General features: G+C 43.2%; 2 protein-coding genes and 1 pseudogene across 4 annotated transcripts; 1 reads left to right on the top strand and 2 right to left on the bottom strand.

The window, feature by feature from the left end:
- Positions 1–14,292: 14,292 nt before the first annotated feature.
- Positions 14,293–18,104, bottom strand: Tmem35b (transmembrane protein 35B). The gene is made up of 3 exons (XM_059256124.1): positions 17,976–18,104; positions 16,395–16,575; positions 14,293–15,325 (listed from the first exon to the last, which is right to left on the bottom strand). Exons 1-3 carry the CDS (start codon positions 18,078–18,080, stop codon positions 15,147–15,149), a joined length of 465 nt encoding a protein of 154 aa, XP_059112107.1. The 5' UTR covers positions 18,081–18,104; the 3' UTR covers positions 14,293–15,146.
- A 2,089-nt stretch (positions 18,105–20,193) lies between these two features.
- Zmym6 (zinc finger MYM-type containing 6) lies at positions 20,194–67,778 on the bottom strand. Of its 3 annotated transcripts, none has more exons than XM_059254986.1 (15): positions 67,231–67,778; positions 66,251–66,408; positions 49,294–49,360; positions 48,483–48,684; positions 45,077–45,254; positions 41,273–41,423; positions 39,828–39,943; positions 38,109–38,387; positions 37,386–37,536; positions 36,103–36,275; positions 34,899–35,043; positions 32,661–32,828; positions 31,457–31,494; positions 24,867–25,011; positions 20,194–22,138 (listed from the first exon to the last, which is right to left on the bottom strand). In XM_059254986.1, the coding sequence occupies exons 2-15, from the start codon at positions 66,338–66,340 to the stop codon at positions 20,310–20,312; spliced, it is 3,732 nt and encodes a 1,243-aa protein (XP_059110969.1). In that variant the 5' UTR covers positions 66,341–66,408; positions 67,231–67,778; the 3' UTR covers positions 20,194–20,309. The 3 variants fall into 3 exon arrangements, with proteins under 3 accessions (XP_059110969.1, XP_059110970.1, XP_059110971.1); XM_059254987.1 differs by having other exon boundaries at positions 45,083–45,254; positions 67,231–67,777; XM_059254988.1 differs by lacking the exons at positions 41,273–41,423; positions 48,483–48,684; positions 49,294–49,360; positions 66,251–66,408; positions 67,231–67,778 and having other exon boundaries at positions 45,083–45,189.
- Positions 32,814–32,908, top strand: LOC131905385 (U6 spliceosomal RNA; annotated as a pseudogene).
- Positions 67,779–71,932: the final 4,154 nt, after the last annotated feature.

Below are 71,932 nucleotides of genomic sequence, written 5' to 3'. Positions count from 1 at the left end.
GAAACACAAAGTATCCATGTTTGCTGATTGATAGATTTGCCTTTAGCAAGAGGTTTGCTGATTGATAGATTTGCCTTTAGCAAGAGGTTAGTTAATTTGTTATAAATTATTTATTATTATTATTATTTTGGGTTTTTTTTGTTGTTGTTGTTTTTTGTTTTTCAAGACAGGGTTTCTCTGTGTAGCTTTGCGCCTTTCCTGGAACTCACTTGGTAGCCCAGGCTGGCCTCGAACTCACAGAGATCCGCCTGGCTCTGCCTCCCGAGTGCTGGGAATAAAGGCGTGCGCCACCAGCGCCCGGCTATTATTTTGGTTTTTTTTTTTTTTTTTTTTTTTTGGTTTTTCGAGACAGGGTTTCTCTGTGTAGCTTTGTGCCTTTCCTGGGACTCACTTGGTAGCCCAGGCTGGCCTCGAACTCACAGAGATCCGCCTGCCTCTGCCTCCCGAGTGCTGGGATTAAAGGCGTGCGCCACCACCGCCCGGCTATTTTGGTTTTTAAATTTTATTTTTACATTATTTGTGTGTGTGAGAGAGAGAATGAGTGTGTGTGTGTGTGTGTGTGTGTGTGTGTGTGTGTGCTCACGCCCATACATGCACAAGGGCAGAGGATACCTTAGAAGAATCGGTTCTTTCCTTTTACTATGTGGATCGCAGAGATCAAATTCAGGTCATCAGGCTTGATAGCATGTGCTTTTACCCGCTGAGCCATCTTGTCAGCCCTATTTTGGTCTTTTGAGACAGGGTCTCTTGTAGCCCAGGCTGTCCTCTGACCTGAACCAGCAGGTTGTTCTGCAGTGACAGGTACCTGAGAAGGAGGACCAGGGGTTGAGAAGTAAAGACAGGAAAGTTTAGGACCAGGAGGGCTTGCACAAGCTGACGGGTCATGCAAGTTTATCAAGAAGTACAGCATCTTATATACAGTTTTCAGGGGAAATGGGACAGGATCAGCAGGAAGCTACCATACAAAGGGACAGGGTCAGCAGGAAGCTACCACACAAAGGGACAGGGTCAGCAGGAAGCTACCATACAAAGGGACAAGGTCAGCAGGAAGCTAGTCAAGCAGTGCTGAACAAGGGAACACAGACATCTCAAATGTGTCAGACTGAGAACCACAGACAGCCCTTCGGGGAGAGGAGTTGGGTTAACAGATGTGAAGCCACAGCTCCCCCAAGGCCCTGGCCCCAGGCCATTACTGGCCCTATCAAGTATACTCCTGGCTTTGGACAAGGAGCTTTGTTCCTTCTCCATACATCAGGGCCTCAGGGGAAGCCTTGGATCAGCCTGGCTCCCACCAGTCTTCAAACCCTTTAAGTAACCAACGATGACATTGAACTTGCGATGCTCCTGCTTCCAGCTCCTAAGTGCCAGGGTGTGGACCTGCGTCTTTATCCCAGAAAAGTTAATTGATTCATTTACTCATTCTTTCTTTCTCCTTCCCTCCCTCCCTCCCTCCCTCCTCCCTTCCTCCTCCCTCCTCCCTCCTCCCTTCCTCCTCCCTCCTCCCTCCTCCCTTCCTCCTCCCTCCTCCCTCCTCCCTCCCTCCCTTCCTCCACTCCTCACACTGGGGACTGACTGCAGGCTTTGTACATGCTAGGCAAGTGCTCTGTCACTGAGCTGTATCCTCACACTTGGTAATTTCGATGCATAGGGTTTGGACTAGGAGAAATTATGCAAGAGTTAATTCTATTTATTGCCTATTACCCTGCCGTAAAATAATCCTGCCAAACTTACATTCTCTGTAGTTCTCAGGTCATTTGAATCCCTTTCGTGAATTCATTGTTAAGAGTATTTATTTTCATTCATTTGTCCATATTTTCTTTGATCATTTAAATTAATTATAGTTATTTAGAGCCCTGTCTTATTACTCCAATAACAGCATCATTGCTGGGTCCATTTATATTGTCTCTTTATTCCCTTGATCATCAGCACCATTTCCCTACACCTAGAGACGCTGATCTCTGTTCTATAGCATAAACACTTGTAGAATAAATTTAAAAATCCATACACATCTCTGTATAAAAGACATTCAGGGACTGAAGAGATCACTCGATGCAGGGCTGGCTCTGCAAGCAAGAAGCCCTGAGTTCAGATCCCCAGCACCTATAAAGAAAGCCAAGTGTGGCCGGCGGTGGTGGCGCACGCCTTGAATCCCAGCACTCGGGAGGCAGAGGCAGGCGGGTCTACAGAGCGATCCAGGACAGCCTGGGCTACACAGAGAAACCCGGTCTCCAAACAAAGCAAAAGTACTGAGCTTTGCCCATCTCTCCTTTGACTGCAGCTTCAGACCGGCAGATAGCTTGAGGCGATTCCGTCTTTCCATCAGGCCTCCCTTCATCCCACTGTGCCTAAGCATCTAACAGCTTCAGAAGATCTCCACCTGCTTTTTTGTTGTTGCTGCTGTTTTGTATTACCTTTTGCTTTCTTTTTCCTTTTCTTTTTTCTTTTCTTTTCTTTTTTTTATTTTTTTATTTATTATGTATACAGCATGTATGCCTACAGGCCAGAAGAGGGCACCAGATCTCATTATGGATGGATGTGAGCCACCATGTGTTTGCTGGGAATTGAACCTGGGTCCTCTGGAAGAGCAGTCAGTGCTCTTAACCTCTGAGCTATTTCTCCAGCCCAATTGCTTTCTTTTTTTCATTTGAAACAGGGTCTAATGTAGCCCAGGATGGCCATGAACTATGCACTCAAGGATGACCACAAACTTCAGATCTTTCTGGCTCTACCTCAAAAGTGCAAGGCTCACAACCACACAGCTGGAGATCAAGCCCAGGCCTTTATCCTTGCTAGACAAGTATTCTACCGAGTCCTCTCCCAATGTTTGGATGCCCGAAGCTTGAGAGCCAGTAAGACCGGCATACAGACGCAGCTACAAACAACAAACAGACCCTGTCTCAAATGAAGAGGAAGGTGAGAACCGACGCTGGATGCTGCCCTCTGACCTGTACAAGTGCTTCACGGCACATGTGTGTGCTTGAAGTCACCAAGATGTATTCATGAGTGAACATTTGAAAATGTACACACCAAAATTTTTTAAAAGAAAAGAATATACAACCAAATTGTAACTTTAATAACTTTAATAAACTATAAGGCAATTAGAACAAAGAGAAAATATTTATATGACAATGAGTAAAACTCACAAGTAGGCCAGGCTTGGCAACACAGGCCATTAATCCTAGCACTTGGGAAGCGGGGGCAAGTAGATGTCTGTGAGTTCAAGGCCAGCCAGGATTGCATAGTGAGACCCAGTCTCAAAAGACAAAACAAAAGTGGGAAACAGCAAACTCACAGGCAGATGATCTCATATTCATTTTTTCTTTTTTCTTTTTAAAGACAAGGTAGCCTATCTATTGACCTCAAACTCACAATCCAGCTGATAATGACTTCAAATTCCTGGTCCTCCTGCTTCCAACACCCCAGCATTGAGGTCACAGGAAAATGGTGCCACACCAAGCTTATTTGGTGCATACCCAGGATAGAAGCCGTGGCTTCACACACTCTACCAACTGAACATCCCAACCCTCAAACTGATTGCTATAGAGACCATAGATTGAGGTGTAATCTTGATTAAAGAAAGATCTGAACAATTTAGTAGTTAACTGTCATTTGCTGATATATATAAAGAGTTCATTGTTAAAATTTAAAAGAATGATCTGGAGACATTTTTGTATGAATATAAATGTGGCTTGAAAGAATGGTTTAAAAAAAACTCACATTATGAATGATGGTGAATTACATAATAAAATTAAAATATGTTATACTTTCTGTGATAATAATTTATCATGTGACCCACATACAACGCTTAAACACATGTAAAATTGAATTCAGTCATCTTTGATAATTTGCTGTCTTTCAGCCTGAAAACCACAGCTTTACCCATATTGTTGTATTTTGTTATTACTCAGGTGTATTTGTCAAGGCAGGAATATGGCATACATTTTAACTAACAACGTGTCAGCTTAATTCATAGCTTTTAAGTGCTTACACACTAGGGTGTGAGCCTCCATTTGTTCTCTCGCCAAGGGCCCATGAGCACTAAGGACTAACCTGAGGGCAGCACCCAGCCACAGGTACATTCCAGAACCAAGCATCTGCTAAGAACTGTCCACAAGGAAGCAAGGTTCAACGACAGTAGCCTGTTAGAACTGGGTGATGGACACAGATGCTACAGGACAGCCAGCTAGGGTGAGTGCTAGGAACGAGTGTCCTGGATAGGAGGTCATAACCCCCGGACCTGGGATGTAGTCCCAGGAGGTGGCCTGAGGGTCAGTAAAGGACAGTTGTAGTTACAGGTTTGCAGGATTCAGCGGGGAGACACTCCCACTCCTCAGGCCAGAAAAGAGGGAGAGGGGTGTCCACAAATCAGCTGCAGCACACGCGAGTGCCCACTTTTAATGCTAGCACTCAGGATGCAGAGGCAAGCAGATCTCCGGAGGTTCAAGGCCACTATATGGTAAAGTTCCAGGACAGCCAAGGCTACATAATAGAGAGACCTGTCTCGATAAAATAAAATAGAACAAGCTGCAAGGGGAGAGCCGTGGGGCCTAATGACAAAGGGAGACGACCAAGCAGGTCTCTACAGAGGTAGGTGGAACCTGAGCTGGAGAGGAGAGACTCTAGAAGGGACAGGCAGGGTCACAGAGGATGCCTTACTGGCACACAGGCCCAAGGGATCATATGTAAGCAGGTGCTGGCAAAGGGCAAGAGTGGTGTTGGGGACTGGTAGGATGGCTCAGTGGATAAAGTACTCGATTTACCTCCGCCTGTGTGCCATGATATGGGCACCTGCTCGCACACATCCTACCCAGACGTAATTTTTTTTAATTTAAAGAAGGAATAGTGTCGGGCTGGGTTTCAGACACTTGGGCTGTGGTTGAGCTGAAGGAGAGCAAGCAGGTCAGTAGACAGGAGGATCTCATTCTCTCTGAATGAAATGAGGACATGGCTGCTCCTAGGGATGGCTGAGGAGAAGGTCTTTATTGTAGATATGAGACAACAGCCAGAGGCATCCGGAAGAGTCCAGACTGAACATGGCCAGCAGAACAGACCAGGTCACGGGGGTTGTGGGGGAGCGGGGAGAAGAAGAGGAGAGGGACAAGAGAGGGGACCCGGAGATGGAGAAGAACAGAGAGGACAAAGAGAGGAACAATCGAGCGGACGGCCAAAATGGCTGGGTTATATAGGAATCAGAAGCTGGGGGGAAAGAAGTAAAGCTCGGGGTCTGGAGAGGTTTAGGATAGGAAGCGGGGGGGGGGGGGGGGGGGGGGGGGCGGTATGTGTGAGAGGTGCTAAGAGGAGCCAGAACTCTGTGACAGGCACTTGCAATGCTGAGAGAGCCGGGCAGCCAGTGTCTGCTTTGATGTGTTTGTTTTGGGTTGTTTGGGCTTTGGTTTTTTGTTGTTGTTGCTTATTTGTTTGTTTGTTTTTTGTTTTCTGAGACAGGGTTTCTCTGTGCAGCCCTGGCTGTCCTGGAACTCACTCTTGGTAAACCAGGCTGGCCTCGAACGCAGAGATCCTCCTGCCTCTGCCTCCTGAGTGCTGGGATTAAAACATGCGCCACCACACCCAGCTCCACTTTGATATGGTTAATAGGCACCTCAGTCAGCCACTTGTTCCAGGTTTCTTTGGTGCCTAACACTCTCTATGCCAGGAGCAGCTTGTCCACACCATGTCCACTCCTACGGTGGAGAGCAGCCTGGGTAGGCAAAGAGAGGGACTGAACATTCCTGGCTCTTCAAAGGAGCAGGAGATCTAACCGGCAGCTACTGAAGACATGGGCAGGTGAGTTTTCCCCTGAATTCTGGGGGAAGGAGTGTCCAGCCTCAGATCAAACAGCAACTTTGACTCTATTCTTCTCCTTTAACCGAAGGAGGGTCTTGGGTCAAATTTTTGAAAGTTTGGGAAAAGTCTGGGGACTAAGTCCCAAAGGACTGACAGTGCACCGTGGTCCAGTCTGTCATCCTCTCTCGGGTGCTTGCCTCTGGGTATTCATCCCATTCCCTCTTTCCTGGGCTGACCTAGGGGGAGGAGGGGGATCCACACACACGGTAATTCTAGCCAGAGGATTTCTTTCCATTGTGTCTGACCTCCCAGAGGCAACTGACTCTCAAGTTCTTTTTCCTCCGCAGGCCAGACACAGAAGCGTAACTTGGACATTTCCCAATGGAAACTGACTACATTGCTGGGGGAAATGTTACATCAAAAGCATGAGAGTACAAGACCACAGGGATGGATGAGGCCAACGGGAATCATCTTTTATTCGGACAGAATTGAATTCAGCCTCAGGAGATTCAGCTGGCCCTGGTGTGGATGCCAGGTCATTTCTCAAAGAGCCAGCCTTGTGTGGCCTGTGGGGCTGAGCAATTCATCGGGGCATGAGCAAATGAATTCAGGATGTTGGGGGCCTCAGCTGTCTCTTGGCCTTGGGCTGAGATGCTGGCATGAGCCAGCTTGATTCCCAAGGAAGGGTTGAGAACTGACGATACTAATTTGGTCTAGTGGTATGCTTTTGGACTCTCATTTAATTCTCCCAACAAGCAGGATGGGCTAAGTGTTGGCTGATGTGAGGGGCACAGATGAGATCTTTCCTCTTCCCACTCACCAGGTTCCAAATATATATCAAAGAGTCTGAGACATCCTCAAGGAAAGAGAAATAAAAAGTTAACTCGTCGGGCGGTGGGGGCACATGCCTTTAATCCCAGCACTTGGGAGGCAGAGGCAGGCAGATCTCTGTGGTTCGATGCCAGCCTGGTCTACAGAGTGAGTTCCAGGACAGCCAAGGATACACAGAGAAACTCTGTCTTGAAAATCCAAAAACAGAAAACCAGTTAACTCTGTTCATAGCTGGGAGGGAGATGTGTTCAGATCTGTGTAGAAGAATGAGGCACTGCTACAGTTTGGACCTGAAATGTCCCTCCAAGACCCCAGCAATGGCTAATCTTGGTGGTTAACTTGACACACCTAGGAAGAAGGAACCTCAGTTGAGGAATTACCAATATCAGATTGGCCTGTAGGCACAATTCTACGAGCATTTTGTCCATTGCTATCTAGTGTGGAGAGCCTTGCCCACTGTAGGCAGCACTATCCCTAGGCAGGTGGGCCTGGGCTATGTAAGACGGCCAGCAGAGGGCGGCAGAGATAGCTCAGTAGTTAAATGTGCTCATCGCTCTCTCAGGGCACCTACACAGCCACTCCACAGGATCTGATCCCCTCTTCTCATGTCTTCAAGCTCCTACACACATAGTGCACAGACAGACAGACAGACAGACACACACACACACACACACACACACACACACAATTCTTTTAAAGGGATGGAGAGTTGACTAAGCAGTTAAGAGCATGTATGACTCACAATCATCTCTAACTCTAGGTCCTGGCAATCCAAGGGCTTTGTGGGCACCAGGCACGCAGTTGTTGTACATGCAGGCAAAATACTCATATGTATCAAATAAATCTTAAAAATATAAAAGAAAGCTAGCAGAAAGAGCCTAGGACTTCGAGCCATTGAGCAGCCTTCCTCCATGTCCCTGCTTTAGAATCCATCCCTTGATGATAGATTCTAACCTGTAAGCTGAAATAAACTCTTTGTTCCTTAAGTTCCTTCTGGCCATGGCATTTGTCCCAGCAATGGAAAGTAAACTATAACAGCCCTGTGTTGAAGGTTTGCTGCCCCGTGTGGCAACACTGGGAGGGACTGTGGTTTGTATCTAAGACCTCTCCCAAGGGCTCATGTTTTAAAGATGAGCACTCCAGCATAGTGCCCTTGGGAAATGATGGAAACCGTAAGAGGTGGGGCCGAGTCAGAGGTTCATGATGTCGGGGATCCCTTCAAAGAGGATCGTGGGGTTCCACTCCATCCTCCCTCGTGAACTGTGCATGGGGGAAGGGTTTTCCCTAGCTCTGCTTTTCCTGCCATAGACCTACCCATCATTACATGCTGTCTTGCCACAGACCCACAAGCAAGAGGCCCACCAAGCCGCGGACCAAAATCTCCAAACTGTGAGCCAAAAGAAACCTTTCCGTTTGTAAGTCGAGTCACTCAAGGATTTTGATCCAGGAAAGGGAAGCTGACTCACACAGAAGATGGGGTCTGTGTGAGTTTTAAGAGATGGGGCCTGATGGAAGGTCTTGAGGTTGTTGGCAACATGCCCTTGAAGGGGAGCATGAGACCCCCTGATGCCTGTCTTCCTGTTTCTGTTTGGCTTCCTGGCCATGAAATGAGTGACTTTACCCCGTGATATGCTCCTCCTCCATGATAAACGCTCGCTGCCTGACCACAGCACCAAGTGCAAGGGAGCCTAATCAGTCACGGGACAAAGTTAAGTGTTTTCTCTTTGTAAGTCAATTATCTCGAATACTTGAGATACTTCTTTTTGTTTTGTTTGCTGTCCCAGGGGTGGAACCTAGACCCTTGTGCATCCCAGGCAAGTGTGCTCTACCACTCAGTTCTATCTCCAGGCCCGGGTATCTGATGTAGGAACAGAAAGTTAGCACAGCAGGACGAAAGTACAGATTGGAGAAGGCAGGTGACATCACCTCGTGCTCGTGAGGGCGTGGCAAAGCAGGGAGTGTTGGTGGGGTTGTGATTGTGAGTGCATTGTTTTTTAGAGACAGTAGATTAGATATTAATAATATTTAGATGTTATTAAACAACTAAACTGCACACACATCCTCTGTGACGCAGCAATTTCACTGCCAGGAATTTGTTCTACAAATTTACAAACATGCAGAGGTTTGTGAGCAAGGGCATTCACACAGCACTGTTTGTGGCGTAAACTCGTGGAAACAAATGTCCGTCTAGGAGGCCCACTGAATAAAATATGGATAATGTGATAAAAAGAACGAGCTCTGCCCATGTAGACATGGGGAGCTGCACAAGATAAACTAGAAGCAAATTACAGAGGAGTCTTGTGGTACGATCCCGTTTGTGGCTTTCTGATAAAAATTGCTCCCTGTGCCTTTGATCGAAACGGCAAACATCTGGAATGGTGCATGCACACACATAAACTACAGACCCTGGCTACTGCTGAGGGACCTTCGCTCTGTATTTTTTACATTTTTCTCTGTTGCTCTGAATTACTTTCATGAACATGTGTTACTTTTAAAACATAAAGAAATAAGTTAAAGAAGGAATAAGGGACCAACGCGGGGCAATTTATCAAAAGGGAAGAGGGAATTTACTGACTTTATCACTAGGAGGCAAACTCAGCGAGAGGGCCAGGAGGGTGTAGGGAGTCGGGAGCTGACAGACTTTGGCAACATGGGCTTGCTGCTCTCGCCTGCTAAGCTGGAACTCCCTGGGACTTAAACAGTTCTGTTGTAGGACTTCCAGCAACATGGCGAAGAGCAGAGAATGGTTTCCTTCCCCACTAAGAGCAGATGGCTCAGCTGTCCAAGCACAGACGGAGGAAATGCGTTATAGCCAGAGCCACGGGCAGGGATGTGCACCCTGAGAAAGTCTCCGATCAGCTGAAACGGAGTGCAGTTAGCCTCGCCAGTCTCCGTCCGGCTAATGGAGGATGGAGCTCTAGCTTGATTTCCACCAAGTCCTGGCACAGGAGTCCTGGAACAGTGGAGGTGACGGCAGAGTTGCAGGCATCCTGCTAGAGTGGGAGGAAGCAATCCTAACTCTGAGTCAGGAATGCACCAGGAAAGGACAAGCTTGTAGAATCCCAGAATACTTGAGGAGAAGTTACGAGACACCAGGATATCTGAGTCCGTAAGTTTTAAATTAATGATATCCAGATTTCATTCACTCACATGAAAATGTTAAGAATTGACATTTAAGCAGGGAATGGTGGTGCATACCTTTAACCCCAGCATTTGGCAGGAGAGGCAGGTGGATCTCTGTGAGTTCGAAACCAGCCTGGCCTACATAGTGAGTTCCAGGACAACCGGGGCTATGTAGAAAAACCCAGTCTTCCAAAAATGAAAATAAAACAACAAAATAAGACAAACAAACAAAAACAAAGAGTTGGAATCTGTCCTTCAACCCTGAATCCTAGCAGGATAATGGCAGTAGGGTGTGGCAGGCAGTACGCCAGGGCTTTCCTAGCTAGGAGACTGAGGAGGTGGAGGTGGCCCAGGTCTCCAACCAGTAGCACCAAGAAGCCGTAGATTGACCACATGCGGGCTGAGCATCTGCAGGACATCCACCGTGGAGTCGAAGCAGCACAGGCTACTGAGCTATGGAGGAACACCGGGCAATGTGAGCCGGTTCATCCCAGGGGCAGCTGCCAACACCAACATCCATCCCTTAAACTGAGGAAGAGGTCACAGGAGGCCTAGCCACCAAAGGTCACGTCCCTTCCCACGTCAGTCCCCTCTCCCTCTGTCCTTTCTAGGAAGGAACTCTGGAGGCAAGGCCATCCGTAAGAGAGGGCACCTGCTGCTGGGGACATGAAGGACAGGGTGGGTTCCAGAGTTCTTGGTGACAAGCTGTGGGAAATGAGAAAGAGGCCGGAGTCCCAGAGAACATGGCTATTTCCAACCTTGGTGACTGACTGGGAGGAGGGAGGTCCCTCACAGGGAGACTACAGGTCAGACATGGAGAGGCACAGCCATGTGACGTAAGACCACTCTGATATAAGCCTTTCAACCCTTCCCAGAAGATCAGTGGCAACGGGGTAAGGCAGAGGTGGAAGAATGGTCCTGTGCTGTAGGGACTCTGGACAGGCCTATGCGCGGTGACCTTGGGTCTGCTTTGGTGAGATCTTCTCTGGGTGTGCTCCAGAACTACCTGAAGCACCTTTGGGAGGACTGAAAAGGCTTCACAGCCTTCAGACCTCCAAGGAAGTTCTGTGTCAGACTCAGAACTTCGGATAAGAAGCAAGAAGGGCACAGGTCTGGGAATCACACACATTTATTTGCTGTGAGGTCCTGGGCTAATTTCTCAGCCTGGCCGTGACTGTCTTTGCTGCTGTAAAATGGAGGTTTAACTACCCCATGGGGATATTTGAGGAGAGAACAAGCAAAACTCTGAGTCTTGTGGCTGACTCTGGGAAGAGATTTCATACCTTACCCTCTGTCCCTTCGAGGCAACACACAGATAAATGCACACACCCACACAAGCACTCCACACACAGCACAAACATATCTAGGTGGAACCTCACCCTCTCCCTAAGGGGTGTGCACATAAGCCAAGGTCCTCTTGCTGTTTCTGACACATACATATCCTCTCAGCTCCCGAACTCAATCTCTTTTAGTATCAAAATCTGCATGTCTGCCTTTGAGCCTATCTGCCTTGGCTCTGATCCCTAGAAGTCCGTGTCATCCCTCCCCCCCCAGCAGCACCCCCGCCCCAAACCTCTCGCTATCGTGCCGTATTATTCCTTTTTGTCACTGTTCTCGTTGCTCCAGCTTGCTCTGGGATCCTGGCTTTAGGAACCTGAAGCTGAGCCAGATCCCCTACCTCACATACACCAGACTCTCCTAAGTCAGTCCCACAATGTGACGTACAGAACGGGCCCAACAGCTAGCCAGACAAGGACTCACATGTGTTAGCTGCATCCTGGGTTTGTAGGGGCACTGCCAGGACCCCAGGGTCTGGGAGTGTCTTCTGGGGACAAGAGGAGGCCAAACGGCTGGAAGTTGCGCTGAGCTCTTAGACTTCTGCTATGGCTTCCTGAAGCTTGGCTCCTTGGGCTCCTCAAGGCACTGCTGGGGCTCAAGGTGCTTCCGGCTGCTGTCAGTCAAACTGCTTCTCAACACCAGGTGACTTATCCATTCTTCCGGCACCCCCTGCCTCTCCCACAGGTGCTGGGCCAGCCCCACAGCCATGCTTTGGAGTCCATAATTACTAACCCGCCTTGGAAAACAGGATCCCTCAAAGCCAGCTGCAAGAGGTTTCACTGGATGTCCTGGCTGGAGACAGGCTGGGTATCCTGGAAGGGCAGGTAATGCATGAGGCTGGAGCTCCTGGTGTATCTGCTTTCATGGGCTCTACACGCACGCTGCCGGTTCTGGAAAGTAAGGAAGAGTTGATCACGCTGGGTAGGTCATCCCAGGTCTTGTGCCTGTAAATTTTCATCTTGGCAGCTGAAGCACTGAAAAAAAAAAAAAAAACCTGAGTTCTGCACTCAATCAGGCCTGAGTTCTAGTCTCCATTCTGACACATAGGCACACAGTCTTTCCAGACCCATATTCTCATTGGTAGAACAAATAGAGATTGAATAATAGCATTTGAAGAGCACTTATTATGCACCAGGCTGTGTTTTCTGCCATTTTCCATATTCTGTAAGTAAACCAAGAAAAAACACACACCTTTAACACCACCACCCACTCCCGGCCTTCTTGGTGATGAGCGTGGGTGAATTTTTGTCAGTCTCAGTCCATTCTGGGAATCCCATTCTCCTCATCAGCGATTGGTTTAAGTATGGATATGTAACTTCATCGTGGCCAATTAGATACAAGGGATGATCTGGGGTTTTCCAAGAGAGCTTACCATTCTCTGTTTACCCTGGGATATTATGTGCAAATACACCGCCTGAAGCAACTGCAGCTATTTTTCAACGCTGAAGACAGTAGCCAGTACATTGAAAGCTGAAACTACATTGGTCCTTGATGTTTTCATTAAACAGCCTAATTAACCAACACAGAAACTAAGTCATCTCTGGACCCCCTTGAGAGAGGGTGGGAGGGAGAGAGTATGCGAGAATGTGTATAGCACAGAACATGTGGGGGGCAGAGGACAATCTTCCTAAGTTGCTTCTCTCCTTCCACTATGTACTTTCTGGGTGAAACTCAGGTCATCGGTGGCAATCACCCTTATCCAGAATCATCTCGCCAGACCCCTCTTAATTTTGTGACACCATCACATAATTTATGAACTATCTACCTATTGATCTATTTCTCCACCCTTGCTGTAGGTGGAATGTATCACTGTGCTTTCAGACACAAGAAGATCCAACGAAGAATTATAAGCTCGCCTGGGATTCGTGCAAGTGAGGGCACAGCAGGAACTACTGTTCATACTGAGCATGAAATAATACAGCTTTCACCTGTGTGCTCCCTAAAGCTAATACTCCTATACCCAAAGCATCTTATAGGCAGGCAGCTAAAACATATGCGCAAAATCCAGCCTGCTCTACTACAGGCCTGCTGTGGGATGTCTTTCTCTATGCTGTGAATGTGTGTTGCTCTGATTGGTTGATAAAGCAAGCTGCATTGGCCTATGGCAAGGCAGCTTAGAGGCAGGTGGAAATCCAAGCAGATAGACGAGAGGCAGAGAGATGCCAGCCACCCAAGGAACAACATGCCAGCAGACTGGTAAGCCATGGAACATGTGGCAAAACATAGATTAATAGAAATGGGTTAATTTAAGTTATAAGACCTAGCTAGCAAGAAGCCTGCCATATGCCATGCAATTGTTAATTAATATAAGCCTCTGTATGTTTATTTGGGTCTGAGCGGCTGCAGGACCAGGCAGGACACAGAAAAACTTCTGACTACACAAGCCTGTAATCCCAGCTACTGGAGAGGCTGAGGCAGGAGGATTTAAGTACAAGTCTTATTTAAGCTACAAAGTTCAAGGCCAGCCTAGGCAACTCAGTGATACCTTGTTTTGGAACATAAACTAGGGGTCAAGCTCAGGAGTACTGTGTTTGCCTATCAAAAGTGAGACTGTGAGTTCACACTCCAGAACTGCAAAATATAAATTCTTTTCCCTACCTTCCCTCATGGAAGAAACATCACACCCCAAAAGGACCCCAGTGGACTCTGGCAAGGATGGTCTGAGGACATGACACTAAGTGCCCTAACATTTTTCCCATAAGTGATCACCCCCTCCTTCTCTCCCTCTCCTCCTCACCCCCATTCTCATTCTGTCTTTCTCTTTGTCTCTCTCTCTCTCTCTCTAACACACACACACACACACACACAGGGTTAGATACTGCTGGGCCACTTGGCATTATCAGGAGCTAGCTGTCCCCCCACATACACTCAGGTGTTAAGGGATGTTGGACTAAGAGCCACACCTCACCATTTCAGCAGGTGCCTGTCAGCTCTACAACTGTAAAATAGAGAAATGGCAAGAAATCTCTCAAAGGGACTCAGGTGAACACAGGCAGAAATCAGACACTTAGACTCTGCAGTGTCAACTTGTAAATTTTAAAGCATGCTTTAGATGTGAATGCTTTTTGAGACAGCACCCTTATTTCTTGGGAAAGGAAATAAATATGCAGAGGCAATTTACTGTGAGTTTTACTTTAAAAAAAAAAAAAAAAAAAAAGAACAACCCAGATATTCTTCATGGACAGGATTGGAAATAGAATAAGTAGAACACATCCTTAAAAAATATTTTTATTTTATAAGTGTTTTGCTTTCATATATATGTGTGTGTATGTGTGTGTGTATATACATGTATATGTACACGGTACGCATTTATACAGATATATGTGTGTGTATATATATCTGTGTGTCTGTGTGTACCATGTGTATGTCTGGTACTCCAGGACGCCAGAAGATGATGTCATGTGGGCTCTGGAAACTGAACCCTGGTCCCTTTGCAAAAGCAGCAAGTGCTCTTAGCACCTCGGCCACCTTTTCATCTCAGTTCCAGGCACTCCTAGAATAGAGTACTGAAAGCCACTAACATTGATAAAAGTAAAAGGGAATGTTAAAGAACACTGGATCTTTTTTTCTTCTGGTTTTTCTAGACAAGATTTCTCTGTATAGCCCTGGCTGACCTCGAACTCACTATGGAGACCAGGCGGGCCTCAAACTCACAGAGATCCACCTGCCTCTGGCCCCTGAGTGCTGGGATTAGCATGTGATACCACTGCCTGGCAGAACACTGGCTCTTAACAGCAGACAATAAAACAGGCTATACGGTCTCATTTTCATTAAAAAAAATTAATCTGTATACAATCATAAAAAAGTCAACAGGTACAGTTATACCAAATGAAATGATTATTTATGTATGGGGTATTAGAATTTGGGGTGGTTTTGGTTTCTTTTCTGCTTATTTCCTGTTTTCACATGACATGAAGAATGCTAACACCCCACTCAAAACAGGGCAACATAGTTATGAGGGGAGATTGGGACCTAGACAAGGTACCTCTTTTACACTGAATGAATGTGGGCCTAACAAAGTGGTAGACACTGTTGTGCGACTGTTCCTGCTGTGGTAAATGCATGAAGACTCAGTTCCCAGACTTCCAGGCTGCACCAGGAATCTTCTTGCTACGGCGGCGTCTGACCACCCTCTTAGTTCGAGCTAAGAACTGGCAGGTATCCAGCAGCAGCAGCAGCCCCAAACAGACAACAGCTGGGATGCAGGTCCTCAGCGACTCTTTCAGAACCACCAAATTGAAGATGGCCCCTAGAACAGAAAGAATGAACATCCAAAAGATCCAACAACTCAAGGGTTCCAGTCCAGGCTGACCCATTCCAGCTCGGGCCCTCCCATTAAACACCCCTCACACCTCTTCCAGGAAGCAGGACAAAGAATTAGAAGCCTCAAGAAATACATGGGCCCCACAAAAGGGGAGAGTCAAGGTGGGAAGATAGAGATATGGAAACTAGCTTTCCCTCAACTCTTTCTTAATAATAATAATCCTACTGGAGAATTCAAAACGGGGCTCGGGGGCTTGAGGTGGAAGTGTGGTAATGATCTGAAAATGTGGATGGCTTTAGAAATGGAAAGAATGTTTTAGTGGCAATAATGTGGCGCTGGCCAGGGGATGCAAAACAGCACAAGAGTGTCTAGCCTCTGACACAGCAGCTGTCGTCCTGCCCGGGGAAGGTACTTCAACAGGCAGAGCTTCTGAGAGAGTGCATCCTACAGAAACTCTCTGCCTCCTTGGTCAGGGGACTCCAGCTTTCCTGCTGGCTGCTCCCACATCTGTGACAGCAGAGGTTCTCGACCTGTGGGTCATGACTCTATTTGGGGATCGAATGACACTTTTACAGGGGTCACCTAAGACCACAGGAAAACACGGATGTTTACATTACAATTCATAACAGTAGCCAAATTAGGGTTATGAAGTAGCAATGAAAATAATTTTATGGTTGGGGGTCACCACAGCATGAGGAACTGTGTTAAAGGGTCACAGCATCAGGAAGGTTGAGAACCCCTGCTCCAGATACATATACATTAGGTGGTGGTTGCTGCTCCACTCCCTCCAGGAAGGGAGCATGTAGGAGGAGGAGTAGGAGCTCTTGAGGTTACACTACTCACACTACGCGGCCACAGAAATGACGGGGAAAGCATGTTACTGTGTTACAATGGCCAGGATATGGTCCATGACATTTCAAAAACACCTGGTCTCGATATTATGGAAGCTATGGTCGGGCAGGAAGTGTTCCTGGTCCCAGAGGAAAGAGGGCAGCAGTAAGGAAAGATGGCTAACTCTTTCTGTCATCCCCAGGAGACCCAGGTACCCCCTTACCCATCATGAGCAGGATCAAGAACTGGTTACTGATCACTTGGAGCGAAGGTGGACCCACGACCAGCAGCAACCCAGCCAGCACTTCCAGCCAGCCCACAGCTGTTTGGTAGTTTCTAGGATCTGGCTGGTAGCCGACCAACTTCAATGGAAACACCTCAGCAAACTGCTCGAACAAGGCTGTCTACGAGTGGCAGGGAATGCCTGTCAGCTGTGTTCCTCAGAGATGCAGTGCCTGGAGGCCCCACGGAGACCACCTCTGCCTGTCATCCGCTCCCCTAACAAAGCCACAGGCCAGATGCAGGTTAAGATGAGCCTGGTGAGGAGGGGGCCGCCCTACGACCTTTGGAATCAGGAGCAGACACTCCACAAGCGAAAAGGGTCACAGGTGCAGAGATGGCTTTCTCTCCTCACCAGACCTCTCCATAGATAACCCAGCCTCAAATCCCTGGAAAGGGAACAGGGCTTGGGCCTTCTCATGTAGGGCTAGGGCCTGGGAAAGGCCACAGATCCTTTGTGCCAGGCCTAGTTCCTCTTCAGGCGGAACATTTAGAGATGGGATGGAAAGGTTTCTTAAAGAATGGTTTCCACTTTCAATCTCCTGTGCAGGTCCTGATCCCGCTGTGGCACACACGGGCAACAGCCGAGGTGTCTAAAGCAATCCATCTCACCCAGACCTTTCACTGGGCCAGCTCCACCCTCGGGACTGCTTCCTACGGTCCACCAGCAGCTCTCTGTCTCCTACTCTGCACTCCAGTGTGTCTTCTGACACAATGTTCTCATCCACAAAGCTGCTCCAGAAGCCCACAACTGAGTTTTTTAATAAATCACGTTTTAAATTTACAGTTTTATGTCGGGCTACATTTGACAGCCATCCTGGAGTATATGTGGCCCAAGGGCCACCGATGGGACACACCTGCAGAGAGTTTAAGCTGTCTGCCCCCCAAAAACCACCACCTCAGGTTGGGGGCGGGGAGGAGTATGCAAGCTTGGGAGGAGGTAACAGGAGTCTTCCGCAGAGCCTGGCAGTATTGGTGGACTTTCTCATGATAAGGAACTACAGTCCAGATTTCCCGGGACACTGTGGAGTCTTGGATAGGTTAGTCTACCTTGGGCCTTGCTTGACTAGCTGTGATCTTTCAGCAAATTACATTCTACCTTCACGGCTAGCTTCCAAGCTTACGAAAGATTTCTAAAGTGGTGCAAGCCGTTAATCCTAGCACTTGGGAGGCAGAGGCAAGTGGATCTCTGCAAGTTCGAGGCCAGCCTGGTCTATATTGTGGGTTTCCTGCCTCATTAGCCTCCCCTAAACTGGAACATTGAGTGATGAGTGTAGGATGGGGAGGGGTGCTCAGTCACCTTCTCACTTCATCCTCCTGGATCCCCGGGTCCCATCATTTCTCCAGCTCTAAATCGGCCTGGGGACAGCATGCTGGGCCCAAAGTGTAAGTCCCGCCTCCTCCCACCTGGAGAAGGTGCGGAGAACGCGAGGGAAGGCCTAGGCGCCCTCGCGCCCGGAGGCAAGCAGCCCGCGGGAACCGAGCACTCCCGTCCTTCCCCGCGCGCCCCTGCCGCGCCGCTCACCATCTGTTGTGACACGGGGGCCGAGACCTGCAAGAGCTTAGCAGCCCCGGTGAGCGCGAAGAAGACGCCGAGCAGGAGACGCAGGGCGCCGAGCACGAGCGCCATGGCAGCGTATGTCTCCTCCCCCACCCTCCGGGCCCGGAAGACGGCAGTCGCCTGCCCCGCCCACCCCGTAGGCTTCCAACTTCCAGACCCGCCCACTGCCCCCGGCCCGCCCACCGCCCCACCCCCACCAGCCGACTTGAGGCCTCCCCTCAAACTCTGTAAGCCCGAGCTGGCGGCCGGTCGTGGCCACGTGACCCAGCCTCTGAGCCCACCCATGCCTGAGTACTCTGACGCCACCCAACCCCGTGTGCCTCCGGGTTCGCTTCTGTAAGGAAGTTGCACACTGGCCTTCAGAAAGTTACTTGTACATCTGTGAACCATACAATTAATGCGCCATAAAGCAGTGACCAGTAACTACAAGTTTTTCTTGTCCACCTATGCCTAAAATATCTGCCCTTCTCATCGCTAAACTGAAATAAAAATGTGAAAGATGTTTAAAGATTCACTTACTTACTTGCCTGGATCAGCAAAGGGCCACATTTGACCAATTGTCGAGTATTTTAACACATACCAAAAAGGAAATATATTATAAAATATTAATAACATTAGTAATAATAATCTAAAATGATTCAACAATGTTTGAGGAATTTTCACAATAGTTGGAAATTATATAAAAATAACATCTTGCTCAACAGTACATTTGTATACCGTCTGTGATTGAGCCACAGACTACTCAGTGACCTTTTATGAAAGTCGGCTACAGCCAAGAGTGATGGAACACACCTGTAATCCCAACACTGGCGAGAATGAGGCTTGAAGACTGCCTGGAGCTCAATGCTAGCATGGCAAGAACTAGGAGTCTGGCGCTGGTGACGGCAGCCTTTAATCCCAGCACCCAAGAGGCAGCGGCAGGTGGATCTTTTGTGAGTTCGAGGCCAGCCTGGTCTACAGAGTGAGTTCCAAGAGAGGCTCCAAAGCTACATAGTGAAACGTTGTCTCAAAAAATAAAACAAAACAAACAAAAAAGAAACCAGGCCAGTGACTACATTGCAAAGCCCAGTCTCCAATAATAATAATTTTTTAAAAAATCCCAAGCCCTGGCCTAGAAGCAGCCCCAAAATTATGCCTTCAGACACCCCTGCTGCTTCTCCTTCTGGCTGGGAACCTGCTTGGCTCTGCTTGCCATCTATACATAACTTTCTGAGGGCTGCTGACTTGGCTGGCTAAACCTTCTCACATTTGTTTAAATGCAAACTCAACCGTGAAGCTGTGCCATGATGTGATGTGGCCTTTGGCACCTGCGTACTTGGTCGTAAAGGAGAGCACTGGTTGCTGTCCTAACTTAACTCTGTTTTGTCCCCCTTTGGCTCTGTTTGGCCACTTTTTACCTGAGTCACTTTCTCCTGGAATTACCTTGAATTCTGGGAAAGGCAGAACTGACCCACAAACATAATGTACAGTGAAGGACCCAAACTAGCCCCAAGCAACAAGGAGCCCGGCAGGGCAGGCCAACTTCAAATGAGGGCAACTGCCATTATGGTGGGGCTGTACCCTGGAGCAGTCATCTCACAGAGACCAGACTGCTCCCCCAAAGTGAGGACAGTGGGAACTTCTCCAGTAAGATTACTAGCCTCACCAAGAAGACCCTGTCAGGCACATCCCAGCCCTCCACTGTTTCCTTTTCCTATGATAGCTCAAAGTCCACATTAGCCCCTTCAAGACTAAGGTGGGAGCCCGGCATTGTGGTGAACACCTTTAATCCCAGCACTGGGGGGTGGGAGTGGGTGGACAGAGGCAGTGGGATCTGAGTTTGAGGCCAGCATGGTCTACATAATGAGTTCCAGGACAGCCAGGGCTATGGAGAGAGACGCTGTCTCAAAGCACGTAACAAAACCAAGTGCTGAGGTAGGATCCCTGAATCATAACCTGTACTTCTCAACCTGGTTCTGCCAACCCAATCTTTCTCTGCCCTTCACCAATGTTTACCTCTCACTTATGTACTGGGACAAGTGGGTTGGCCTGGTCTCTTGGGAAACTCTCTAAACAAGACGTTTCCTCTGAAACTCCAACAGCAATCACCAATATAAAGGCTAAATTTTCTCCCTTATGTTATTAAAATTATACATAATTATGTTTAAGTTCCATAATTCTTAAATCCCTCTACAACAAAGGAAAAATTATTAAAACATTTAATCACTGAAAATACAAATACATTAGCAAATGTATTTTAGGATACTTATACAAAATTTAACACAAAATTAAAGACTCTGACAATAAGCAATATGGATACTACTCTTTCTCCTTTACTAATTTTTCTATCCTTGGAATTAATGATGTGACTGCAAGTCTTAGGGCAGGACCAAAACCCAGCAGGTTCCTTTGTTTCGATGCAGACAAGGCTGAAAAGGTGGCATCCCACAAACAGACGGTGGAAAAGGGCAACAAGAGCTTCACTGCCTTTTCATGGAGTTCTGGGTGACTTGTCTTTGCGCTTACCCAAAACTGAGTTACAGTCATTGATCTGTAAGCTGACTGTAAGCTCGTATTTGAAGACAACGCTGCTAGTTTTTCTTCTTCAGAGTCAGTGAGGTTGTTATTCTGGTGACTGGCAAAGGGATCAATGAGCCACAGATTTCCCGAACGCAAGTCCTCTTCTGGTGGGTAACAGTCATGGAAAATCTGACAAAGTCCTTCTAGGTGCTCAACAATAATGCTAGTGATGCTTCTCACACTTACATCTGATGAGTCTAAGAACTCAGAAAATAAAGGGAACATATCATAATCATTCTCTTGTGTGCGCTTCAACCATGTTTTTAGCTTCTTCTTAAATATATCAACTTTATTATACAAATTGAAAAGAGTAGCCATGGTCCCTTGGAGACCAGAATTTAATTTATTTATAAGTGAAAACATATCTGCTAAATAGGCTAGCTTTGCAACCCATTCCTTATCATGGAAATACCTGGCCAAATCTGAGTGCTTTTGATTTAAAAGTATTTCAATTTCATGTCTCAGTTCAAATAATCTTGTTAAAATTCTCCCTCTCGACAGCCAATGAACTTCAGCATTAAGTGGTAAATTCACATGCTCCGATCCCATCTCTTCACACAAAACTGTCAACATTTGTGAATCTGAGGCACTGTTCTTTACAAAGTTTAAAATCTGTGCTGACTGCAAAAGAATTTCATGTAAGCATGGAGATAGTTTTTCAGCTGCTAAGTGCTCACGGTGAATAAAACAATGTGTGAATGTCACTGTACTCTTGGCAATTTCTTGAATTTTTGACTTTAAACGAGACCATCTACCAGTCATGCTTGTGGCCCCATCAGTACAGAGACCAACACAATGGTTCCAATTCAGAGATCTACTATCAATATATTTATTTATTAGTTCAAACACTTCAAGGTCTGTGCCCAGAGAAGACATCTCAGTACAAAACAGTAACTCTTCCTTCACATCACCACAGTCGTAGTCGATGAAGCGGACACAGCACAGGAGAAGGGTGACATCTGAGACCTCTGATGACTCGTCTATCTGAAGGGCAAACCACTTGGAGTCTCTGATCTTCTGAATCAGCTGGTCTTCAATGTCTGCAGACAGTCTGTTAATCCTGCACCCAATTGTGTTAGCAGAAAGAGGGATGCTTTTCATTTTGTCCCCAGCACTTGAACCCAAAACTTCTGAACACATTTCTACTAAATACGGTTTAATTAATTCTTCAGCAATTGAGAACGGCTTCTTCCTGGCAGCAATTTGGAAAGCAATTAAATAAGAAGCTTTCACAAGTGACTCTTCAACTAGTAAACACTTTTTTAAAGAACTGTTTTGACATCCCATTTCAAGTGATTTTTCCTCAAAAAAGTCTATTGGCTTGTTCTCTAACTCAGAATGCTTTGCCTTCAAGTGGTTAGAGAGACTTACTGGCATCACACTTTCTTTAGGTAAGATCTCTCCACAAATGACACACTGTGCTCTTGGTGAACTTTCCTTTGATCCAGAACAGATAATAAAACCAAATTTTATATATTCTGCATCATAAGTCTGGAAAAAGCCCATTCTTTTTTTCTTTGCAGGTGGAGAATCAGGTTCTTCATTGTTTCCATTTGGCAGAGGTAAATCTGAAGGAAATATTTGAATCATTGATGATATGAACATGTACAATATGATATGAACAACTGTATTATGAAAAACTGGACAAGATCCATTACCATGATTGATTAACATTAACTTGACTCAATGCTGCCTATAAATTTTGAAAAGAATATTCAGGGGCTAGAGAACAGCTCAGTGGTGTGTATGGCACATACACATTACCTGGGATGTATGACACCCTGGATCCAATCCTTAGCACCAATACAAACCAATATGCCACATATAAAATCTAAAGGCCAATCTTACGAGTTTGATTGTGCTATGTACACTACCATCTATGTCCTTTGTTGGGGGGGGGGGTTGAGACAGTTTCTCTGTGCAGGCTTGGCTGTCCTGGAATTTGCTCTATAGACCAGGCAGGCCTTGAACTCACAGAGATTCGCCTACCTCTGCCTCCTGAGTGATAGGATTAAAGGCATGCGCTACCACCACCTGGCTCTTTTAAGAATCGTAATGTAGGGGTCAGTGAGAAGGCTCAGCAAGCAAAGATACTTGCCACCAAACTTGACAAGGTGGACGGATGTAACAGATTCCACCAAGTTGTTCTCTAACACCACATAATCACTGTGACATGTTCCCATGTGTGTGTACACAAGCACACAAAAAATAAAATAAAAAAGAATCCCAGTGTATGGCTAGGAATGGTAGCACACTCCTATAATCCAGCACTTAGGAGCTGGAGGCAGGAGAATCAGGAGCTTAAGGTCATCCTCAGCTACATGGCCAGTCTGAGGTCAGTCTGTGATACCACATGAGACACCCATCTCAACAACAAACGAACCAACACAGTGAGGGAGGGGAGAGACAGACAAAGAAGAAAGAATCTCAGTGTATATTTACACTTTTATCAATGTAAAATGTTTTCAATACAATGTCAAGTGATAAAGCAATTTACAACAGTATATAGAAAGTGGTCCAATACTTAATTCAGAAATTTAAAAAAATTTAAACACTCATATACCAGATGTCCACAGATCACAGATCCTTTACTACTTTTTATATGTGAAGGTGTACAGAAGTTCATGTATACAAGTAAGAATATCATTTTAAACAGAATATAAAATAATCAAATTCCCTAAAGAATTCCCTTTGACTCCTACCAAAGGAAAGGCACCCTATGTAAAATATCCATGATTACTTTTACCAGAGTAAGCTTTATCTATTTATTTAGAGACAGGCTTTTGGTATGCAGCCCAAGCTGGTCTTGAATTCAAGATTTCCTGTCTCAGTCTCCCAAATGGCTGGGACTACAGCTCACCATGACACCCAGCTCCAGACTAGGCATTTTACATAGAGGTTAGTGAGGGGACGCTGGCCAGCTTGAGTGTGACGAGCACGGCTCTGGCAGGCTTTGTTCTTCTCCCCCATTCTCTCTGCCTTGCTAAAAACCTTTAGATTATATTTCTAAAGCTAGCCACCAAGGTCCATTCCCTTATTTTACCACTTCCTCCGGAGTCTGACTACCAAGGTCCAGCTATCAAAGTATTGAGTCCAGCAATCAAAAGCCCCCTTTGGCTCACCTAATTAACATGCCCAATCAAAATTAAACAGCTCATCCTAACACGGAGTTTCCTATTTTCCCTCTATAAACTGCCATTTACCTATGGGACACGACAAGTCTCCTCTCTATTCAGAGGCCGTCCTTTGTCCTCTCCGGGGACAAATACCCCTTCCCCCTCTCCCTTGTTCCTTTCCCCTTCTCCCTCATTTCTATCTCCTCTATCACCGCATCCTAGCCCATTCTAACACAGGCCTCCCCTTCTTCTCCTCTTAAAAATTATACCTATAAGGTCATTTGCTGCTGGTTTTCTGCCAGAGTCAGAAAGCAGACACTTAAACTTTTCTTCCCTGCTTAATAAAAGATCTCTCTGTGAAAACAGGTATCTGGGTGTGGTTTGTGCCTAATCCAGGGTCTGTGATGAAGCCCTGCTGTTCGGAAGTCCCCTTCAGTTAGTCTATGAAATAGTTATTATTAAAAATGAAAGAGCTGGGCAGTGGTAGCACACGCCTTTAATCCTAGCACTTGGGAGGCGGAGGCAGGCGGATCTCTGTGAGTTCGAGGCCAGCCTGGTCTACAGAGTGAGTTCCAGGACAGGCGCAAAGCTACACAGAGAAACCCTGTCTCGAAAAACCAAAAAAAAAAAAAAAAAAAAAAGAAAGAAAGAAAGAAAGAGACTGGAATTATAGCTGTGATAAAAAGGAAATCTCTGAATTTGACACATCAGCAACACACACACACACACCCCTTTGGGTGGAGCTGGCTACTAAAACCACTGAAAGTGTAAGGAGTACGGGAGTAAAGCACTGCTATTGACTGGAGCAATGTTCTTACACTTTTCCATGTAGGAATTCCCACAATTTTCTATCACCGACACCTCAGAACTATTATCTGTTCTCTCAATAACTGACAATTAAATAATTAAATGCAGAGTTTAAAAAAGAAAGAAAAAAGAACTAAGGCTTATTCACGAATTCTTTTAAGCAAATATGTATGTCAGTAATTATAATGGCTTATCTGTACATTTGAAAGAGCAATGCACACTTGTGAAATGTTTAACTCTACACACGATACTTTGTGTGCATATGGATGTGAAGTATGTACCATTTCACACTCAAGAATTACTTACTGTCTTTACCTTTTTATAAAAAAACAAATCAGAAAACAAACCTTATACAAGGTGCCAGGACACTTACCTGTCTGGCATGCAACATGGTGGGTATGAGGTCTGCAAGAGGTGGCCTTGGTCTGAGTTGCTGGCCTGCACAATATGCCTTTGTTCTTCTGAAGTGTGGGAGGCTGCAAAGACTGGAGTCTCTCAGCAGCTGCCAGTGTACTTCCCTAGTTAGAAACAAATCCACAGGCCAGAGTATTTTTAATAACTTTCCAACAACCATACTGCTACCAGATAAAAAGCAGGGTTATCCTATGTAAGAGCAGTTACAAACAGCAGTCTGAGGGAGAAAATAACAAAACCACTGTGATGGTTTGAAAGAAAATGGCCCCCACAGGGAGTGGCACTATTAGGTGTGGCTTTGTTGGAGTAGGTGTGGCCTTGTTAGAGGAAGTGTGTCACTGTGGAGGCAGGCTTTGAGGTCTCATATATGCTCAAGCCATGCCCAGTGTTTCAGACCACTTCCTGTTGCCTGCAAGTAAAGAGGCAGGCATCTCAGATTCATCTCCAGCACCATGTCTGCCTACACACCACCATGTCAATGCATGAAGATAATGGACTAAACCTCTGAAACCATCAAGATGTGGATTCTCAGCTGTTCCTAATGTCACACTTTTGCTCCATCATCATGAATTCTTGCCCTCTGAAACTGTAACCCCAAATTAGATACTTTATTTTATAAGTTGTCTTGGCCATGGTGTGTTGTAGAATATTGTTTTAAGATGCGTTATTTTTGTTTATGTTGCATTTGTTTAACTCTGTGAAACTGTGTTACTGTGCCTGTCTAAAACATCTGATGGTCTAATAAAAAACTGAACTGCCAATAGCGAGTCAGGAGAAAGGATAGGCAGGGCTGGCAGGCAGAGAAAATATATAGAAGGAGAAATCTGGGAGGAGAGATTGAGGAGTGAGAGAATGAGGAGGACATCAGGGGCCAGCCACCCAACTATACAGCCAGCCACAGAGTAAGAGTAAGATTTACAGAAGTTAGAGAATGGGAAAAGCCCAGACGCAAAAGATAGACGGGATAATTTAAGATAAGGAAAGCTGGCAAGAAACAAGCCAAGCTAAGGCTGGGCATTTATAAGTAAGAATAAGCCTCTGTGTGTGATCTATTTGGGAGCTGGGTAGTGGGCCCTAAAAGAGCCAAGAAACAACAACAACAACAACGGTGTTTTTTGTCACAGCAACTGAAAAGTAACTAAGATAACCTAATCAGCATTGATTCCATTTATTGTTTTTTTTTAAATAATATTCTGGAAGATGGATATGTCTAGCATGGGTAAGGCCCTTGGTTCCATTGCTAGTCACACATATGTGTGCACACAAGCACACACACACACACAAATTATTCTGCCTAAAATATGAGCAAAATAGCCAAATAAAGAACAAACAGTTGCTGATACGGTTAATTATTCAAAAAAAATGGATCCAATTGTAGACTCCACAAAATAATATATAATCTCTATTGATTAAAGATCTCAACTGAGCCAGGTGGTGGCAGAAGCCTTTAATCCCAGCACTCAGAAGGCAGAGGCAGGCAGATCTCTTGAGTTCGAGGCCAGCCTGATCTACAGAGTGAGATCCAAGACAGCCAAATCTACACAGAGAAACTCTGTCTCAAAAAAAAAAAAAAAAAAAAAAAAGAGCCTGGAGAATTTCAAATGACCAGAGCTGAAAGGAAATATTCTTAAGAGTAATGTAAAAAGCAAAAAAAAAAAAAAATGTATATATACACACACACATACACATACACACACACACACACACACACACACACACACACATACACACACATTTGACTACCTGGAAATTAAAAGAAAAAATAAACTTTGTAAACAAATATCAGATCTCCATAAAACAAAGTGAAAAGAAAACAGAGTGGGGCGTTTTATTTAAAACACACTTATTTCATTCAGAAAACATCTACTAAATGTTTACCATAAGCCAAGCACTGTCTAAGTCCTGGGGATACAACAGAAAAAAACAAACAAAAATCCTGATCAGAGAAGGAGACATAAAAACCAAACAAGTAGCCAGGTGGTAGCACAGCCTTTAATCTCAGCACTTGAGAGGCAGAGCCAGGCGGATCTCTGAGTTAGAGGCCAGCCTGGCCAACAGAGTGAGTTCCAGGACAGCCAGGGATATACAGAGAAACCCTGTCTTGAAAACAAAAACAAACAACAACAACAAAAACCAAGTAAAATAATCATATAACCAACTTAGAAATCTGAATAGTGAAAAGAGCTGTTGAGGAAAGGCAGGGTTAGGGGTCCGAGAGTGACTGCTTGGAGAAAGGGTAATGTGAGATGAGCAACACCTGATTTTCTGAATTACTCAAAAGAGCAAGCCTGGTTGGATGAAATGGCTCAGCTATTAAGGCTCTTTCATCCAGCCTGACTACTTGAGTTCAATCCCCAGTTTGACCCGAGATCTCTATGGTACAAGGAAAGAACAGACTCCCCTCCCCACCCCACCCCACCCCACCCCACCCCAGAGTTGTCCTCTGACTCACACATACGTGCATTTAAGTGAAAAATTAAAGGGAAATAAGTGTGTACGTGGCTGACTGGCCTCTACCCAGACTCAACTCTGAAAATAACCACTGCTCCCAGCTTCTGATAGAACAGTGGCATCTGACTACAAACGGCAGCATATGGCGAGCTTCAGGACCCTACTCTTAGTTAGCAAGCTACCTTGGAGGCATATTTACATGACTTTGTATGGAGCTGCCCAGCCCCTCAGGTAGTATTCTATTACTAAATGAGCCAGCAGTAACTACAAGAGTTGTTCTTATAAACAATATAAACCTTGTGCCACTACAAACAATGCCATGACTCCTGTCCTTACACATAAATTCATCCTACACGTGCTAGTGTATCTATGGAATAAAAGTCTGAGTGCTACTGTCGATTCACAAGCATGTGATTTAAATTCTGATGGCACTGGCATAATGCTCTTGAAAAAGTTGTATCTAATTGTGTGACTATAAGCAATATATGTGAGCTCATTTTCTAATACCTAGTCAACAGATCATTTTACTTGAGGCTATTTCTCAAGTCACTACTTAGCCTACTGTAGAGGGTTATTTTTCACATGAAACATTATTTATATTCCCTTGCCTATGAATAGTCCATCATAACTTCTACCATTTTCTTATAAAAAAAAAAATCAGTCATCAGTCATAGTGCACTTGTCTTTAATTCTAGCACTAAGGAGGTTAAGGTTGAACTCTATGAGTTCAAGGCCAACCTGGTTTCCAAAGTGCCTTCCAGGACAGCCAAGGCTACACAGTGAGGTGCCTGTCTCAAATACCACCACCATCACCTCCACATTTTTGTCTAGACAAAGTGATACATATCCATAATCCCAGCATTCAGGAGGCTGAGACAGAAGCATAATCCCAAATTCAAGTGCAGCCTGAACTATATAGTGAAGGCTACCCTATCTCAAAAACTCCATGTATATTTTCAAATGAATGTGCCAGGAAACTCAAAGGCTCAAATAGTGGACAACTGGAAATAATTGCCCGTTACAATTCTTCCCCAATCAGTTTTTCTTAGAGGGAATCACCGACTTACTGGTGGCCTTTCCAGGATATTCTCTATGTGTGGACAAACAGATACAGATGTGTATTACAGCACAAATGGGAGTGTCCATGCCACCGTCTTTCCAGAAGCCTGTACATACAGGCCCTGTTCTTTTTAACACAGGCATAGTATTCCATTACATGAATATACCATACTTACCCGTAACCAAGGCCTCTGTATGCTTGTGCAGGGCACTCTACTACTAGTGAGGCTATGTAAACAGATGTGGGAATGGGAAGGGGCACATTTCAGACACTGCTTGTGTAGGAGTATGTTTTGGCAACTCATATAACGCAAGAGTGATCTATGGCCCCAGCCACTGATGAAAAAATTGAGTTTCAAGCTTCTGCTATTACAAACAATGCAAACCAATTACAAATCACATCGGGCTCTGCATTTTAAAACTTCAGTTTCTACTGAAATCCTCTGAAATAATTTTACCCATTCATACTCCTATCAGCAACATGTGAGAATGCCTTCATTGTCCTTCATTTTTATCTTGGCCAATCTAATTAAACAGTGATTCTAAATTCATTTCTGTTAATTGTCTTTTCCAAACAGCATTCAGTGTTGTATATTATTATTATTTATTATTATTTGTGTATGAGCATTTTACCCGAATGTATGTCTGTGCACCATATGCATGTGTGGTATCCATGGAGACCAGAACAGGGAACGGGATGCCCTGGGACTGGAGTAGCCCAAGTGCTACTCTTAACTGCTGAGCCATCTCTCCAGCACACACACACCCCGCCCTCCGTAACACAGTTTAAATGACAGGTGAATTACAGAAATATTCCACATAGGGAAAACATATATAGGGCAACTGTATTAAATGAGGCATATATTCCTAAAAACCTGAATAATTCAAAACTAGCATAATTCAAGACTAATTGTCCCACATACATAAAGTAGAAGGATGAATTCTCAGAGTACACAAATTTGTAACCAGTACTACAAATTGTTAGAAATTATATAGGACATTTTTATAAATACATGTTAGCAATACTTATTCATTTTATACACTAACATCTTACTTGTACAAGTACATTTAGTGACATAATTATTAATGGTACAAGTGATTAATCACATAATTTAAAATGATTTAGTATATAACATATATAAATGTATACAAGTTAATTTAGTGACTATCATTCATGAGTATACTGTCTGAAAATAATCAGACAGTATCATCTTCCAACATGATAAATACTGGGAGAGTCAGGAGGACTAAACTGGACAAGCTACCTTTCTACAATAGTGACTCCAGGCAAGACTTCTGCTAAAGAATGACCTGAACATGCTCTGAATCACCGACTAAGGATCTCTGATATACAGATATATTTCCCATCTTTTGCTTTTTCACTATGGAACAGCAACCCATATTTGGATCATTAACTTCAAAAATAATAATTGCTGCTGGGCATGGTGGCACATAATCCCAGAGGCAGGCAGATCTGAGTTTAAGGCCAGTCTGGTCTACAGAGCGAGTTCCAGGACAGCCAGAGCTGCTACAGAGAAACCCTCTCTCAAAAAACAAAAACAAACAAACAAACAAGAAGTAATTGCTGACATAGTATGGTCAAATGTGACAACAGGTACAGCCTGCCTGCTCATTTATACATTAAAACCTCAATGGGCTTTAAATCCAGAAAGATCACTAAGACGGTAAAACTTCTGCCTCACTGTCACCTCCAGTCTTCTAAAATGTATTTTATTTATTATTATTATCTTTGTTTGTTTATATGATGTGGAGACATGTGAGTACCACCATGCACAAGGGAAGACCAGAAGACAACTCTGTGGAGCTAGTTCTCTCCTTGCACCTTTGCATGGGTTCTGAGGATCAAACTGACGGCCAAGTGTGTACAGCAAGCGCCTTTACCCACTGAACCACTCTGATGTTCTACCTCCTTTCATTTCATCAAAAACAATCCAGGCTGGAATTGCCATGGTTTTCTCCACTTACTCTGTTATACTTGCCTGGCTATCGTTTTTCTAAGCTAGGCAAGTAGTTTGCCTAATTTACTATGCTGCCTTGGGATTTTGAGTATTATCTCTCCTACAGTGCAGGATACATTCTCCTAGCTTAACAGCACCTAGAAACCAGAGCAGTGGTTTGGTCATCTCGTAGGTTTTCATCATCTCTAACTTCTGTTCCAAAGACACTGAATGTGGGACACATTTTCAGCCCTAGCAACACCATTTATAACACTTGAATGACACTGCTACATAAGGGAAGACTTTTAAGCTGGGCGGTGATGGCACACACCTTTAATCTCAACATTTGGGAGGTAGAGGCCAGCCTGGTCTACAGAATAAGTTCCAGGACAACCAGCGCTACCCAGAGAAACCCTGACTCGAAACATCCCCCAACCCCCCACAAAAAAAGACTTTTAATTATATCAAGAGCAAATGGTCACCAAAATCATTAAGTCATTAACACAGTATAGGCTAGATCAAACATGTGATACTGACAAAGGATGAGAGAAATTTTATTCTCCTGCTGAAGTGATGATTGACACTGGACTATAACAGCACAGCCTGTGATCCTTATAGCCTGCCAAATCTGAAATTATTCATTCTTTGAAATTATTTAAATTTGGGGAAATTTTCACATTTTTCAAATTTGAGACATAAAGTGAGAGATTAAGTAAATATGCATTTTGTACTATTTTCAGCCTCACACAGTTCCAAACTACAATACCACTGAATGTTCCAAAGAGGAAAGATCAGCAGCCAGGAGTAAGCAAGCACTTAAACAAATAAAGGACTCTTGATACAAACAGTAAGATAAATCAAGAGTATATCCTTATTAATGAGCTATGATCCAACAATATGATTCAAAACGTAAAATGTGTTACCACTCAACCTTTTGAAAAGAATAAGCTACAAACAGAAAAGCAGTTGTGTAATATATGTGTATATGTATATGCATATGTATTTATGTATTAGATTATAAACAAAATAAAACCCAACTAAGTGGGGGATTATCAGGTAACATATGAACAATAAAACTCACATTTCCAATGATCTCTCCTGCCTCTTTAGGACCTGCACCTGTTAGGAATCAAAACACATATTATCATTCCCACAATATACATAAGCAAACACTGAAACTCACATCATTTTCTCTCACAAAGGTAGGTTAGAATCTGGATCAGAATTTCTCAAAAAATGGTCCAAGGAGACACCTATGGTGCCTAATAAAGGTAAGGACTCCGTATTTCAGGCCCTCTGCTACTTTATTAGAATGCCTGGCAACGAAGAAGTAAGGAGTAGGGGTTGGCCAGATGGCTCAGTGGGTAAAGTGCTTGGTGTACAAGCATAAGGCCGTGAGTTCAGATCCCCAGAACCCATGTTTAAAAACAAAAATACCAGGCATGTCTCTGCATCTGTAAGCCCAGCTGATCTGGAAGATCATAAAGTTCACTGACCTTTCTAGCCTAGCCAATCAGTGAACTCCAGGTTTAAAGAGACCCTGTCTTAAAAACTAAGATGGATTTGGTAGGTTAAGATGCTTGCCACTCAAACCTGAAAACCTGAGCTTGATCCTTAGATACCAAGGGGAAGGAGAGAACTGACTCCCAAAAGCTGTCCTCTGACCTCCACAAACACTTTTGCACATATATCACACACATATATACAATAATAAAAAACAAAATTTAAATTTTCAAAAACTAGATGGAGAGTGAAGAAACCTAACACCAACCTCTGGCTTCCATGCCCACCCACTTATACAGAAATAAGTATACACGCACCACACACCCACCCTGGAGGGGGTGGGGCAAGTATATTAAAATTTTCAAATTCTTTTTGTTTATTTATTTTATTTTAGGTGTATGAGTGTTTTGCCTGCAGGTAATGTATGTGCACCACATGCATGCCTTGTGCCTATAGAACCCAAAGGGGGACATCAGATTTCCTGGAACTGAGTTACAGACAATTAGAGCCTCCAAGTAACTGCTGAGAGCTGTACCCAGGTCCTCTGCAAGAGCAGCAGGTGCTCTTAACTGCTGAGCCATCTCTCCAGCCCATTAGAATCCTTAAAAAAAAAATAAATAAATAACTATATACACCCTCCCTTCCCAACTGATCCCTCTTTGTTTACTAGTCAGTCACCCCACATAGTGGGGACAAATTTCCTCATATAATATAAAGAAAGGCACTACCAATAAGAACTCTTAGACTAGGCAATACTTGTCTCTTAGCCAAATGTCTCATACCTGTTAAAACACTGTTAGTGTTCCTGGTAGGCTGGAGAGCAGGTATTTTTGCCAACGATATCACACTGGTTATAACTGGTGTTGTAACAACTTTTGGAGGAGGGAGTGTCGTCAAAGCAGTTTGCGTCTTAGGAATAATTACTGATACTGACTTTGGGAGCACAATTACTAAAAAAGTGTAATGATACAGATTAGCATTGCCCCTGCACAAGGAAGACATACAAATTTGTGAATTGTTCCATAAAAATAAGGAATAAAATAAATGCTGCTCCGGGCGGTGGTGGCGCACGCCTTTAATCCCAGCACTCGGGAGGCAGAGGCAGGCGGATCTCTGTGAGTTCGAGGCCAGCCTGGTCTACCAAGTGAGTTCCAGGAAAGGCACAAAGCTACACAGAGAAACCTTGTCTCGAAAAACCAAAAATAAATAAATAAATAAATGCTGATTAAAATAAACAATAAAGGCATAGTATAAATAAAAGGGTTACACACAGGAATAAAACTGTTGAACAAGCAGTGTTTCAGGAAGCAATACAAAGTTCTAACTCTAACTCTGTGTTAATGTTAGCTCAGGTGACTGTCATGAAGTCAGTGTTCACTGGACTTAAAAAGAGCCTGACTCTGTAAAACTCTAGATTCAAAGGACAATCTAAATCCCATATAAGATGTCCCAAAATCTAATACTGTTAATAACTAACAGGTAAAATGCCAGGTTTGGGATCAACTGGGAGTTTCTGTTAGTGGGTATAAGACCCTACACTTAAGCTTGTTTCAAATAAAACTTTAACATGACAATTTTTATAAGTCAATGAGGAGCTGTCCCTCCATGTAACACTGGTCTTTCTCTTGCATAAAAACAATAGGTTTCATTTTCATATTGTTTATCATTCTGTTTTGCTAATACTCACACTAATTCTTCTCATTCCTCCTTGTCCCCTTCTCCCTGCAATCATTCCCCTTCCGCTTTAAACAGGAAACAAACCAACAGAATCTGTCTTTCTTTTCCCTTCCATTCCTTCGCCCCCTTCCTCTCCCGACAGTCTCCAACTGGTTTACCTCAACTGTATTATAAAATGAATATTCTACTGCCAACCTGACTAGTCCTAGGGAATGGTTAGCTAACACAGAGTTTAGGAGAGAAACATATAAAGGGAGTACTGGATAGGGAAGAGCCATGAAGCAGAAGCTTGGGAACCCTGTCAATTATGTGGAGCTTGGGGCTCTGATCAGAAGGTCTATCAAGGGTCTCTGACTCAGGAAGTAGGACTGGGAGGAGACTTTAAAAACATTCCTCATATCTAGTCTTCTGAATCTTTTGAACACATTAGCTGTCCTACTTGTAAAGTTATTTTTCAGGAAAAACTTTGATACCCATGAAGAACTGCTCTACTTTATTTTTTCTGAAATAATTAATGTGCTTCTCTTTTTTCTTTAGCTACAAGCAAGTTCTGCATCAAATTCTACAGCCGCCACGGCAACCATATTAACACACTTACATCCTATCCCTTCGTCTGCCCTCTTTTTAATTTTTATTTCTAGCTATACCTGAGTAGTACGGATCCCTTAGTATAAGTTACATATAGTCACGTAAGTTTAATCAAATTAAATTTTCCTATAAAATAAATATATATTTATTTATTTATTAACTTCTTGGTTTATGATGACAGCAAAAAAGCATCAGAATTAATTTTCTCTAAAGGACTATGTGATGGCCTTTTGTCAACCTGACACAAGCTAGAGTCATCTAGGAAGAGGAAACCTCAATCCAGAAAAATACCTACATCAGAGTACCCTGTAGGCAAGTCTGTGGGACATTTTCTTGATTAATGATTCATGCGGGCACTGTCACTCCTGAGCAGGTGGTCCTGGGTTGTATAAAAAAGCAAGCTGAGGGAGCAATGGAGAACAAGCCAATAAGCAGCATTGCTCTGTAGTCTCTGTTCAGTTCCTGTCTCCAGGTTCCTGCCTTGAGCTCCTTCCCTGACTTCCCTCAGACTTCCCTGAGAGTTGGAAGATGAACTAAATCCGTTCCTCTCTGAGTTGCTTTTGGTCATAGTGTTTACCACAGTAACAGAAAAGAAACCAGAACAGACCATCATTAGACCCTAAAGAAAATTTTAAGGAAGTCCAGGCTATATGAATACAGTGAAATTTTCCTTTTATTGTAGGATTTCCACTGAGTATGCTGACAGTATATGCTAACACTGACTTAAAGAGCCCAGCAGCGAAGCTTAATTTTACCTTTTTTGTGAACTGGGTCATTCGTACTATATTGATGGCAAAACTTCAAGACACAAAACAGGTTACAGAAGTATTTGACGTTGCCTCGCCATTTCAAGGATTCACTTAGCTTACCCTGACGTTTACAAGCATCACACCTGGCTATCTGAGGAGCAAAAGACAAGGAAGGATTGTAATTATAAAAAGGTACTATTAACCGTAAACCAGAGACACTATAAAAACGGTTTATGAGTTTAGTGAGATTATAAAATGGAAAGTTCCCCACTTAAAACACTGCAGTTAAACACAAAGTTTATTATTTGTTCCATATAAGACATCCTAGAAATTGACTTTTTAAAAGTTGCTCTTTTTGTTTCCAAAATTACTAATGAAAGAATATAAAGATAGGTTGTATTCTGTAAGAGTAAGAAGGAACATACAGAGAAAGAATATGAACTTTGGAGTCATAAAGACAGAGTCACTCAACAAATATTTAATTAAGTACCTTTTCTTAAGCACTGTGATTGGTCCTTCACCATATAATGGTTAAAACATATTATATTACTCCGAAAGAAAATTCCACTCAGTGTTAAGTGGTTACTGATTTCACTAGACGGCTGTGGGCGTAGCTGGCATTTACTAGCTTCCTCAGGGGCATGCTATTAACCTCTCTAGACTACTCTTTCTATTTATGAACCGGCAGTAACACACCCAGCTCTCAGGACTGACACTGGGAATAAACAAAACAGCAATGAAGGAGCACCAGATTTGTATTATTGCTCATTTAATTATACCCATCACTATAAGCCTTTCAAAAATAGGAAAGTAGGTAAGACTATCAGTTTGTCACTTGACCTATGAAGGGAGGACAAGGTGTGACTTTAAATTCCTCAGAGTAACCTGAATTAGAGAGCCACTTAAGACAACATTATGTAAATTTCTAACCTAAAGGTCTTCACACTTTACAAGAAAGAATAAAAAAGTACACATATCCTTACTCAACAACAAAATGTCAGGCTAGAGATACAGCTCAGTGGTAGAACCTTTGTCTAACAGGCATGAGGTCCTAAATTCAAATCTCAGTATCGGGATGGGGTGGGGGAAGGGACCTCAAGAAATCCTCAACTCTAAACACGTTGGTTTTTTTTTACACATAATTGGAACATATTTTAAATTGAAATGATTCACACATATTTCAGAAAGACAAAGAACATGCTCTATTTACCTGATAAAACAGAGCTGTAAACTTAGACATGCATTCTTCACAACAGAAAACCTGGAGCTTGCCTTCCAGTCGATTTTCCACAAAATTTGCAGATGTCTGGAAACAGTATCTGCACATCTTACAGTAGTTTGTCCATCTTTCTCCAAAGTTTTGAGCAGAGAGGGACTTGCAAACTAACCACCAAAAAGGATGAAAGGAAAAAACAGACACACATTAGCTCCAAGGGGTGAAACAAGTGTCCATGGTGTTGCAGCTGACTTCTAGCCAGGTGTGACAGTACAGGCCTATAAGCCCGGCCCTTGGGAGATGGAGGCAGGAGGATCAGAAACTCCAGGGCAGCCTCAGTTACATGTCAAGTTCAAGGCGAGACTGAGCTACTTGAGATTCTTTAAAAAAAAAAAAAAAAAAAAAAGAGGTAGGGGGGAAGAGATTGCTCAGCAGTTGAAGGCTTTTTCAAAAGACCTAAGTTTGGTTTCCTGACATAATTATTTGCCTCTATATGACAGGATAATCTCCATAGTCACAAAACAAAAATTAACATTTAAATATGCTCTAAATATTAAATCATCCATATTCAAAAATATCGGAAGTATAAGTTTCTTTCTTTTTTTTTTCTTTTTTCGAGACAGGGTTTCTCCGTGTAGTTTTGGAGCCTGTCCTGGATCTCGCTCTTGTAGATCAGGCTGGCCTTGAACTCACAGAGATCCCCCTGGCTCTGCCTCCCAAATGCTGGGATTAAAGGCGTGCGCCACCACCGCCCAGCCAGAGGTATAAGTTTCTTAAACCAAGTAGCAACAATGGTTTAAATTCACACTTTACAAACAAGTAGAACAAAAAATAAAAATCTGATGTCTTAGCTAAACTTACAAGATTTTCTCTACTAATGCTATTAATTCAATTATAGTTTTTGTTTGCTGAGATTACTGCAATGCTTAAAAGGACAAATCTTAAGGTGTAGTAAGTATAAACTGCATAAATTCAACTTTTTAAGAATGTCCAAGTAATGCTTCATAAGAGAAAAGCGTTTCTTTTGGTTTGGTTTGGTTTTGGGTTTTTCAAGACAGGGTTTCTCTGTGTAACAGTCCTGGCTGCCCTGGAACTCACTTTGTAGACCAGACTGAGACCAATGAACTCACAGAGATCCATCGGCTTCTGCCTCCCAAATGCTGGGATTAAAGGAGCACACTACTACTGCCCGGCAAGAGAAAAGTTTTTGAAAAGTAAAAATCATGAATATGAACTCTACTACATACTGTGTGAGTAGTACTGAACCTCTTTTTTACCTTCACTACAGAATGGCTTGTCAACCCCTGAGAACCGCACAGTGTCCTTTATGATTTTATATATCTTACAGTAGTCACACAACGCCATAACTTTGTTTTTCCTTTTGTATTCATCAGAGCAAGCCTCGCCACAAAACAGAAACATTCTGCCCTGCAAAAACAACAACAAATGTCATTAAGCTCTAACTACACAGGGGCTGGAAACATGGCTCACTGGTTAAAAATACTGCTCTTGCAGACGACCTGAGTTCAATTCTCAGCACCCATGTTAGGCTGCTCACAACTGCCTATAACTCCAGCTACTAGCAGATCCAATGCCTGTGGTCTCCACAGTCACTTGTGCTCACATGTACATATCCCTGCAGCCCACCCACCACCAGACACACACACACACACACACACACACACACACACACACACACACACAATTAAAAAGTCTTTTTCCAGACCAGTGAGATGGCTCAGCAGGTAAAGGCACCTGCTGCCAAGCCTAACAACCTAAGTTCGATCCCAGGACCCATATGAGAGAAGGAGAGAACAAACTCTTGCAAACTGTGCTCCACATGCATATCATAACATGCCCATATCTATGAATACACAAATATACACAAAATAAATATATATTTTTAAGTCAACACAAACTAAGGAACTGTTGAAGACGAAAAACCAGAAATGCTCTCATTGGATGGTTTACCCCCTATTTCTTTCATGCCGTCTCTTTACCTTGTAGAAAAGCAGCTCTGGTTTTGTGGCAAAAAGATGGCTACAATGCTCACACCTGAGTCTCATGAGCGTATTGCTCAAAGCGATCTGCTGGGACTGTTTAGCAAGAGTCTCGAGAGCCGCTGCAGCAGGCTTGCTGATGGGGCTACTGAACGAGGGGGAGACAGGGGCCCCTTTTCCTGCTGACACTGCAGACTGCAAGGCTGTGCCCGCCACCTCTTGGCCCGGAGATATGACTGCCAACGAAGAGTTCGTGCCCTCTGGCTTGTTAAACACATTCTGAACGAATACAAAGCAAAGAGTTTACCAAATAAGACAGAATGTAACTTAACTGTTTTAATTTTCTCTTTTTAATAAATTCATGCCACAAACTTTGTTGTTGTTGTTTTTCATTTTTTGAGACAGGGTCTCTTTGTAGCCCTGGCTGCCCTGGAACTCTCTCTGTAGCCCAGGCTGGCCTTGAACTCACAGAGGTCCACCTACCTCTACCTCCGGAGTGCTGGGATTAAAGGTGTGCGCCACCACTGCCTGGTTCAAATATTTTTTTAAAATTTTACTTCTAACAGAATTTCAGTGGCATACATTCCAGAACAGAAGGGTTAAAAAATGAAACAACTCAAAGGTGATTAGAACAAAAGAATCCTGCATATTTCCCTAAGATGCTTTTCCCAAGCCCTAAACATATCGCCAACCAACTCCTGTTGGCTAGTGATAGTGGATACACTAGGTATCCATCCATCCTCCCACCCAGGAGAAACTCTACTCTTTCTGTATACTGCAGAGAGAGAGTAGAAATGGAATAAGAGGGAGTTATAATTCCACACCAAGAATCATTAAGTTTCTGGCCAAAGACACAAGGGGCACTTGAGCCCCAATAAGCTCTTGTTCTTTACCATACCAACCTCTCAAAACACATTCTAGCTTCTATTCTTTTAAAAAAGAGAGAACAAAAATGAGTGTGGTAAAGATGGGCAGTGGTGAGGCAGGTGGATCTCTGAGTTCGAAGCCATACTGGTCTACAGAGAAAGTTCCAGGATAGCCAAGGTTACACACAGAAACCCTGTCTCAAAAAACCAAAAAAAAAAAAAAAAAAAAAAAAAAAAACGGAAAAAGAAAAAAGGAAAAAAAAGTGTGGTGGTATATACCAACAACACTTGGATAAGGAGTTCAAGGCCACCCTTGGCTACATATCAAATTCCAAGGCCAGCCTAGACTATAATAGGAGACCCTAATTAAAAAGAAAAGAAAAAGGGGGGAGCCAAGGGCAGAAAGTGGGAGGATAGGGTATTTGAATCAAGGACCCTGAATAAGAAAGCCCAACAACTAGGCTCAAACATTTGTACAAATGACCTTTGAAACATTGCTTAAATAGACTGTGGGTTGTTTTTTTTTCAAGACTCTGCATTCAAAATTTTATGACTAAACAAGTGTCACATGCTTGTAATCCCATAATTTGGGAGATAGAGACAGGATGACTGCCTCATGTTTGAGCCAGCCTGAGCTTCTACATAGTGAGTCCTTGGACTCTTTGGGCTATGTAGCAAGATTGTCTCAGAAAAGGAAAAAAAATGGCTGGCAAGATGGCTCAGTAATGCCATGATGACATGTAAAGGCATAATAAATAACCCTAACAGAAAACAACATAATTTGTTTACATCATTTTGCCATAGATCAATGCCTCAGAGAACTAGAGAGATGAAATAACACCTTGCATCCTACCTGGAAAGCCAACACACAGCTGGAGCTACAGAAACTGCAAATTGTTCCATCTGACATGGCTACGTGATATTGAGGGACTGCTGCGGTTTTACAACTATGACACAAAATCTGGAGACCTTAATGACAAAAAATAAAAACAATGAATGTTGCACACATACACAAATGATCTGAAAGTCTAGTAGTAGAAAAACAACCAAATACTTAGCACAGACTCTCCTTATGACTTAGGGGGACTGGCTCCCAAACTTCCCCCAAGGATGTCCAACGCCTGCTGAATAGATGCTCATATCCATCTTATAGAATGGCACCACAGCATTTGCATATCATCTATGTGTATTCTAAACATCCACACACAGATCATCTTTAGATTACTTATAATACCTAACAAAATGCAAATGTCATATAAATAGCTGATAAACTTTGAGAAAAATAATTTTAAAAGTCTCTATAATATTTAACTATATTTGCTGAAGGTTTTTGTTTTTTGTTGTTGTTTTGAGATAGAGTTCTTAGTAGTAGTTCTGGCTGTCCTGGAACTAGCTCTGTAGACCAGGCTGGCCTTGAACTCATATCGATCTGCCTGACTCTGCTTCACCAGTGCTGGGAAAACCATGCCTGGCATTTGCTGAGTAATTCTGAGATGTGGTTGGTTGAATGCAGAACCCATGAATATGGAAGGTCAACTAACTTTAACACAAAAAAAGATCATGGAACTTTACAGTAATTTCTAAATCTAACTGCAACAACTGACCTCGACTAACTCCTGCTCATCAAAACCTAACTTGAAGGACTGGAGAGATGGCTCAGTGGTTAAGAGCGCTGGCTGCTCGTCTAGAGGACCTGGGTTAGATTCCTAACTTCCTAACGGTGGTTCACAAGCATCTGTAACTCCAGTTCCAGGGACTCCAGTGATTCTGGCCTCAGCAGGCACCAGGCATGCACATGGTGCACAGACATACATGCAGACAAAACAGGCACATAAAATACAATAGTAAAAAAAAAAAAAAAATTACTTTATTTATTTGTTTTTTTGAGACAGGGTTTCTCTGTGTAATAGCTCTGGCTGTCCTGGAACTCACTCTGTAGACCAGGCTGGCCTCAAACTCACAAAGAACTGCCTGCCTCTGCCTCCCCAAGTGCTGGGATTAAATAAGTGTGTCACCACTGCCCAGCCACAATAAAATATTTAAAAAAAAAAAAAAAAAAGAACTAGCTTAAAACTTAGTAATTATTTTTTTATTTTTCCTACACCTAAAACCATAAAGTATATTCTACAAAAAAAGAGTATCAGTGAAACTTTTTTCCTTTATTATCAATTTTTCAAAAGTAAGTCAATCTTGGGTTTTTGGCCATATTAAATTCGGTATATAAAAAATTAAGAACACCAGTCATGGTCATCTTTAATATGTTACTAAATCTATAAATTTATCAAATTTAATCATTACCTGAAGAAATAACATTCTTAATTCTGTAAGCAGATAAGCAATTAATAGAGCAGAAAAGCTCTGTTCTTCCTGGGTCATTTGTAATCTCGTTCATTTCAGCGGACGGCCTCAGTGAATTCCCCAAAGAATAGAGTGGCTTCTGGGCCAAATTCTATTAGGACAGCAATGACATAAGATGTGTTTAAGCGTAAGTTCAAACATAATTACATCATTGTTTCAGATAAGGGGCCAGAGAGAAGGCTCAGTGGTTTGGTAAAGTGCTTGTTATGCAAAAGCATGAGGACGTAGTAAGACAAAGTGCTAAATGATCTTATTAATAAAAACCTGGAGCCAGATATTGGGGTGAAAACTGAGAGATCAGAGGAATAGGACAAGCCACAACCAACCTCACCTTACCAATCCTCAGCCTCCAGAGAGAGCCACTTCCTGTATATTCACACTTATATCCTTTCTGTCCCTGCCATCCAACTTCCTCTCTCCACCCAGCTTTATGACTTCCTCTTTCTGCCCAGCTCTATCATTTCCTGTCTGTCTGTACAGACCTCCAGACCTCTATGGTTAACCAGTGCTGGGAATTAAATAAAGGCATGTGCCACCACACCTGGCTCTGTTCCCAGTGTGGCCTTCAACTCGGAGATACAGATGAATCTCTGCCTCCCAAATGCTAGGATTAAAGGTGTGTGCTACCATTGTCTGACTTTATGTTTAATATAGTGGCTATCTTTTTCCTCTGATCCTCAAATAAGGTTTATTGGGGTGCACAAATAAAATATCACCACAGGATGTGAGTTCAGATTTCCAGATCCCACGGAAAGCCGGAGACAACAGTGTATATATGTGATCCTGGTGCTCCTATGGCAAGATGGGAGGCAGAGACAGGAGAATCTCCAGAACTTCACAAGTCAGCCTAACATACCCAGCTTTAAATAAAAAGAGACCCTGCCTCAAATAAGGTAGAAGGAGTGGGCCAACACTGGTTGTTGTCCTCTGACACCCACACATATGCCATAGCATGCACACTCATTCACTAATCACACACACACACACACACACACACACACAAACACACACACATACACAAAATCATACACACAGATTTTAAAAAGAAACAAAAAACCCAACAATGAAAAAAAAAGCCCAGCCAGGTGTGACATCCAAAACAGAAGGATCAGGAGCCTAAGGCCAGCCGTAGCTACAAAACTGAAGAAACTAGTAACTACTCAATTAATAGCAAAGCACACTATAAGTAATGAAATGTAGATAATCCATGAAGCATAGGGCCATCCTCAGGACTGATCTGGACTTCAGTATAGCAAAGTTGAGCACTTTCAAAGCTACCTAAATTGGATGACTCTTCAGCAGGAGATAGAAACAATACTTAATTCATATTAAGAGATACTACAAAATCATCTCCTTATCAAGCTGGGCGTCACACTAAGCAGGGATAATTATATAATGAACTATACAGTCTATTTATGCTTTAACAAATAATGACCACCACTTATACAGTATTGATTTCTGAACGATTACCATAGGCCAAACTCCATGGTAAGCAACTGTTAACTCTAAAACTGTCATTAACACAATAGCCGGTCTTTTAGTAAGGAAGGAAATGGGAAGGAAATGGACATTATGAAGTTTCACATAATCCACTTAGTTTGGAAGAATACAATATCAATCCAAAATTAGGAATGGGATAGATACTTAGGTCATATACTTAAAAAAAAGCATTAGTTATTTTCCTGTGATGATAGTAACAGGACTGTCAAAAGCGGCAATTCCTGAAAAGTAAAATATTTCTTAATAATAAAAGGGTATTTTCAACTGCTCAAGGAATTAACAAATCAAAAATTTGCTAAGTAAAGGAACTGTATGTTTGTGTGCATGTAGGTGCATGAGTGTCATGCACATGTGTGCACGTGTGTGGGAGTCAGGGCTTAACCTTAGGTATCATTCAGGTGTCATTTACCCTTTTTTTGGAACACAGTCTCTTACTGGCCTGGAATCTGCAAGTAATTGATGCTTGCTAGCCAGTGAGCCCCCTAAATACACCTTCCTCTACTGGGAGTATAAGTGTACACCACCACAACCAGCTACATGGGTTACAGGGCTGGAACTCAAATCCTCATGGCTGCAGCAAGCACTCTGCCAACTGAACTATCACCATAGCCCCTAAAAAAATCATTGTCATTTACATCCTTTGTAAGAACTGTAAAAAAAAAAAAAAAAAAAAAAAAGAGGATGGGACAATGCCTCAATGGTTAAAACATGCCACACAGGAAAAAGGACTAGAGTTCAAATCCCTATAACCCACATAAATGCCAAGTAGGTTTGCTGGCCCTACCTGTAATTCTAGCACTTGGAAGGTGGAGATGGGATATCTGGGACAAGATGGCTAATTAGACTGGATGAATTGATGAGTTCTGAGTTCAACTGAGAGACCTTGCCTCAATGAAGAAAGTACAAAGCAAATGATGAAGACTTCTAACATCAACCTGACCCATACACGCATACCCATATACACATAAACACATACACAAAGAATAAAAAGAAATCTTAACCAGTAGTAATTAAAACTGAAACGTAGAATATTTAACCAGACTACTATTTATTACAGTAAATAGTAAGTACCTAAAGTATTACCATAGAATGATGGTACCAACCAACCAAGAATTCATTCCAAAATACATCTTAGAAGGAAAAAAAAAGTTTCCTTTAGTTTCAATCAATTTTTGGCTTTTAACTCTACTCATGGGTTCATCTATAAAGAGTTTTCACTATCAACATTTCACACAACAAATCATCTGTAAGTTCTGAGCCATGAATAAAATGTAAAATTTGTTTAAAGTGGCCTATTTCATCTGAATCATGTCACTATACAACCATCCCTATGTGGAGTCGGCCCCATTTCCCTGTAGAGAGGATCACATCGGGATGAAGGGGGGGGAGACTCCCACCTTCACTCTGCAGCTCACCCTTTCACAGCCAACTTGGGGGGGACACCCTACATGCTCCACAGCAGGAATTCACACCTGCTTGTACACCATCAGGGACAAGAAGGTCAGAGCTACCCTAACAATAGCTCCCATAGTCATACTTTTCACAACAATTCGAAGTGAGGTTGTTGTGTGAAATTCTGAAAAACAAGCAACACAACAAAGATCTTGTACCACATTTTGCTTGATCTATCTTTCTTTCTTCTTCCTATACTTCGTCCTTTTTTTTTTTTTTTTTTCCTTTCCCAAAACAGGATCTCACTATGTAGCCCTGGCTGTCCTGAAACTTACTATGGAGACCAGGCTGGCCTCAAACTCAGAGATCCACTTGCTTCTGCCTTCCAAGTGCTGGGATTAAAGGCATGCACCACTACACCTGGCTTTGATATTTAATTTCAAATCTAATCTGTATATCAGCTACACAAATACAAAATAAGAGCCACGCAAAAGAAATCTCTGATTTTTAACAGGCATGGTGGCATTATAATCTCTGCACTTGGGAGGCAGAAACAGGAAGATGGCCTCAAGGTTGAAGGTAGTCTGAATTACATAGCAAGATACTGTCTTTAAAAAAACCGAGAAGGCCGGGCGGTGGTGGCACACGCCTTTAATCCCAGCACTCAGTAGGCAGAGCCAGGCAGATCTCTGTGAGTTTGAGGCCAGCCTGGGCTACAGAGGGAGTTCCAGGAAAGGCGCAAAACTACACAGAGAAACCCTGTCTTGAAAAACCAAAAAAAAAAAATAGAGAGAGAAAGAAAGAAAAAACACCATCTGAGTAGAATTCCAATGAAAGTGAACCGTAACTCACACTTACGTCAGTGACCTTCTGACACATCCTGCACTTGGTTGAAACGCCACTGCTATATATGGTAACAATGGGCTTCTTTAGCTCATAAGAAGACAGGCATAACTGGCTGCAGAAATCTTTGCATGAAGAGGAATTTTCAAATTTGATTGTGATCACATCCATTGGCTTTAAAATGTCTCTAAAAACAAATAACAAAGACAAATGTGCAATGATTCTACCGTCTTCCTCTCTGGGAGCTAAAATGTTATTTTAGCTAGGAATAACTATTGCATAGTAAAAAAAAAAAAACTGCATAAATCATCTGAAACACAGTGCTGATGATGAGTTCTGTTACTTCTCAGCTAAATGACTATGAGTGAAGCAATTCTTGTCTCCACTATCTCATGTGTAAAGTGGGGCTTATACTATCTAATGTGAGCATTTGGACCAGAATTATATTTAACAAAAATAGACTTCCAGCTCTCTGCTGGAGTCAGGGAGACTAGACTCAGTGGCCATCCCACAGCATGTGTCTTCTACCCAACAGCTGTCAATAGTATAATCCTGATCGAGATCATAAATGAATATTTTAAATTAAAATTTCAAGATGAACTATGAGAGATTAATATAAAAATTAGCATATAATATAAAAATCTTAGCTATAAGTGTTGAGAAGAACACAACACAAATAACTTAGCAGTTTTGAGATTTCTAGAGCCGTTTTCTAAGAGCCAATTATTGCAGTAAGCATTGAAAGCAACGCCTGGTTAGAGAGAGGCTAAATGCTGCTATTCTTCTCAAAAGTATAAAAATTGAAGGAAACATTCAAAACAGAAACACTAGTGGAGGAAGGTAACAAAGTAACTATCGATGACTGTAATATTACACATGTAAGTGTAGTGAATTATGACTCTACCAGTCATTAAGGACCACAGAAAACACTGCGAGAGAAGTGGTACTACCATTTCTACTTTTCAGATCAGGAGACTAAATGAGAGGTTAAACTGAGTTGCCTCTCAAATCCAGAGAGTATGGAGTGAACCATCCTACTAGCCTACAACTTGTACACCTTTATTTTTATTTTGTGTATGTTCGTGCACATGTGTGCAGAGGCCAGAGGCATTCCTCTTCAAGTACCATCCACCTTGTTGTTCATGACAGGGTCTTTCACCAGGACCTGAGGCTCTGACTACTGTACGCTGCCCCAGGGATCTAGCCCCAGGGATCCTCATGTGTCACTTCCCCAGTGCTGGGATTGCAAACATTTGCCACTATGCCCATCATTTTTAAATTTTTTAGACAGGATCTCACTATGTAGCCTTGGCTGGTCTGGAACTCACTAAGCAAACTAGGCAGGCCCCCCAAGTCAGAGACCCATTGACCTCTGCCTGTCTCCCATGTGCTGGGATTAAAGGCATGAGATACTGTACCAGTATTTTATGTGGATGCTTGGGATCAAATCAAGTCCCCATGCTTGCAGAGCAAGTTCTTTACCAACTGAGCCATTTCCCCATCCCACATATCTTTATTATTCATAACTATTATATGGTAAGCTATGAAAAGATAATAAAAATTGTCTACATTTTCTAAAATTCACCTAAGCTTAAAAATACATGTGCTTCTTTCTACAGGGTGGTACAATAGCACTTGAGAGGGGAAAGGCAGGATTCAGAGTTCAAGGTCAGGGACTGGAAAGATGGCTCAGAGGTTAAGAACAATGGCTGCTCTTTCAGAGGACCTAGGTTCAGTTCCTATCACCTACATGGCAGCTCACAATGGTCTGTAACTCCAGTTCCAGGGGATTCAACACTCTCATACAAACATGCAGTCAAAACACTAAAAAAAAAAAAATCATTAAAAAAAAAATAGTTCAAGGTCATCCAGCTACATACAAAGTTCATAACCAGTATGGGCTATGTCAGGCCCTGTCTCACAAAGCAATCATAAAAAGCTGATGAGATAGCTTAGCTGGCAGAGGTACTTGCCACCAAGTCTGCTAACCTGAGTTGAATGAACGGGACCCTCCTAGTAGAGCCAACTTCACAAGTTGTTTTCTGACCTTGTGTGCCTGCGCATACGCATGTACACACACAGATAACATACAAGATAAATAAATATAAAAACATTTTTGAACCAATCAATCAAACACCAAATATGTGCTTGCAAATAAAGTAGTGATTCTGAATGTGGTTTCTCACTAAAAACCGTAATACATTATATTTAGCCAGATGTAATGGCACATTATCTATAATTTCAGTACTTGAGAGATGGGGGCAATGAGGTTCATGATTTCAAAGTCTTATGTAAATCAGTTCAAGGCCAGTCTGGGCTACATGAAAACTTGTCTCAAAAATAATCCCAGCACTCGGGAGGCAGAGCCAGGAGGATCTCTGTGAGTTCAAGGCTAGCCTGGTCTATAGAGCAAGATCCAGGACAGGCACCAAAACTACTCGGAGAAACCCTGTCTTGAAAAACAAATACATAATTAATAAAAACCAAACAAACAAACAAAAACAAAACAAATCTGGGGCTGGAGAAATGGCTCATGGGTTAAGAGCACTGGATGCTCTTCCAGAGGACCCAGGTTTGATTCCTAGTGCCCACACGGCAACTTACAACCATCTGTAACTCCAGTTCCACGAGACATGAAGCCTTCTTTGGCCTCCTCTGGCATCAGGCACACATGTGGTGCACAGACATACATACATGCAGGCAAAACACTCATATACATAAAAATTAAGAAAACATCATGCACATATTATCATTATGTAATAATACACAATTAAATTCTTTATTAATAAGTTCTCATTTATTAAGCATTTATAATGTGCTAAGTTATGTGCTAATGCTGCCTCATTAAAATCCTAAGAAGTGTCAAAATATCAACCTGACACTCTGCCTCAATAAATAAATAAATGGATGGATGGATGGATAGATAGATAGATAGATAGATAGATAAATAAAGAAAGAAAGAAAGAAAGAAAGAATAAAGAAATAAAGAAATAAAGAAACAAACAAACAAACAAACAAACAGGTGAGGCAGTGGTGGCACACACCTTTAATCCCAGCACTCAGGAGGCAGAGGCAGGTGATTTCTGTGAGTTCGAGGCCCGCCTGGGCTACAAATCGAGTTCTAGAACAACAGCCAGGGCTGCTACACAGAAAGACTCTATCTCAAAAAACAAAACAAACAACAACAACAACAAAAAAGAAGTAATGCGAGGAAGCCAGGAATGATAGTGCTCACAACTTTAATCCCAGCACTTGAGGCAGAAACAGGTAGATCTCTGTGAGTTTGAGACCAACCTGGTCTACATAACAAATTCCAGGACAGCCAAGACTACACAGAGAAACCCTGTCTCAAAAAAAAGAAAAAAAGAAAAGAAGGAAGGAAAGAAAAGAAAGAAAAAGTTTCGGAACCCCGTACTTGGAGCAGTGTGTGCAGGTTTTCTTGGGCTGAGGTGACTTGAAGACAGCCGAGTATCTCGTGATGCACTCCGTGGAACAGAAAAGCTGAGCACATCCTGTCTTATCAAGCAGTTTTTTACAACCAGAACAGAGCACATGAGTAGTGGGAATTGAAGAAACTAATGAGTCTGAGCTGGACGACGATGGACCAAGCTGAAAGCCTAGCAACACAATAAGAAAAAAAAAAAAGAAAGAAAGCAATGTCAGTTTCACCAATGCATATATTTTCAAGGAAAAAACTTGTTAGTTTGTGAAAGCCATTACACTAAGAAAACAATAACCATGCTCCAAAACAAAGACCTCAAACTTATGATCCTCCTGTCTCACATTCACAGGTCCTGATTACAGCTGTGTACCACTTTCAGCCACTTGCACACACATGTGCACATATAACTTAACCGAAAGGTGTTTGTTTGTTTGTTTCTTTTTCCAAGACAGGGTTTCTCTGTGTAGCCCTGGCTGTCCTGGAACTCACTCTGTAAACCAGGCTGGCCTGGAACTCACAGAGATCCACTTGCCTTTGCCTCCTAAGTACTGGGATTAAAAATATGTTCTACCACTCCCAGCTAGAAGCAGAAGTTATACAAAAATACATTTCCTTAATATATGTATCACCTTCTGATATAACCTTAATGTCTTTCATTTTTTAAAAGGCCAATGGTGACCAGTTTCCATACTGAAAAATAATCTCTAAAAGAGGAGAAAGACTTCCAGGTAGAGGTGCATCCCTCAGTTCTACCAACTGTAACAAACTTAGTTTTTTTTCTTACCAAGAGAAGTGTCATTAGCTGAAAACACAGCACTAATTTTCAGTTCACTTTCTTGAAGTTCATATTCCTTAAAAACAAGAGAAAGGAGAGGGAGAGAAATAAATACAATAGACATGAATAAACTAGAAAGTCAATTAAAAAACTGATTCTGAGCTGGGCAATGGAGGTACACCCCATTAGCCCCTGCACTCAGGAGGCAGAGGTAGGCGGCTCTCATGTGAGTTTGGGGCCAGCCTGGTCTACAGAGCAATTTCCAGGACAGCCCGAGCTACACAGAGATCCTATCTCAAAAGAAAAAAAAAAATTCTGATCCTGTCACATCCATCTTTTATATATCCTAATCATAGTCTTCTTCATAAAAACCTCAAACACAATCTTTACAAAGACTGTCTTCAAAATTAGAAAACATTTGCAGTTATACCTATTTTTCAAAAGTAATCTTGATAGATGAGAATATAGTATGTAGCCATTCCAATCTTTCATACTACTTATTTGTATATGTTTGCGTATGTACGTGTGTGGGAAAATATGTGCACGTGCACAGAGATACTAGATAAAGTTCCATGTCAGGTGTTTTCCTCAATCACTCTATACCTCACTTAATAAGATAGGGTCTCTCACTCAACAAATTCGGAGTTCACCAATTGCCTAGACTAATCCAGCAGGCTCCAGCACTGGGATCACAGTCCATGCTCAATTTTTTAAATTTGCCAACATTTTTACTGTAAGAAATACAAAAGATACGACAAAAGGACAAACAATTTTGAGTTTGGCTTCAACCAATTTATCTGGCAAATAAGTGAATCCAAGGAATAGTGACATCTGAACACTAATTTTGAAAAATCAATGACTTCAAGTTACCCAACAATAAATATCTGTATTTGCATTCTAGCACCCAGTAAGACATCCAGTTTCCAAAGGAGTGATGATCTGCAATCCTCAGAATTCCTCTTACCACTGCCACAGAATGACCACTGTAGACCTCCCTCTCCAAGGAAGTCTCAGTGTTAAGATACCTGTGGGAAGCCCAATCACCCACTACCTGAGTGGTTTGGTGGTGTTTTTGTTTGTTGTTTTGTTTTGTTTTTGTTTGTTTTTGTTTTTTAATTTTAATTAATTAATTAATTTTTTTGAGACACAGTTTCTCTGTGCAGCTTTGGCTGTCCTGGATCTCGCTCTGTAGACCAGGCTGGCCTCAAACTCACAACGATCTGTTTGCCTCTGCCTGCCTCTGTCTCCCTGGGATTTAAAGGCATATGTCACCACCACTACCTGACACCTGAGCTATTTTTAAAAGTGACTTCTAGTGATCAGGTATTTCATATATGGTGTGGTCCTTCAGTGATATTTTAGCTTTTTACCTGAATATTGGAAATCTGATCCCAGATCAACAGACTTCAACAGTGAGTACTTGCACACTACTTATTTCTTATGTTATATTCAAGAGTGGTCAATTAAATGAGTGACATTTATAATTAATATTTAATTTAATATTTAATATGAAATAAAATGAGTGACATAAAGTTTAGATCTCAATTAGTAATTTGTTTGTTTGTTTTGGGTTTTTTTTTTTTTTTTTGGTTTTTCGAGACAGGGTTTCTCTGTGTAGCTTTGGAGCCTTTCCTGGAACTCACTTTGTAGACCAGGCTGGCCTTGAACTCATAGAGATCTGCCTGCCTCTGCCTCTGCCTCCCGAGTGCTGGGATTAAAGGCGTGCGCCACCACCGCCTGTGTTCAATTAGTAATTTGTTTTCCCTTCTAACTAAATCTCATGTGACTAGGCTAACCCTGCCTGAACTTCTGATCCTTCAGACTCTAGCTAGGATTATAGGCATGAGGCACCACACCTGGTTTATACAATGCTGAACTGAACCCAAAACTGTTCATTTTAGGCAAACATACTCTACCAACTAAGCTAAGGCTTTAGCCCCTAAATTCATAATTTTAGCCAATATATTTACAAGCTGTCCTATCTATTAATGATCAGTGAGATACAAAAATTTCAATGCAAGCCAGGTGGTGGTAGCTCATATCTTTAATCGCAGCACATGAGGGGCAGGCAGAGGCAAGAAGATCTCTGAGTTCAAGGCCAGCCTGGTCTACAGACTGGTCTACAGAGCGAATTCCAGGACAGCCAGTTTGGGGTGGGGGATGGGGCCGGACACTCAATGCAGTCTGCTTATTATATAAAAGTCATCACAATGGGGGCTGGAGAAATGGCTCATCAGTTAAGAGTGCTTCCAACTTTTCCAGAAGGCCAGAATTTAGTTCCCAGTACCACTACTGGGCAGCTTACAACTGCCTGTAACTCCAGGATGCGCATGCACATCCTGCACACACACACAAATTTTAAGTTAAATCATCACAAGGAAATCTTTTTGTTTGTTTGTTTTGAGACAAGGTTTATCTAGGTAGTTTTGGTGCTTGTCCTGGATCTCGCTCTGTAGACCAGGCTGGCCTCGAACTCACAGAGATCCACCTGCCTCTGCCTCCCAATTGCTGGGATAAAAGGCATGCCCCACCACCGCCCGGCTAGGAAATCATTTTTATCCTTAATATAATTATTTTAAATGTTAGAAAATGAAGCTGGTTGTGGTGGTTTGGCCTATTAATCCCAACACTTGGGGAGACTAAGAAGAAAGATACCACAAGTTGTTGGCCAGCCTGGGATATATAGTGAGTTCCAGGCCAAGATATGTTGTACAGGGTGAGACTGTCTCAAAAAAAGAAAGTTTGAAAATGTAAGCCTTAAACAACAACAAAAAAATTGTTAATATAAAGCTGCTTTTATGCTAAAGTCAATTACCTTATTTTTTTTCTTGTCTAAATGACCTGATATATTTCAAAACAAAAGTTGGGGGGGAGGGTGTCAGACTTGGTTTGCAGCTCAATAAGAGTGCCACTGGGTTCCATTCCTATCACCACATAATGTAGGTATGGTCACCCTTGCCTGTAATCTCAGCTCTCAAAGAGGAAGAGATAGAAAAATGAGGTCATTCTTAGCTATAAAGTTTCAGGCTAATACTTATTAAACTATTTATTGATACATGCAAAGAAGTGGAGGTACTATATCACTCTTTCTCCTGTTGTGGGAATTCGTTCCTTTCAGCCAATGGCTTTGAGGTACAAGCCCTAGGGTGTGGCTTTGTCTATGTATTTGACCCTTTAAGAGCTGAGAGAGAGGACTTAAGCACTCTCTTGGGTGGTGAGGACTGGGTCAGATGGCATGGAGCAGCTGCAGTTGGTCCCCAGCTCCCCTGGGCAGAATGGCAGGACTCAGCAACTGGATCAGCAATGGCATCTTCCTTATTCTCTATCAGTGAGAGGATTATCCCCATTTTATACTTTAATAAATTCTTGAGATCATTTAACAGACTCTCATGGTTTCACATATCAAGTGGCGCCCAATGTGGGGCCTGAACTCGTGACCCTGAGATTTAGATTCGCATGCTCAGCCAGGCGGTGGTGGCATACATCTTTAGGAGGCAGAGCCAGGCGGATCTCTGTGAGTTTGAGGCCAGCCTGGGCTACAGAGCAAGTTCCAGGAAAGGTGCAAAGCCACACAGAGAAACCCTGTCTCGAAGGGAAAAAAAAAAAAAAAAGATTCACATGCTCTACCAATTATCAGAAAGAATGCTTAAGATTTTAAAATTAGTTTTATCAACCTGTAATATTATCTAATGCTCCTGATATAGCTTCCTAGGGTTTTTGTTTTGGGTTTTTTTTTTTTGAAGGGGGGGGGTCTTGTTTGGTTGATTAGTTTTTTTGTTTTGTTGAGACAGGGTCTCACTATTTAGCCTTGGCTGGCCTGAAGCTCCCTATATAGACCAGGCTGGCATCAACTCCTAGAGATCCACCTTCCTCTGTCTGGGATTAAAGGCATACATGATCACGCTTTATTTCCTGAGTTTTAAACTTTCATTACTTGCAGTTCCTATCACATTTCTGTGGTGATATTTTGTTTGTGATCTAACAAATAAAACTAACCAAAAGATCAGAGTGTGGAGCTAAGCTACTAGTTAGCCATAGAGCCAGGCACTGGTGGCACACACCTTTAATCCCAGCAATAGGAAAGTTGAGACAGGCAGTGATATGGCTCGGCGGAGAAAGGAGGGAGGAGACAGGAACTAGGTCTCTTTCAGGCTGAGGAGTTGGAGAGGTAATAAGTGGTGGCTGGCTGCTCTGATTCTCTGATCTTTCAGCATTTACTCTGATATCTGGCTCCAGGTTTTTATTAAGACCAATTAGGATTTAAGACCAATTAGGATTCATGTTACACATTTCCTGTTCACTGGTTTCAATTTTACCAAGTGAAAACAAGCAACCAAGAATGCCTTCGGCATCTTTATTCTGCCTTCCAATCTATCTCCAAACCACTTAGCAAACTCTTACCTTAGGAAAGGCAACTTCTCTAACTAAGTGCTAAGGACTCCTTTCCCTCTTATCACTCCATCCAACCCCCTTACTTTCCTCTCCTCTCCATCTCCACCTTGGCTTCTTCTTCCTCTCTATTATATATTAATATGTTGTTCCTTTAGAAGCTATTACTATTCACCCATTTCCCTCCCTTTACAGTCAAACTTTAAAAGTATTTCATTCTTGGGCTAGTGAAACAGTTCAGATGATAAAGGCACTTGCTGTGTGTACTGATACCAGCATAGTGAGGTATTGCTGTGAGACCTGACCATGTTTTGGGGAAGATTGTGGAAGGGTTTTGGGCTCAAAAAGCCATTGAGTATTAAGAGCTCTGAGGGATGTTCTGTGGGAACTTGGAAGATAATGTTGAGAGCAGTGCAGAGGATGGAGGCCTGACTTGTGAAATTTCAGAGGGAAGTTTAAAGACTCTATTGGGGCCACGTGTTATTTTGAATTAAGAGTTTGTGGTTCTCGTTAGCTGGGGCTGAAGAATCAGCTGTGATTAACAAAATACCAGAACTACTAAAGTGAAACTTTGCTTTACTGGAAACTTGATGCTGGTCAACTGGAGCTAAGAAACCATTGGTGATTAAGAAGAGACCAGCATCACTGAGATGAAATCTTCTGGAAAGTGTTTCCTAAGCACAGAGAAGCTATGTTCCAGAGGTAGCCAAGGTTGTACCTCATGCTGGCAGCTGGACTTGGTAATGTGTAAGCGTCACCCTGGTGGTACTGGTTTTGAAGGCATGAAGGGGTCATGGAAAGCACCTGAGGCTTGGCACTGCGAGAGGCCAGGAGAGGCCATCAGTGAAGGTGCAGCCTCAGTGGCAGGTGGAGGCCCAGGACTGAGGGATCAGGCAGAAAAGTTGAGGCTTGGCACCATGAAGAGAGCCTATGAGAGGCCATTGGTGAAAGCGCAGCCCAGGGGCAGCAGAAGACCCCAGCATTTTTAAGATGCCAGAACCATGGACAACCAAGACACAGCAGCAGCAGTGGAGTGGAGCCAGCCAGAGCCTAGAAGACGAGCTGTGTGTGCTGCAGTGGGCAGAGATGGACAAGTGACCGAAACCCTTTGGAGGAGCCCAAAAGATTGAGTGGATCCCAGACTTCGGAAGACTGAAATGAGATTTGACTCTGACTGTGCCCTGGTTTTCCCTCTTGAAGTAAAGTACTTAACTGGAGCCCATAGTTGAGAGACTGTGAATTTTAAAAGACTTTGAATTTTAAAAAAGATTGACTATTTTAAAGGGACTGAAATTTTTTTTTTCTTTTTTGTTTTTTTCAAGACAGGGCTTCTCTGTATAGCTTTGGAGCCTGTCCTGGATCTCACTTTGTAGACCAGGCTGGACTCAAACTCACAAAGATCCTCCTGCCTCTGCCTCCCAAGTGCTGGGATTAAAGGCATGCGCCACCACCTCCAGGCAGTCTTATTTTTTTGTTTTTTTTTGTTTTTTTTTTTTTTTGGTTTTTGGAGACAGGGTTTCTCTGTATAGCTTTGCGTCTTTCCTGGAACTCGCTTTGGAGACCAGGTTGGCCTCGAACTCACAGACATCTGCCTGCCTCTGCCTCCCGAGTGCTGGGATTAAAGGCTGTGCCACCACCGCCCAGCGGGACTGAAATTTTAATGTGTTTGAATTTGTAAAGACTGTGGGACTTTAAAAGCTATGTATGTTTTTAATGTGAAATCTTGGGGATGAGTAGGAAAGGAAGGGTTGTGGCTTAATAGTGATGTGTTTGCGTGCCAAGTTGACAAGGGATCAGTTATACTGTTTTGTTTTGGGTTTGTTTTTGTCTAGTTTGTGTGTCAACTTGACACAGCTAGAATTATCAGAGAGGAAGGAGCCTCAGTTGAGGAAATGCCTCCACGAGATCCAGCTGTAAGGCATTTTCTCAATTAGTGATAAACGGGAGAGGGCCCAGTCCATAGTGGTTGGTGCACCCCTGGGCTGGTGGTCCTGGGTTCTATAAGAAAGCAGGCTGAGCAAACCATGGAGAGCAAGCCAGTAAACAGCACCTCTCCATGGCCTCTGCATCAGCTCCTGCCTCCAGGATTCTGCCCTGTTTGAGTTCCTGTCCTGACTTCCTTCAGTGATGAACAGCAATATGGAAGTGTAAGCCAAATAAACCCTTTCCTCCCTAACTTGCTGTTCGTCACAGTGTTTTGTCCCCACAATAGAAACCCTAGCCGGGCAGTGGTGATGCACACCTTTAATCCCAGCACTCAGGAGGCAGAGGCAGGCAGATCTCTGTGAGTTCGAGGCCAGCCTGGTCTACAGAACCAGTTCCAGGACAGATTACAAAGCTTTCTCTCAACCCCCCCCAAAAAAAGAAAGAGAACCCTAAGATACTGTACAAACCTGACGACCTGAGCCATTTCTGATCCCACGATGGGAAGAATAAACTCAGGAAAGCTACCATCTGACCTCCACACACACATCATGGCACATACATACCCACACTCACACACATCAATACACATACACAACTTTAGAAACAAATACTTCATTCTTTCTCTGTGGTCTCATTTTGATTCCCTCTTGAATCCAATGCAATCAGGCTAGTAGTTAAGACTATTTTAAAACAGCCAACCATTTCACAATTGCTAATCCAGTAACTGCTTTTAAGTTCCATTACTACTCGGTCTCTTGGCAACATCTAACACAGTCAATATTCCAACATCTTTGATTTCCTCATTTCATCACTTTTTGTTTTTTAGATTTACTCATTTATTAGAGTGTTCTGCCTGCAAGTATGTCTGTATACCACATATGTTCCTGACAACCACAGAGGTCAGGTAAGGATGTCAGGCCTTCTGGAACTGAAGTTACAGACAGTTTTGAACACCCACGTGGCTGCAGGGAATCAAAGCTGGGTCCCCTGCAAGAACAAGTGCTCTTAACCGCTCTGCCGTCTTTCTAGCCCTCATCACTACTTTTTTAAAAATTTATTCTCAGGCTAGAGAGGTAGCCCAGCAACTGTAGACGACCTGAGTTCAGTTCACAACTGCCTGTAACTCCAGCTCCTGGAGAATCTGCACTTATGGTTTCCACAGACACCTGCACTCATATGCTCATTAAAAATACAAATAAATCTTTTTATAAAGAAAGCAGGCTTTAAAAGATTTAAAAGAAATGTATTGGGCCTAGATATATGGCTCAGCGGTTAAGAACACTCAATGACCTTCCAGAAAACCTGAAGTTCAATTCCTAGCATCCATATAGGCAGCTCACAACCATTTCTAACTCCAGATCTATAGGGCCCAGGCCCTCTTCTGGCCTCTGTAGGCATCAGGCATGCATGTGGTGCACTTACATACACACAGGCAAAACACCCACACGTGTAAAATTTTTAAAAGTTTATTGTGACCCTTCCATTCTGCCAATTCCTCTTGAACTCAAAGAGATCTGCCTGCCTCTTTCTTGAGTACTGGGATGAAAAGAATAACCACACACCTGGGCTATCTTTTTGTTTGTGTTTTATGACCCAGTGAGTTTCATTAGTAAATATGCAGTAGACAATGTCTGTACCCTCGCGAGGTCTTTAGCAAAGTTATGAAAGTAGAGCCTTCATAAATTACCTTAGTCCCTACAATATCCACTTTTCTCCTTACTGTGGCAAAATAGCTGACAGAGTTAAGAGAAAAGGTGTTTACACTGGTTACCAAGGATACAGAGTTTATCATGGTAGGAAGGAATGCCAACTGGGACTTCAATAGCATCTATATCCAAGATTAGGAAGCACAGCAAACTATATGATCCCCAGGACCTGCCCAGAGCAACCTACTTCTTCATCTAGGCCCCACCTCCTAAAGGATCCACACCCACCCTAAAAAGTACCACTATCTGGGAATCAATTGCTTTGAAGGAAACATGCCCCAAAGAAGTTCATGTATTTAAACAGCTGGTCCCCAGTTGGTGGTCCTGTTTAAGGAGTTTATGAAACCTTTAGGAGGTAGAATCTTGCTGGAAAAATCTAGCACCAAGGAAGGGCTTCAGATTTTATGGCCTAGCTCCACTACCTGTTTTCTGTATGAATGACAATGTGACCAGTTAGCTTCCTGCACTTGTCACCATGATTTCCTGACTGCTGCCATGTCTTCCCTCATCATAATGGACTTCATAGTTCTGGAACCGCAAGCCAAAATAAACTCACTCCTTCCTAGTCTTGGTCATAATAATGCTGCATCACAGCAAGAGAAAGGAAACTAATTAGGGGACATTTCACATTTAAACCGTGACTGTGCCCCTTAAAAGTAAAGGCCAAAAGACAGCTCTCTTCCCATGAACTAAAGCTCCATGAGGTCCATATCCTGAGATTTCTTACTGAACCCACCATGCTGGGGGACTGCTCTGACTTCCAGCTTCCAAAGCCATGAGAACAAGTTTCTACTGTTTGCTGGCGATGGAGCTCAGATCATTTATTTAAAATATGCAAAGCCCTGGATTCAATATCACTGAGATATTAGCAAAGCAATGTCTCTCATAACAGTACAAAAGAGACAGAGGCAGATAATCTGCCAGGAGTCCAAAGTCAGCCCCAACTACCTATTGAAGTCCAGGCCAGCCTGGGCTACAAAATGAGACCACAACTCAAAACAGCAACAACAAACAAAAGAAAGGTTTGTGTAGTTTACTTTTTATTTGTTTTTCTATGTGTGTAAGCTGTTGGCACACATGTTCCATGATGAGTATGTGGAGGGAAGAGAACAACTGTGTAAAATCAGTTCTCTCCTTCCAACTTCACATGGGTTCTAGGGACAAACTCGGGTTACGACACTTGCTCGGCCAGCCCCTAGACCCACCGAGCCATCTCACGGGCCTGGTTTATCATAATGCTACCAGTCTATGGTAATGTTGCGACAGCAGGATGAAATGACTTAGATAGTACTGTGGTCTGTCCCCTCTGAAACTCATGCTGAAATTTGATTCCTAATTGGTATGTTTACATAGAAAAGTTGAAAATTTCATGGAGTCCCATCCCAACACAAAGAACTACAGACAATTAATGACTGTTGGGAGACAGAATTAGCCTCTCCCAGGTATAAGCCCTCTTTTTTTTTTTAAAGGCTTTTTTTCTTTTTTTTTACATTTTTCATTGGTGTTTTACCATGGCTGTTGTGTCCCCTGGAACTAGAGTTAGAGACAGTTGTGAGCTGCCATGTGGGTACTGGGAATTGAACCAGGGTCCTCTGGAACAGCAGTCAGTGTTCTTAACCTCTGAGCCATCTCTCCAGGCAGGCATAAGCCCTCTTATTGGCTGTCCAAAGCAAAGTGGTCAGCCCAGGAACTAGATATACACACACAAACAACAAAAAAGGACTCAGGAGGTTGTATTTATATATTTGTGCATACACACACACACACACACACACACACACACACACTCACTCTACAATAAAGAAAAAGAGGCTTTCAACTTGGGAGGGGGATACAGGAGGGGTTTGAGGGAGGCTGCCTGGGAAGGGCTAAAAGGAGGAAAGGGAGAAGGAAAAGTAATGTAATTCTATTTCAATGAAAAATACATTTTTTTCCTTTTAACTGAAAATAGACTTTTTTCATATAATATATTCTGATCACAGTTCCCCTCCCCCAACTCCTCTCAGATCCTCCCCCACCTCCCCACCCACCCAAAACTATACCCTTTAGAAAACAAGCAACTAAAAAAAGAAACAAAAAAGGACAAAACAAACAAACAAAAAAAAGCCAAAGAAAAAGTACAAGGAGCACAAACAACACATATTTCCACACACAGGAATCCCATAAGAACACAAAATCAGCCAGGCAGGGTGGCACACGCTGTAATCCCAGCACTCAGGAGGCAGAGGCAGGCAGATGAGCTCAAGACCAGCCTGGTCTACAGAGTTCCAGGACAGCCAGGGCTACACAGAGAAACCTTGTCTCCAAAATAAAGCAAAACAAAAACAAACAGTCCAGAAAAGTATTATGAGATGAAAGACCTCCAAGTATACCACTGAGTTCATTTTGTGTTGGCCATCTACTGCTAGGCATGGGGCCTGCCCTTAAGTCTGGTTTGTTGTGGAATATTACTTTATTTTTGTAAAGATGTGTTAAATTTGTTTCACCTTGCCTGCCTAAGGGATCTGACTGGTCTAATAGAAAGCTGAACGGCCAATAGCTAGGCAGTAGAGGGATAGGCCGGGCTGGCAGGCAGAAAGTAAGTAGGCGGAGGAGTCTAGGCTCCAGAGAGGAGAGAGGAGGGAGAAAAAAAGATAGGGAGAGAGGGAGGGAGATGCCCAGGGCCAGCCGGCCAGCCAGCCAGGCAGCTGCCAACCAGCAGCCAGACATGGAGGAAGCAGTGAAAGTAGGGCATACAGAACGAAAGGTAAAAGGCCCTGAGGCAAGACACAGATGAAGAGAAACAGGTCAAAGTTTTAAGAGCTAGTGGGACAAGCATGAGATAAGGCTGAGCATTCATAACTAATAATAAGTCTCCATGGCATGATTTTGGAGCTGATGGGAGGTCCAGAGAAAGCCTGCTACAGTGGTTCATATACCCAGTCAAACTCTGCTGGAGAAAACTAATTCTTCCCTTGTGAACAGTTGTCAGTTAGGTTAGGGAGCCTCGTATCCACCTCCCCTTCAGCACTGGGACCCCATCTGGCTTAGCCCTGTGCAGCTCTGTGTACGCTGCAGACTCTGTGAGTTTGAGTGTACATCAACCCTGTTGGGTCCAGAAGGCCTTGTTTCCTTGTCTTCCATCCCCTCTGGCTTTGACAACCTTCCTGCCTCCTCTTCTGCAAAGTTCCCTGAGCCCTGAAGGGAGGGATTTAATGGACTGAGTGTTCCAAGGTCTCTCATTCTCTGCACATTGTTCAGTTTGCGGGTCTCGTATTTGTTCCCATCTGTGCAGGAGGAAGCTGAGAAGACACTAACCTATGAGTACAGCAGATTGTTTCAGGAGTCATTCCATTGCTACACTCCTTTAGCAGAGTACTGTAGGATTGTTTTCCTCTAGGTCCATCCAAGCAGTATCAGGTATGAGTTGCATCGCATGGACTGGACCTTAAATACAACCAGATGGTGGTTGGTCACTCCCACAACTCTCTGTGCCACTGCTGCACAGTGTGTCATATAGGCAGGTCACCACCGGAGATGGCAGGGTTAGTAAAAAGAAAAGTAGAAAGACATGTGACTCCCACTAACAGTCTTGAGAAGCAGTGGGACTCCTTGGAGGTAATCAGGTTATGAAGACAGACTGGTTTCTTTCGTACAGTACTGGACTACTCAGAATAGGGCTATCCCTTCTGTTTGGTCTGTTCCATACACATTTACTTGCCCTTCCACCTTCCCATCAGGAAATAACACAACACCATATACACTTGCCAGGAAGCAAGCAGTAAGCAGTTCAGTACTGTTAAGAACTAGTTTGTGTCTTGCGGTGGTGGCACACGCCTTTAATCCCAGCACTCGGGAGGCAGAGCCAGGCGGATCTCTGTGAGTTTGAGGCCAGCCTGGTCTACAGAGTGAGATCCAGGAAAGGCACAAGCTACACAGAGAGAGACCCTGTCTCAAAAAAACAAAAAGAACTAGTTTGTGGGAGGAATGTGGAAGAGTTTGGAACTTTGAGCTGGGAAAGCCCTTGAATACTCAAAGCAGAGATTTAATGTGTCATTATGAAGGGAGCTAGGGTGAGAAGAATGCTAAAATAAATGTGGATAGTGGAGACCTGACTCATGAAGTTTTAGAAGGAAACAAGGACTCCGTCAGAAACTGAGATGGGCACATTCATGTGATATTTTTTTTTGGCCAATAATCTGTTTTTATTCTGCCTATGTCCTGAGAACTTAAATAAAGTTGATTGAGTTTAAAGGAAACAGACTAATTTGCTGCTCAGAAAACAGCTATAATTGTGGTGGTTTGAATGAGACTGGCACCCATAGGCTCATAAATTTGCATGCTTAGTCCCCAGTTGATGAGCTACCAGAGGATAATTAGGAGATTGGCATTGTTGGAGGTGCATCAGTGGGGTGGGCTTTGAGGTTTGAAAACCCTGCAACAGGCCCAGTATCTCTATCTACCTGCTGCCTGAGGATCAAGATATAAAGCTCTATGCTGCTTTTCCAGCACCTTGCATACTCTTCCTGATGACCTAAGTAAAGCTCCAGGACCCATGTCAGTCAGTTCACAATCACCTGAAACTCCAGCCAGAGATCTGATGCCCTCTTATCTCCAAGGACACTCAAACTCATGTGGCACACATGAAGACACACACACACACACACACACACACACACACACACACACAAACAAACAATAATAAAATTCAAAATTAAAGCCAGGTGGTGGTAGTAAATGCCTTTAATCCCAGCACTCAGGAAGCAGAGGATCTCTGTGAGTTTGAAGCCAACCTGTCTACAGAGTTAAAAAAAAAAAATCCAAAATTAAATACATAAAAATAATATTAAAATTTAATAAATAAAAGAAAAATTTGAACTGAGTGTGGTAGTACACACCTTTAATCCTAGCACTCCAGAGGCAGAGGTAGGCAGATCTCTGAGTTTTCTAAGCCAGCCTGGTCTACACAGAGAGTTCCAGGCCAACTAGAACCATACATAGTGAAACCCTGTTTTTTTTTTTTTTTAAAAAAAAAAAAAAAAAAAGAGGCAAAAAACACTGAATAAAATACATCTATTACAGCTGGTTATGGTGGCATGTGCCTTGAATCCCAGCACTTGAGAAGTAGAAGGAAGAGGATCAAAGATGTCCTCAACTCCTAGCGAGTTCAAAGCCAATTTGGATTACCCAAAACAAACACATAGAATTTTCATTTTTATCTTTTAGTGAACTGCAAATAGTTTCCAGGAGCACACATTAGAAATGGGAAAGCTAACCAATGGCAGTGAGGAGGGAAACCAAGGCTAGACATGAGTAGTTTGGACAGCACACTCCAATGTTTATGATTTGCTGTATAGGAGGAAACTGGCCGAAGATGGTAGAGTACCTGTCTAGCTTGTGCAAGGCCTTGGGTTCAAGCCCTAGCACGGGGGTGGGGCGGGGGAGAGGGTGGGTTAATATTACATCTGTAAAGAATAAAATGGCACCACTACAGTGTTTTGAAGGACTGCGTGAGTGAAGGTAGGGCAAGCTGCAAACGGTTCACATGAAAAATAATGAAATGGGGAAATATATTTAAAAAGCAGAACCCACAAAACTTGGCAAACAAATGGTTATAGTGGATAAGGCAAGAGGAACCATTTGCCAACTCAAGGGCACGTAAGCACACTGAAAGGAGAAGCATACTGGAGGCCTCCACCACTCCCTCCACATTCTGCAAACACCACCTTCCAACCCTCTCAGCTCACTGTGACTACAGCAAAGAAGGCATGGAATTCATGAGCAACACCAAACCTAGGGGGAATTCCTGTGCTGCAAAGATCCTGCTGTGAGCTGGTGTGAGAAGTTAAATCTTACTTTTTTTGTTTGTTTGGTTTTTGGAGACAGGGTTTCTCTGTGTAACAGTCCTGGCTGTCCTGGAACTCACTTTTTTTGTTTGTCTTTTTGGTTTTTCAAGACAGGGTTTCTCCGTGTAGTTTGGTGCCTGTCCTGGATCTTTCTCTATAGACCAGGCTGGCCTCGAACTCACAAAGATCCGCCTGACTCTGTGTCCCAAGTGCTGGGATTAAAGGCATGTACCACCACACCCCGAATTTATTAATTTTTATTATGTTTAAATACTATTGCTTTGTTTCTACAATAAGATCAGTAACTAAAGAGCGTAAAACAAAACAAAAACAAAAAACATGCTTAAGAAAGTGTGGGGCGTTTACCCAACCACCCCCACAGTTCCCCAGAGTTTTCTTGAGTGCGAGCAGCAGGAAATATTAGATAGAAGGATTTATTGCAGAGAATCTTGCGGAGATAAACAGATAGAAAATAAAGGATAGCCTCGAAAGGGCCTGGAACCTATTCCAACGGGGCCCGACTGTCTCTGCCCCAGGGTTTTTATAGAGACACCAAGGGGTGGAGCAAAAGACCTCCTCCCCCAGCACAGCTAAGTGCAGACCATCCCAGACACCTGCACTCAGGCCCATGGTCTAATCATCCTCTATGTGGACCTGCTGGGTAAAGCCACGAGGAACCCGAGAACGGGCTCCCACAAGAAAGTAAAAAAATTTCTTGCCAAAAGAACTGACTCTCTCGGACTGGAGAGATGGCTCAGAGGTTAAGAGCACTGACTGCTCTTCCAGAGGTCCTGAGTTCAATTCCCAGCAACCACATGGTGGCTCAATACCATCTGTAATGAGATCTGGTGCCCTCTTCTGGTCATACATACTGTCTACAAAATAAATAAATAAATTAAAAAAAAAAAAAAAAAGAACTGACTCTCTACAAGTTATTTTTGCTTCTAATCTGTCTTTAAGGGACAGCCACAGTGCTTCCCAGATGCGAATCTGTTTCATGTTACTGTCTCTACAATGAGAACCTGGCATGGCAGCACACACTTGCTGTGGGATGTTCTGTATGGCAAATGTGTTGCTAATTAGTCAATAAATAAAACACTGATTGGCCATTGGCTAGGCAGGAAGTGTAGGCGGGACAAGGAGGAGAATAAAGCTGGGAAGTGGAAGGCTGAGTCAGAGAGACACTGCCAGCCGCCATGATGACAAGCAGCATGTGAAGATGCCGGTAAGCCACAAGCCATGTGGCAAGGTATAGATTAATAGAAATGGATTAATTTAAGCTGTAAGAACAGTGAGCAAGAAGCCTGCCACGGCCATACAGTTTGTAACCAATATAAGTCTCTGTGTTTACTTGGTCGGGTCTGAGCGGTTGTGGGACTGGCAGGTAAGAGAGATTTATCCTGACTGTGGGCCAGGCAGGAAAACTCAAGCTACACACACTCACTGGATAGACAGAGGCAAGAGGACTGGAAGGTAAAGGTCATCCTCGGCGACATAGCAAATCTGAGGACAGCCTGGTGATGAGACTGTCTCAAAAAATAATAAACTAAAACTAACCCTATAATGTCTCCTGTTGCTCTTAAAATCAAAGTTCATAACAAGGCTCTATTCTGCATAATCTTCTCAATTCAAGCTATATAAGGAGGGGCGGGCTCTCTGAAATATTACTATCTGGGTTTGAATCCTATCTAATGTCTACTAACTGATCCATACACACTGCTTGGCTTTTTTGAGCTCTGGCATCCTCATGTGTAAAATAAGAATATTTTCTTAGATGTGAGGGTAATAATGGGCACACTCTTAAGCATGCATTGATATTAATAATCATATTAATGCCACATACTATCATATGATACATATCACACATTATACCATCTATTAGTGTAGATAATCATTACCATTTATATATTTGTTTCTTTAACAAAAACAAGTACCACATTTACCATGACCTTTGCTCTTTTCTCATTCAGAATACCGAAAACCTGATTAATCCATCGTCTTAGACGTTTTTGTATTGCTTTAAAAAAAAAAATCATGCAGAGCTAGAGAGATGGCTCAGCTGTTAAAGGCTAGGTTCACAACCGAAAATTAAGAAAAACCATGCAACAAATCATTTGTAAGGAAAGGAGTTTTCTCATAGTTCTGAGGACTGTAAATTCCAAGACCCAGGGGATGCATTTAGTCAAGTCTTCTAAGTCACATCATAATGTGACAACGGGTGGGAGAGTGCCCAAGAATGAACAAGACTGCAAGCGAAGAGCAGCTCCATTGACTTTTACAACCAACTCAGTCCTGGTAACGACAGGATCTGCACTTAGGATCATCGCCCCAGCAACACTGCATCAGGAGTTAAGTTCCCAATGAATGAGATTTGGAGCTACATTCAAAACATGACACATGCTGGGCGGTGGTGGCACACACCTTTAATCCCAGCACTCAGGAGGCAGAGCCAGGCAGATCTATATGAGTTCGAGGCCAGCCTAATCTACAGAGCGAGTTCCAGAACAAGCTCCAAAGCTATCTCGGAAAAACAACAACAACAACAACAACAACAACAAAAAAAAAAAAAAAAAAAAAAAACACATCTAGTCATTTTGGACCAGCACTGAGAATTGAACACAGATCCTCACAGTGCTAGGAATGCACTCTACTGCTTAACTATATATCCCTCGGCTTTCATAGCACTCATCTAATGGATGAAAAAAAAAATCAATTTTATCAACTTATAAACCAGAAGCTGTCGACTACCATTTTCTCCAGACAAAAAATAATAACTTTCAATATTTTAAAAGTCAAGAGAGTCGGGCGGTGGTGGCGCATGCCTTTAATCCCAGCATTCGGGAGGCAGAGGCAGGAGGATCTCTGTGAGTTCGAGGCCAGCCTGGTCTACAGAGTGAGTTCCAGGAAAGGCGCCAAAGCTACACTGTCTCGAAAAACCAAAAAAACAAAAAAGTCAAGAGAGCCAGGTGGCAGCGGCGCAGGCCTCACACCTTTAATCCCAGCACTCTGGAGGCAGAGCCGGGCAGATCTCTGAGAGCTCGAGGCCAGCCTGGTCTACAGAGCGAGTTCCAGAACAGCCAGGGCTACACAGAGAAAAAAAAAGTCAAGAGAAATGCTTACCTGTGCATCATCAGGCTCCTCTTTAATGCTGTCCAGAAGCCCTTGTTGTACCACTGCTTTGTCACATCCACCATCCAAAGGTTCTTTCATTCTAATTGTTTATTCAGAGTTCTCCCTTTGAAAAGGGAGATTTCTTCTTATGATGGACAGCTAGACTCCTAAAACATAAGATAAAGGATTGGTACTCGGATTTTGTTCTCCTTCATGCTAACGTGTTAACAGTTTCATGCTGGAGCATTTGAGCCACAACCCTTCCAGGACTATGACTATTCTTTCTGCTCCTGGGTTAGCTACCTTTCTTCCAATGAGAAAAGTCTCACTTCCCTGGTGTCTTAGACAAGCACTATGGTCTTTAAACTATGTTGAAGGTTGTTGAGACGTAGACTGGCCAAATGAGCTAAGCTCTTGGAGAGTTGGACTCAGTACAATTCCTGATTGCATGGGCATTGACTTGAGACCCAAGTCAGCTTTGATTTCTCAAAGTGAGGTAATTGGCTCACCTTCCCCTCTAAATTGGCCTGCGCTGGAATTAAGAGCCCTTTTCTTGGCGTAAAGCCAGTTCAGAGCCTAAGATGTCATCACAAGTGCACACCAAGTTCCGGTTTGCAAGTGGACCAATTGGACGTTCTGGAGCCTCCATGGAGGTCAGGCCTGTCTTCCTATAAGCCAGTGGCTCTCAACCTTCCTAATGCTGTGACGTTTTAATACAGTTCCTCATGCTGTGGTGACCCCAACCATAAAATTATTTCGTTGCTACTTCATAACTGTAGTTTTCTTACTGTTATGAATCATAATGTAAAGAGCTGAGAACCGCTGCTATAAACAACCTTCCGGTTGTTCTCCAGACTCCCAAACGTACAAATGAAAACATAAAAGTAAAAGAGAAACCTTCGCTAAAGGCCTCTTTCATCAGCCCAAGCCAGCCATAAGAAACAACGGATTTTTAAAAGCCTGTCGCGAAGCCGGGGTCGAGAACTTACCACCACCTGCCACTGTTGTAACAATATGCAGGTGTGTATGCCTCCTCCGATTGTCGCCAGCTCTCTGACGTTCCCGTTCGCAACCAGAATGCCCCAGCCTGTCCCCAGCCAGCCAGCGCAGGAACGCAGTGTCAACCGCGGCGTGCGAGCCAGCAGGCGCCAGCCTGCCCCAGGGTGCCCGGACCCCACCGCAGCGCACAACGCCGCCGCGTCACTCCGCCCACGCCTGAAGGTGCCCGGCCAGTCGCATGAAATTACCCAGCTCCACTTGCGCCGTTGGGTCACGTGTGGCCACGCCCCATTTGGACACGTGGTGCGGTGTCCCGCCCACAAACCCAGAAGTCCCGGCGGCCTCCTATACCCCGCCGTACGCCCACCTCCAGTCACCTAGCGGCTTCCGAAGGGGCACGAGACTGAGGATGCACAAGAGCACTCAAGGTCCTCAGTGGGGTCAACAAATTCCTTTCCTGGAATCGCCCGAGGCTTCGCGAGGCAACGCCTTGCTAACTGCGCCTGCGCACTCCTGCTTCTGTCCTAGCCCTAAGGTAATTGGCCGCTCCCAACCGTGATTCCCGCCTTCTTTTTCCCATCATGCCCTAGGCCTGGAGCCTAGTGGCCGTCCCAGCGTTCTCTCTTCATTTATGGCTGACTTCTTAAAGAGACGGGAGATTGGGGCCATGAAAAAGTGGAAGGAGGAATTTGAAAAAGGAGATCAGGAGTGTTAGATGGCGCTGTATATTCCCTGTACTATTCTTTTTTTTTTTTTTTTTTTTCGAGACAATGTTCTGTGTAGCACTGGCTGCCCTAGAATTTTCTGTAGCCGAGGCTGGCCTCGAACTCATGGAGATCCTCCTGCCTCTGTCGCCCGAGTGCTGGAATTAAAGGTGTGCGCCACCACCGCTGGCCACTCTGTTCTGTTCTATAATGGCTTCTCCTTAAAAAGATAGATGCTAGAGAACATAATACTTGGGCATTTATTAATCAAAGTTACTGCTATACAATTATGTATCATTCCACATCATAGTGATGGAAATTCTAATATGGTATACATTTTTGTCAGGAAAAATTAAACTTTGGGTTTTTTTTATCCAATATTGTTTTTGAGATATATTTATGATTTGTGAAACTGTTCTTTATTGTGACTGCTGCATAGTATTTTTCTATATTTATTCTCTTATGACTATCCATGATTCATTCAATATGGCTGATAGATTTTTATTATTGAGACAGCATCTAGCTATGTAATACAGATTTGCCTCTATTTGTTATTCATTGTGTTTCCATCCTTCAACATATATGTTGAAATAAGAACTCTTGGGGCTGGAGAGATGGCTCAGGGGTTAAGAGTGCTGACTCTTTTTCCGGAGGACCTGAGTTCAATTCCCAGCACCTACATGGCAGCTCACACCTGTCTGAAACTCCAGTTTCAGGGGACCCTGACACCCATGGCAAAAACACAAATGCACATAAAAATAAAATAAAATATATTTAAAAAAAAAAAAAGAACTCTCAGAATGTCTCCTTAGTTTTGGAAAATGGATGATTGCTGATAGAACTAGTTAAGATAAAACCAGAGGCTGGGGAAATAACTCAGTGGATAAATCTCTTGCTGCAGGAACATGAAGACCTGAGTTCAGATCTCCAGAATTCATATAAAGCTAGATACATTTGTAATCCCAGCATTCCCACAAGATGAGAGACAGAGACAGGAGGCCAGCTAACCTGCAGTATACATACATGTGTGTGCCATATGCATGCACACACACACAAATTGTTTTTTATTTTCATTTATTTATTTATTGTTTTGTTTTTTTTTCGAGACAGGGTTTCTCTGTAGTTTTGGTGCCTGTGCTGGATCTCGCTCAGTAGACCAGGCTGACCTTGAACTCACAGAGATCCTCCTGCCTCTGCCTCCTGAGTGCTGGGATTAAAGGATGTGCCACCACCACCCTGTAGCTGGAAGTTTTCCTGTGTCCCACTGCTCAGACCCAAATAAACATACAGAGGCTCATATCAATTATTAATTGCATGGCCATGGCCAATGGCTCAAGCTTCTTACTAGCTATCTCTTGTAACTAAACTCAGCCCATTTCTATTAATCTGTATGTGCCTACATGTTTCGTGGCTTTACCTGTGTGCCATTACATGCTGTGCCCTGGACAGTGGGATGGCATCTCCTTTCTCTCCTTTCTCCTCCCACTATCTATCTCTCTTGGATTTTCCCACCTGAAAATGAAGCTTTATTTATCAACCAATTGGAGCAACACATATTCACAGCATACAGAAAGATATCCCACAGCACCACCTGGCTGTTTTTAATTTTTTTTTTTGAGCTACATATTTCTAATACACAGTGTTACAAAATGAACATTACTTTTTTTAATTAATTTTTTATTTATGTGCATTGGTGGTTTGCCTGAAATATGTCTGTGTGAAGTCTGATCTTGGAGTCACAGACAGTTGTTAGCTGCCATGTGGGTGCTGGGAATTGAACTGGGGTCCTCTGGACGAGCAGTCATTGCTGTTAACCACTGAGCCATCTCTCCAGTCCCAAACATTGCTATTCAACAGTGGAAGAATAGGGGCTTAGCAAGGGGAGCTCAGACCAAAGCAAGTCCAAAACCCAGCAAGGCAAACACCAACTCCTAAAGCTCAGATCTGAATCTGTGGATCTTGATGGACTCATCTGGACTCCAGGAACTAAGGTAGCCCTGCTCCCCCAGCTCTGCTGCAAGCAGAACACACTTCTTTGCTGAAAGCTCCACCCTTGCATACAGCTTTCCTTTATTTTTCTTTCTTTTTTTTTTTTTTTAACTTTATGTTGGGGGCACAAAGGTCTTTGCACTCACAGATCACTAGGGAAACCAAGAATGTTAAACATGCAGGGGCCTCTCCTTATTGGATGAGATAAAATGCCTGTTTTCCCATCCAGAAAGCTGGGAGTGGATATTTTTAATGACCTGGAGACCTTTTTGCTATTTATGGAGGCAGACCCCACTCAAAATGTTTATCCCAAACTCTACCTCCCTAGATCTTTATCTTTAGCTCCCAGTTAATGGAACCCATCCTTAGAGGGGAATATTATATGTACTTTATAGCCTGCTGAACTCTGTGCTATCTCTGTCAGAGACCACACCAGATTCTAGGCCTTTTAGCTATAGAACCCACCCTCATGGTCACATGTACTTTGCAAAGGAATTTCTATGTAGTCATACCTTAACCTGGATTGGAATGATTGTTGCCTGGAAACCTATTCCAAAATTGTACTGTGTTTTAAATATGCTGTCAATAAACTGCCTGGCATCAGACCACCTGAAGTTTGATTCAGGTTGATAAAGTAAATTTGAATGGAGTTTTCATTCTCACCTCTTCGAAGTTTGTTTTCCTGCCTGCTGTGACATCTGCGGGGAACCCTCTCAATTTTATTTATTGGAAGAGTATGTGCATGTCCCAGAATACAAGTGAAAGGCAGAAGCCAACTTTCAGGACTTGGTTCTCTCCATTCACCTTGTGGGTTGTGGGGGAACAACTCAAGTTGCCAGGCTTAGCCCCAAGTTCCTTTACCTGCTGAGCCTTCCTACTGGCCCACATACAGTTTTCTTTGGTGAATATCCCATGGTTCTGGCATCTCCAACATCCTGAGATTTCCAGGTCTCCACTGCTATGCAGGCTTCATTTTTATAGTTTCATGTAGTGGCTTCTCGAGGAATTTCAACTCTGCCACACATTGCCTGGCCACAGTGGCTCTTTGGAAGTATAATACAAGATTCTACGATACCTTCAACCTCATCTTTCATTCTGTCAAAACCACTACCACGTAGATGATGCTGCCAAACAGGGCCTGCGAGTAGTGGACTGCCATTGTAACAGCCTCTGTGTGACGACCCTGGGAAAACACATCCCTAAGCTGTTGATTTGGAGTAGCAGGGAACCCTTTCAGTAGTGATATAAGTTCAGGCTCACTCCTTTCAAATAAAATTGCATTTTCACAAAAAGAAAGCTTTGCTGAGCCAGGTGTTGACTTGGGGTGGAGCACTTTTCCCATCGGCACAGCGCAGGGCAATAGGTTTCTCTTTAACAGTTCCAACCCTTTTTCAGCACCCAGCTTTGCTGCAGCATCAAACTTGCTTGAACTTTTTATTTTGGAATGTGCACGTTTTTGTATCTCTCCACCCCCATTTCGGGTACCAATGTTATGTATCAGTTAGTTGTTTTGTTGCCTGTGACAAGTGCACTAAGAAGTCACTGACAGAAGGAAAGGTTTGATTTGGGACACAGTTTCAGGGTGCTCTATTGTCATGGAAGAGTCATGACAACAAGAGCTTCAGACGGTTGGCCACATTACAGCTACAGTCAGGGGACACAGGGAGATGAGTGCTAGTGCTCAACTAACTTTCTCCTTTTTGGCCCATAGTTAGGACAAATCTTTGCCCCTCAGCTAACTGAATTTAAAAAAAAATCCCTCACAGACATACCCAGATACTTGTCTCCAATTGATTCTAAATCCCATCAACTTAATAAGATTAACCAACACACACACACACACACACACACACACACACACACACACACACACACACACACACAAATGTGTGCATGCAGAGGAAGAAAAGGAAGGAAGGGGAGAAAGGAGAGAAATGAAGAAATAGCCTCAGACAATGCAGCCTCAAAGTAAAGACCAAATCCAGAAAGTAACTGTTTA

The sequence above is a fragment of the Peromyscus eremicus genome, chromosome 2 (genome assembly GCF_949786415.1).
Source record: "Peromyscus eremicus chromosome 2, PerEre_H2_v1, whole genome shotgun sequence".
Taxonomy (NCBI): domain Eukaryota; kingdom Metazoa; phylum Chordata; class Mammalia; order Rodentia; family Cricetidae; genus Peromyscus; species Peromyscus eremicus.
The sequence above is the reverse complement of the archived record's forward strand: the minus strand, read 5'-3'. Positions and strand labels throughout refer to the sequence as shown.

Bases quoted from the DNA above. Each gene is read 5' to 3' on its own strand.
- Tmem35b (XM_059256124.1), bottom strand. From the start codon at position 18,080: ATGGCGCTCGTGCTCGGCGCCCTGCGTCTCCTGCTCGGCGTCTTCTTC. The intron at 16,576-17,975 runs GTGAGCGGCGCG...TGCCACTCGTAG, and splicing joins CCCCCGTGTCACAACAGATG to ACAGCCTTGTTCGAGCAGTT. The intron at 15,326-16,394 runs GTAAGGGGGTAC...TTTCTGTTCTAG, and splicing joins CTTGATCCTGCTCATGATGG to GGGCCATCTTCAATTTGGTG.
- Zmym6 (XM_059254986.1), bottom strand. From the start codon at position 66,340: ATGAAAGAACCTTTGGATGGTGGATGTGACAAAGCAGTGGTACAACAA. The intron at 41,424-45,076 runs GTGAGTTACGGT...CTGTCCTAATAG, and splicing joins AGAAGGTCACTGACGTAAGT to AATTTGGCCCAGAAGCCACT. The intron at 25,012-31,456 runs GTGAGTTTTATT...GTTTCTAACTAG, and splicing joins CAGGAGAGATCATTGGAAAT to GGAAGTACACTGGCAGCTGC.